The following is a 72,089-nucleotide window of genomic DNA, read 5'->3' on the forward strand; positions in this document are numbered from 1 at the left end:
GTTGTTTCACACGAGAAGGCCATTTTAGAGTATCGGTCTAGCTTTTTTGAGGTAAGTATCTTGCGTATCTTACCTAACTTTATGTGGGGGAACTACCCCTTATGATTTGAGTCATTTGTGCTAATTGTGTCATGTGAAGGCCGTGTACGCAAGGTGACGAGTACGTACTCAGGCTTATTTATGGGAATTGGAACGTTTTAAGCTCTTAGGTTCTTATGTTCATTAAAAATGAAGTTGTATTATCATGTTAAATCCTCCCTTTGCTAAATTCACCCTTAAGTGTCTTATTTGGAGTTGATTGATTCATGTTCTACCCTTGTTGCCAATAAAATCTTATGTGCCTTAATTGAAGTTGTCACCTCTTTTATTGCCATGCTGTCTTTTCCGTAATTGCTTAACCTTAATTGAAGTTATTATTATTTTTCTGTAATTTCTTAATCTTAATTGAAGTTATTATTATCTCTTCCATAATTGCTTAACCTTAACAGAAATTTTGTTATCCCTTTTATTGTTGACTTATCCTTATTTGAAATCATTGATTTATGCAATCTCTCTTATAGTCGAGTTGTACTTATGTGGAATCATTGTTATACATTATTTCTCCCCTTGTTGAGCTATTCTTGTTGAAACCATTATTACCTATTGTGTCTTTCATTGTGAGCTTGTTCTTCCGTTTCCTTGTATTATGTAGTCCTTGTGTTGATTTGCTTGTCGCACTCTCGTGTTATTGTTGTTGTTATTGTTGTTGTTGTACTCAGTGTTGTTGAGCCGAGGGCTTTGTGTGGTTGTGGTACTGAAATTTATTTTGAGGGAAAGTTGTAGCATATGGGCACATGTGGTGAAACACTGTATATTGTGTTCTTATGTTTTTGGCACACGTGTGATGTTGAGAGGATTGTCGGGGTGTTCGCATGTGAGTTGTTCGTGCTTTTGTTACTATTGATATTTGCACATGCGGCGTGACAAGGCGGGGCTATATATGTGGGTTTGCGCATGTGGCGAGACAAGGTGGGAATATTATTATGTGCGTGTGGCGCGACAAGGCGGGAATTTACTTTATTGTGCACGTGACGAGACAAGGTGGGCTATGTCAGGGATGATTTGTGATGACTTATGATGGCCTGGGGGAATTGTTATTGATGATATTTGTGTGGTGGTGTGCCTACCTTGTGTGAGTTATACATTGTACATTTTATGGTGATGGTTTTCTATGTGTCATTCATTGCCTCTACTCTTACTTGTTGACTTGAGTTGTGATAGAACACTTGCACAAGTATATATGTAATTAATTACCCATATCGGTTTAAGAAGATAAATCCTTATGTTATTGACCATTTACATATACTCTCGTTTTCTTGCCTTCTGTGTGAGAGTTGTCCTATTGGCACGTGAGTTTTTCGTGCGGTCATGAGTTATTGTTATTGTTGGCACATGAGTTGTTCATGCATATATAAGATACTGTCACTCCCTTGGCACGTGAGTCGTCTGTGCGGTAATGAATTGTAATGTGGGTACAAGATGACAAGTGAATAGGGTTCACGAATTGGGACCCGTGAAATGTGACTATGAGGCGAAGTACCTCAGGGGAAATCCTTGAACAAATCTTGTGTGGAAGTGGTTGCTCTTATTGAGTTGTTACTTATTTTCTTTACTTGGTTTCATCGGACTTAAACTGTGTTCAACTTACTTCACCACATTACTACCTGTTGCTCCCTGTTGTTAGTTGTTGTTTCTAGTGTCCTATTGCGAGTATAGATTTGTTATCTTTACCATGCTTAGTTTGATATTGACATTGTTTCCCTATTAGTTTCACATTCATACTTGTACAAGTTGTTAAGTCTAGTAGGTGTCTTGATTGTCCCTCGTCATTACTCTACCGAGGTTAGTCTTGATACTTACTGGGTACCGCTGTGGTATACTCATGCTATGCTTTCTGCACATTTTGGTGCAGATCCAGGTACTTCGGGGTTGGTTGATCACTAGCTAGCTGTTCGGATTTTGCTGTGGAGACTCAAGGTATAGCTGCCGTCGCGTTCGCATGCCTCCGAGTCACCTTCTAATTTTGTACTTGTACTGTCTATTACTATTCCGGAACAATTTCACTTAGAAGATTTGTCCTAGTAAATTTAGTAGAGCTTATGACTTGTACTACCGATTTTGGGTATTGTATTGCACTTTATTGGTTCACTATGGAAATTTTAATTTCATGCTTAATAGTTGTTTCTAGTTAAATTATGTCATTTATTTCAGTAAGTGTTAGGCTTACATAGTCTTAGTGACAAGGTGCCATCACGACATCCTACAGAGGAAAATTGGGATCGTGACAAGTAGGTATTAGAGCTCTAGGTTCATAGGTGCTACGAGTCATAAGCGAGTTTAGTAGAGTCTTGCGGATCGGTACGGAGACGTTTGTCAGAGCAGCAGTTGAGGAGTCGCCAGTAGCTCCTATTGGGGGACAGGTACCGGAGGCGCCTGTTGTTACCCCTAGACTTCATGAGACCTTAGCATAGTTCCTGAGCATGTTTGACACATTGGCTCAGGCGAGGTTGATTCTGATTGCACCAACCACTTCACAGATTGGGGAAGGAGCTCAGACTCTCGCCACCTGTACTTCAGAGAAGCGACTCCACGTTGGTCAGGTTCCAGGTGTCATGTCGACATAGCATGTTGTTCCAGATCAGCCCATGGTTAGGGCAGTAGTATTTGAGGAGGAACAACTTAGACTTGCAAGGTTAAAGAAGTATTACCTTCCTACTTTCAGTGGTTTGGCTTCAGAGGATGCACATGGTTTTCTAGAGGAGTGCCATCGTGTTCTCCGCAGTATGGGTATTGTGGATACAAGTGAGATTGCTTTTACTATATTTCAGCTTAAGGGAATGGCATATTAGTGGTGGCGAGCATACGAGTTGGGTAGCCCAGTTGATGCAGCTTCACTTTCATAGACTTAGTTTTCAGAGATGTTCTTGAGAGAGTTTGTTCCCCAGACCCTTCGGGATGCATGGCGCTTGAAGTTTGGTCAGCTACGCCAGGGCACTATGTTAGTGTCAGATTATGCTGTTAGATTTAGTGATTTGTCTAGGCATGCACCTGCTTTGATTTCTACGGTTAGAGAGCGAATCAACAGGTTCATTGAGGGGCTCAGTCATGGTATCTGATTCAGCATGGCTCGGGAATTGGAGATGGATGTTCCGTTCCAATAGGTGGTAGAGATCGCTCGCAGATTAGAGGGCATGTGAGATCAGGAGGGAGAGGTCAGGGAGGCTAAGAGGCCTCGTAGACGAGGAGGATATACTGGTCCCTATTTTGGAGGTACGGTACGACATGGTAAAGGTTTTGTGGGTTAGCCAGTTCAGTTTGAACTTTAGGCTCCGTACGGTGTTTCAGATACCCATGGAAATTAGAGTACCCGCTCCGGATAGCTTCTATATCCATGCCACTGGAGGGGTTGCTTTGAGTGTGGACATACCATCCACATGGTGAGAGATTGTCCCAGACTCCGGACAGATGGGTCACAACGGGGTATTCAGGCCATGAAGTTTGCTCCAGTTGATGTTATCCCTGCACTGCCAGCCATGGGTGTAGGTCAGGTGGATGGAGGGCACCCAAGAGGGGGAGGCCCGGCCCGTTGTTATGCTTTTCATGGTAGGGCTGAGGCCGCTACACCAGATGGCGTTGTTACTGGTATGATTTCGATTGTTATAGAGGAGCATCATTCTTATTTTGATTTAGTTCTGCTTATCGGGGTGAGTCTTCTTATCTTGCTTCACATATGGGTGAGTTCCGTGACTTTGTACTCTACTTATGTGTTTACCCTTGTTGGGAGATTCTATTGTGGTAGCTAGTGTCTATCATTTTGTTTTATTCTTTTTTGAGGGCTATGAGACTCGAAGTGACTTTCTGTTACCAATTACGATATTTCTTTACTGTGAATTTTGGGTGGTTGGTTAGATTTGTGATTTAAATGCTCTACCGGTGTGAGGGTTCAATATGTGTTGTGATTTTGTTAGCGGAATTGAATTAATGGAAGGTTTCGGTTGGTATGATGTGTATACTACTTATGATTCAGAGCTGAGGATAGGATCCTCGCTTTTTTATATGGTTTGATATATTTGAACCGCGCTACGTGCTACGGTGAAGTTATATTAAGATGAGATCCTTGCGATTAGTTCATATGTTTTGATCCTCCCTTGTGGAATTGATTTGAAGTAGGGTACTAATAGGAATTGTGCCTATCGGGCTTGCTTTATAGTTCTCTCATGTGCTTCTCTTTGCATATTCAGTCATTTTTGCATTGTGCTTATTGGGTTTTAGCTTGCAAGATTGGTACCTAGGTGTCATTAGAGGTGATTTGTTGATTCGGGTGAATGGTTATGAGGTCCTCATGTTTCTTGCATCGTTGTCAGTGTTGTGAAGGTTTGGAACGAGATTTTAGCTGAGATGAGGTTATTTGTCGGTGCTTCATTTAATTATGGGCATTTATGGTGGTCACAGATGTTGTTATGGGCATATGTGTGATGTGTTACATCGTGTGGTTGTACCTTGTGGGTGTAGGTATGAGTTGTTATAGCTGGTTGAGGCTGATACCGAGTGTTGATGTAGGAATCGGGTCTTTGGGAAATGATCGGATGGTGAAACATTTGGTTCTAAGCCTTATTAGTGTTGGTGGAAGGAAAAATCTTCAGTTGAGATGGTGTTGTCGGGTTTATGTGGATTTGGGGTGATGTGGGGTCACACGCAAGTGTAGAATGGTAAGTTCACGCGGGATGATTGGCATATTCGAGGACGAACATTTGTTTAAGATGGGGAGGATGTAAAGACCCGGACGTTATTGTTGGCACATGAGTTGTTCATGCATATATAAGATACTGTCACTCCCTTGACACGTGAGTCGTCTGTGCGGTAATGAATTGTAATATGGGTACAAGATGACAAGTGAATAGGGTTCACAAATTGGGACCCGTGAAATGTGACTATGAGGCGAAGTACCTCAGGGGAAATCCTTGAACAAATCTTGTGTGGAAGCGGTTGCTCTTATTGAGTTGTTACTTATTTTCTTTACTTGGTTTCATCGGACTTAAACTGTGTTCAACTTACTTCACCACATTACTACCTGTTGCTCCCTGTTGTTAGTTGTTGTTTCTAGTGTCCTATTGCGAGTATAGATTTGTTATCTTTACCATGCTTAGTTTGATATTGACATTGTTTCCCTATTAGTTTCACATTCATACTTGTACAAGTTGTTAAGTCTAGTAGGTGTCTTGATTGTCCCTCGTCATTACTCCACCGAGGTTAGTCTTGATACTTACTGGGTGCCACTGTGGTATACTCATGCTATGCTTTCTGCACATTTTGGTGCAGATCCAGATACTTCGGGGTTGGTTGATCACTAGCTAGCTGTTCGGATTTTGCTGTGGAGAATCAAGGTATAGCTGCCGTCGCGTTCGCATGCCTTCGAGTCACCTTTTAATTTTGTACTTGTACTGTCTATTACTATTCCGGAACAATTGCACTTAGAAGATTTGTCCTAGTAAATTTAGTAGAGCTTATGACTTGTACTACAGGTTTTAGGTATGGTATTGCACTTGGGAGTATTGGTTTACTATGAAAATTTCAATTTCATGCTTAATAGTTGTTTTTAGTTACATTTTATCATTTATTTCAGTAAGTGTTAGGCTTACCTAGTTTTAGTGACTAGGTGCCATAACGACATCCTACAAAGGGAAATTGGGGTTGTGAGTTGTGACAGCTTCAAGTTAATTCTAACTTGAACAATACAACACAAGTACCTAAGACAATTGTTTTCTAGGAAAACTGAAAGGTACAACTCAAAAGCCCTACTACACTTGAACTAGAATAAAAGACAGGCACATGAAACTAGTTCTTCTATTTGGTTCATGTAGCCTCAGGTTCGCACTCTTGAAACACACAGGAATTACTTACAAAATGACTTGTTATTTTGCCCTTAATTCTTGCTTAACTTCAGCGTTGTGCGTCACTGTAAAAGAGAACACAACTGAAATATATAGAGTTATTAGGATAAGGATTAACTAGAATTCCAATGCTTTACTCTTTCTTGGTGGAAGAGTTCTAGTTAACTTCAATCTCTAACTCTTTCCTTATCTAGGATACATTTCTCTTCAAGTAAGGAGTCATACTCCTTATCAATTATGCAACCTTTTCGTTTAGAGAATATCAGATATAACCACTTATGCTTATCCCCTTCACGTGCATGCTTTGTTCCCGACTGACGGCAAGCTCAAGTATATATTTTCAACTCAAACTAATATGTACAAGTAAGGAATTCAACCTCGAGTTGGACACATTTATGGATTTTTATGATTCTTGACTAAACAAGGTATTAGTACAGAGGCTAAATTGAGTCAGTATTCTAATACATTTATGATTCACCCATATGTTGGACCATAGAAAAGCATTACTATTTCTTTCGACTATTGGATGAGTTGGTGAAATTCAACCACTACATTTTTTGTAGTGGTTTGCTCAGTAGCTTGGTTGGTCGGTGAGAATTTCTATAGGATCATGATGAGAACACACGCCGGGTTATATACCATGTACTGATAAGGACAAACACGCCAACGTTCTGGTTATTAGCTGTCATTTTATTCATCGCAGTTTAGATCTTGTATTTCTGTTTATGTTTCTCAAAACAAGTAATGTATTTTTCTCATACTAGTATTGTATTTTATTTCTTAAATGCTTACGACTTGTATCACCAGTTTTTGGGGTAATTTGTATTAAAAATTTTATTCTTATTTTATTATTATTTGATGATCTTCAGTTTGGGTTGTGTTTATTCGGTTAGAGTAATACTAGGATGGATGACTTGCTGGAAAATCCTCGTATTGCATTCCTCATTTTATGAGAACTCTTTTGGTTTTTATTTATTATTTTCATATTTATTTATTAACGGTAGATTATTTTGTTTTGATCTTTTTGATTTGTAATTTTACCGAAACGAGATAAGTTCACAAAATCTAGCAATGGCGAATGCGATCATACCATCACTAACGCACTATATCATATCACAACTCCAATGTAAAGCGTGCTTCCTTTGAGTAGTTCTAAAATGGGTAACCTCCTACAAAGTCCTCGTATTGAAACTCTCATTTTATAAAACTCTTTTGTTTCTGTTTATTTAAATTTTATATTTATTTATTAACATTAGATTAAGTTGTTTGATCGTTGTGATTTAAAGTTCTGCCGAAAAGAGATAAGTTTAAGAGCACAAGAATGACAGATGCAATCATACCAGCATGAACGTAGTAGGTCCTATTAGAACTCCAATCGTAAAGCGTACTTAGATTTACTAGTACTAGGATGGGTGACACCCTAGAAAGTTCTCCTGTTGCATCCCTCATTTTGTGGAACCTCTCTTTTTTATTAATTTAAAATTTAAAATTATTTATTAACGGTAGATTATTTTATTTTAATCGTTTTGATTTGTCGTTCTGCCAAAAAGAGATAAGTTTAAGAATGCTATGAATTCTATCAGAACTCTAAAGTAAAGCGTGCTTCAGTTAGAGTAGTATTAGGATAGATGATCCCTGAAGAGTCTTCGTGTTGCATCCCTCATTTTGTGAAAACTTGTTGTTTTTGTTTATTTAAATTTCATATTTATTTATTGAGGATAGATTATTTTGTTTTGATCGTTCTGATTCGTCGTACTGCAAAAAAGAAATAAGTTTAAAAATCTAGAGATAACGAATGCGATCATATCATCACTAAAGCTCGAGATTTTATCACAGCTTGAGCGTAACGCATGTTTCGATTTGAGTGATAATATGATGTGACCCCCTGCAAAGTCCCCGTGTTGCATTCCTCATTTTATGAAAACTCTTTTTCTTTATTTATGTAACGACCCAACTGGTCGTTTTAAGTATTTCAGCCTCATTCCCCTATTTACTGCTCAATTTGTGCTTTACAGTTGTTGTGTGACTTGTCGGGGTAATTAGTTCGGGTCCGGTGAGGTTTCGAAATGAATTGAGACACTTAGTCTAAAAGATAAAAATTTAAGTTGAAAAGGTTGACCGGATGTTGACTTATGTGTAAACGACCCCGTAATAGAATTTTGATGATTTCAATAGGTCTGTATGGTGATTTTGGACTTAGGAGCCTGTCCGAAAAATTATTTAGAAGTCCGTAGTTAAATTAAGCTTGAAATGGCTAAAATAAAAATTTAAGTTTGGAAGTTTGACCGGGGGTTGACTTTTTGATATCGGGGCCGGAATTCAACTCTGAAAATTTGAATAGGTCCGTTATGTCATTTATGACTTGTGTGCAAAATTTGAGGTCAATCGGACTTGATTTGATAGGTTTCAGCGTTGAATGTAAAAGTTAAAAATTCTTAGTTTCATTAGGCTTGAATTGGGGTATGATTCATAGTTTTAGCGTTGTTTGATGTCAATTGAGGTTTCGACTAAGTTCGTATGATATTTTAGAACTTGTTGGTGTATTTGGTTGAGGTCCCGGGGGCCTCGGGTGAGTTTCGGATAGTTAACGGATAAATATTTTAACTTGAAATGCTGCTGGAATTTTTCTGATGTCTGCACATGGTTTCCTTTTTCGCGTTCGCGAAGAGGAACAGAAGGCAGGCGAGGTTGTTCATCGCGTACGCAACTTGGGTCTCGCATTCGCATAAGGCAAGGAGGTGAGGCTACGCATTCGCATAAGGCAAGGAGGTGAGGCTACGCGTTCACGATTGGGCATCGCATTCGCGAAGGGGAAACTGGCTTGTGAGAATTTTTGCCTTCGCATTCGTGAAGTTTAGGCCGCGTTCTTGAAGGTTCGCTTGGTAAAGCATCGCGTTCACGAGCTATGACTCGTGTTCGTGAAGGAAAATTTTTGGACAACACAATTTTGTGCTTCGCGAACGCAAGGGACCTGTCGCGTTCGCGAAGAAGAAAGGTCTCGATAGAAAGTCTAAGTTCTGAAAATGGGACGATTTCATTTTTGACGAATTGGAGCTCGGAAAGAGGCAATTTTTGGGAGATTTTCAAGAAAAATAACGGGGTAAGTATTCTTAACTCAATATTGGTCAAATTATCCGAATCCATAATTGTTTTTAATATTTAATGGATGAATTAATTTAAAAAATTTAGAAAACCTTTTTGGTTTAATTTAAAATTTTGATAAAATTTGTATGGTTAGACTCGTGGTTGAATGGGTTTTAGAATTTTGTAACTTTTATCAGGTTCCGACACGTGGGCTCCACGGGTGAAATTTTAGATTTTATTAAAAAATTAGTATTTTCATATGGAATTAATTCCAATAATTTGTATTGACTTAATCGAATTAATTGTGACTAGATTCGAGGCGTTCAAAGACCAATTCGCAAGGCAAGGGCATAGAGGAGTAAGAAATTACACGGTTTGAGGTAAGTAACACTTCTAAGCTTGGTTATGAGGGTATGAATCCCCGAATTTGGTGTTATATCAATTGTTTGAAGGTGACGCACATGTTAGGTGACGAGCGTGTGGTCGTGCACCATAGAAATTATGACTTAAATAAATTCTGTGAAGTTAAAATTTAAAGAATCTTTTTTATTATCCGAATATTCTCCGCGTGTTAGAAAATTGAGCTGAGACTCTAATTAAAGATCATGTTTAGGCTACGTGCCGATATTTTGGGACCCCTAGGGTTGTGTTGCTGTTGAATTTAATTATTTTAAAAATATATATTTCATACTCAGTCATGTTCATCCATTGTGAGGATAGCTATGGGATAGGGGATGCCCGTCTGCACTAGGCCATATTGACTTTATATATATTATTATGTTATGGAACGGGGCTGCCCGCCTGCAGTAAGCCTTATAGGCTTTATTATTATATGAATCGGGGCTGCCCGCCTGCAGCAGGCCATATAGGCTTATATCACGCTTAGGCTGAAGGAGCCCCTCCGGAGTCTGCACCCCCCACTGTGAGCGTAGATGATTTATATACGAGATGGACTTCCCAGGGTATGGATTTGCCTTACTTATTTATATTTATGATGAATTTTCCTAGACATGGATCTTGTCCGAATCATTTGTATTTGGGGATAAATTACCCCAGGGCTGGATTTTTCTTATACGGTACTTAGTGACTGACTGTCAGTCAATGTATATATATATACGGAATGAAATATCCCTGGGCTGGATTGGCCATAAATAGTACCGAGTGACTGAGTGATTAGTGATCGTGAGTACACGAGGTTTTCCACTGAGATGTCATATTGCTCATATCATGCAGTATTGATCTATCTTACTTGTACTGAGTTTAACTATTGAACTTGAAAGCATGCCTACATTTATTTACCGTTATTTCTATACTGCAATGTACCTGCGGAGCTCGTCACTACTTTCAGCCCATTGGTTAGTCTTGTTACTTATTGAGTTGGTTGTACTCATACTATACTCTACACCTCATGTGCAGATCCAGGTGCTTTCAGACACAGCGACTGCTAGATTTCAGAGTGCTATCAATTGGAGACTATCAAGGTAGCTATCTGGCATCCGCTGACCTTGACTCTCTTTCTTTTAGTTATTGTACTATTCTATATTTTCGAACATTATTTTTATCAGTCAGACTTTGTATTCATTTAGATGCTCATGTACTCAGTGACATCGGGTTTTGGGAGCGATTTTGTATCTGTAATTATGAGGCTTTCTATTGAATTCAAGTATTATGCTTTCAAACTTAAAAGATATTGTATTTTATTGAGGTTGTCGGCTTGCCTAGTATTGAGATAGGCGCTATCACGATATGTGAGATTTTTGGGTCGTGACAATTTAAATTACACATTTACTTATTAATAATAGATTATTTTATTCTGATCGTTGTGATTCAAAGTTGTGCCGAAAAGAGATAGATTTAAGAGTGTTAGGAATGACAGATGCAATCATGCTAGCACTAACACACTAGATCCTATTAGAACTCCAGCGTGAAGCATGCTTCGGGTTGAGTGGTACTAGGATGGGTAACCCTCTGGAAAGTCCTCGTAATGCATCTCTCATTTTGTGAAATTTTTTTTTTAAAAAATTTTATATTTATTTATTTACGGCAAATTATTTTGTTTTGATTGTTCTGATTTGTAGTTCTACTGAAAAGAAATAATTATCAAAACTCTTAGATTATGACGTATGATAGACCATATTAATTTTTTTTAAAATAACAATTTTAAATTTTTAAAATTAATATAGATATCAATAAATTGTATGTTATGTCAGATAACATATACATATTATTATTATTATTATTATTATTATTATTATTATTATTATGTTTATGTATATATATGCCACAAAATTTTAACAAATACTCTATTTCGAACCCACAATTTAAAAGTACAATAAGTTCTTAGTGCTAAAAAGTTTAAAGGTTTAACCCGTCAAAATTTAAATAATAATTCCCCCTAAATAACATAGTAAAAGGTGGTTAGTAGCTTATTGTCTTAAACTAAATTACTCTAACAATATAATAATATATTACATTATCGGTGTATATAATTTATAAGTTATTTATTTATTATATTTGTAAGGGGATCAGGTGCACGCTTGAATTAAAGTATGCATTTTCATGCGATAAAATAGATTACAAAGTTCAAAAGAATAATTGGATGACGTATATTCGCCTTGGTTAGCTGAAAATTCAGTTAAGCTACTTTAGCCAATGCATGACTTTTATCATACAAACATTTAACCTAAAAGTTAGGTTTTAGTCCGTGGATTATAAATTGAATGGCTTTCTTAACTTGCTAATTGAATTGGACTCTTTTCTAGTGTTTAAGGCTGTTAATTATGTTACTAAAATATGGAAAGATCCTGGAGGATTTTGCATCATGCAGGTGTCACGATAAAAAATTTCACTCCAATCGTGATAACATCTAACCCGCCCATTAAATGAACCAACATTACCATAAACCTTATAACAAGAAGATAACAAAGATAAAGTCTAACAAAAATAATATAGATAAGATAATACTACATAAGTATGCAGATATGACTATCGTATTGTGCTTATTGGTGTCTTGATCAGGCTAAGTTAGCAGCAGGTTACTTAGCAAAATTTGCAGTACTACCAAGATTCAAGTCACAACTTTGACATGCGAAATAGGTCATAAATAAGTTTACTCGAAAACTAAGAGTCCTACTCAATCAGAACAACCCAATTAACTACCAAGTTTTTCATTTTGCTTATGCAACAACAAGGACTTGTTCATCTGTGAATATGGAATGATTCGTGCATCGGACTGCCTTACGCGACAAAAAGAACAAATACATCTAAATCTCATACGTAGTTATATAATTCTCTCATCCATATTGTTTCGTTTAATGTACAAGGAAGAGTACGTGATTTTTTTTATGTCATTGCTTTTCTCTTGGATTCATGATAAACTATGGTATCACTAACTGTAATCTTTGTATTACTTTGGGTTTAGGCAGTGCTAAGGAGTATCCAATCATGTATAAATTATGAAGTGAACTAACTTCAAATATCAATATTTTTGTCTTTGAAAGTAATACAATATTTTTAGAACCGTAACTCTTGATAAATTTAATTTTTTTCGTTCTTTGCTTTTAACTCTATGTCCGGTAGGATAAAAAGTTACACTAAAAAGGTCATTAATTGTACACCACAACATTTCTGATTTTTTGCTTTCTTCGGAATTTATTTAAATAGGAAAAACAAATATGAGTAAGCCAGCAATATCTCTCCTCAAGTTGATGACGTTCAGTTTTCATAACTAATGGTGCCAAAGTTGGATGTTTTGCAACAAATGCTATTTGCATCCGAATGGAATGGGGAAAATAAGGTGTTCTAATATCTACATGAAACTTTGGTTGGCAAAGCATTTTTACCAAAATTAAAAGCCTGAGACTAAATAGTTATTGGCACGCAGTTTGTATTAAACAAAAAACAAAGGGAAAAATTAGATGAATAAAATCTTAGCATATACTATTAAAATTGTATCTTTAAGCTATATTAGTAGAGCTGTCAATATGGGTCGGGCCGGGTTAGTTCAGCCCAGTCCATGTGGCCTTTAGCAATTGATATGCTGGGCAGGGCTAGCCCACCATTTTGATGAGCCTTATAATGGTCAGCCCACCCCAGCCCTATGTAGGCCATGGCCCCCACGGGCCGCCCCATCATTTTTTAAAATATAATTTTATATTTTTTCTTTAAGTTCTAACCAAAAAAAGATAAATATTTAAAAGTTACAAAATATATTATTGGAAAAATTTCGCAAAACTTAATAACTTTTTATATTGTTCCAATATATCACAATAAACACTAAAAAAGTAAAAGACAAGACTATATTTCATTCACTAAAAGTCAAAACCCAAAACAAACTATTCAAGAGAACGTCCATGACGCTTATGGGATATCCAACACATCATATTCATCAAACACATTTGAATCCGCTTGTGATAAGGTTGTCTTAACATCTTCACTTTCATCTACATCTTTAGTTCATATGCAATATTAATTAGTTAAATATTAAGAATAATTGAACCTAAGATTCAATTCGACGAAAGCCCCTAAACCTCTTGTAATTGTGACCCCAATAAGTGAATCTGAAATCCGACAAGTCATACTTTGTGCTAAGGAAACTAGCATGCACATTAGGGTTCGAAGTGGAGGGCATGATAATGAAGGCCTTTCTTATGTATCCGATGTTCCATTCGTCTTAATTGATCTCATCAACTTTAGAAACATCACTATCAATGTTGATGAGAAAATTGCTTGGGTTGATACTGGATCCAGTATTGGCGAACTTTATTATAAATTTGCTGAGAAAAGTAAAACCCTAGGGTTTCCCGCAGGGGTGTATCCAACCGTTGGTGTAGGTGGTCATTTTAGTGGAGGTGGGACTGGGGTTATGATTAGAAAATATGGTCTCGCACAGGGGTGTTCAAAATCGAACCGAAACCGAAAACCGAATCGAAACCGAAGCTTAATGGCTTATTGGTATCGGGTTAACGGTTTAACGGACGGAGAACGGATTGAAATTTTTTTATTAACGACTTATCGGTTTGGGGGCGGATTATTCAATTTTCTTAACGGATAATCCGTTAACCCGTTAAGAATATATATGTTAAGAATATATATATATATATATAATTTGTTTTTATCCATATATATATTAAATATCAAAAACTCTTCCACTTCTTCCAGCTATTTGCTTAGCTTATTCTCCCACCCTACTATAAGATTGTTTAAGCTGTTGTCTATGGTTCACCTCTGCTTTTGTTTTTTAAAACTAATGCTTGCTGTCTATGTTTAATAGAAGAACAACAGTATTGTTGCCACAACTTTTATCCCACAATATTGACGATAGTACTGTCTTGAATTATGTTCTAGGTAAATAGAGCATCTGTGTTTCCTGTAAATTATTTACTACTTATAATCCATCCCTATTTCTATACATAACTGCCTTTTGCTCGGTGTTATTTGTATGGTTAATGATATAGCGTGAAATGCCTGGTTGAGAGTTTAAGTTAGAAATTTGAAGTTGTTGTTTGAACTTTGAAGCTGCATAAATTCAAGCTCTGTTAGGTGTTAGCTGCAGGCCAAACATTTCTGTGTATTCTGCTCACTTATGGATTAATTATTTTGAAATATGTATCCTGGACTCACTTTGAATATAGACTGAAATTTCCTATTCTGAATTTGTATGCTAGGCGTTAACAAACATATGTATGTCTGGACTCATGTAATGTAGTCTGCTTTGGGATTTAATGGTAGGCGTTAACATACATGTATGTCTGGACTCATATGTAGTCGCTTTGGAATGTAATCTAGCCTACAATGTGTTCTATTTTTTTCACTCTACAACACATGACATACTACATCATTCTTATGTAGGCGTTAGCAGACATGTTTGTCGGGACTCAATGTGTAATTTCCTATTATGAATTTGTATGCTAGGCGGTCAACAAATAATTAATGCACGCAATATAGATTTAATTAGGCCGATAAACCGCCCGATAACTGCCCGATAAGAGCTAAACCGATACCAATCCGCCCGATATCTTATCGGGTGGCTAGCGAATTAATACATTTAAAAGCCGATAACCATTAAGCCAAACCGTTAAGAGTAATTAACCGCCCAATCCGCCCGATAAGCAGCCCTAGTCTCGCAGCATATAATGTTATAGATGCACGCTTAATAGACGCGAATGGAAAAATTCTTGATAGTCAATGGGGGAAGATCTCTTTTGGGCTATAAGAGGAGGTGAAGGCAATACCTTTGGACTTGTTCTTGCATGGAAAATCAAATTGGTTGACGTTCCTGATAAGGTAACAGTCTTCACTATTGACAAAACCTTGTAAGAACAAAATGCCATAAAACTAGTGCACAAATGGCAATATACCTTACCAAAGCTCCATCAAGATCTATTCATTAAAATTTTAATCCGCAAAGACAAAAAGAACGTCGTCATAGCTTCATTCAACTCCATATTCTTAGGTGGAATCGACCAATTACTTGTTATAATGCAAGAAAGCTTCCCTGAATTAGGATTAACAAGAGAAGATTGTATTGAGATGAGCTGGATTGAGTCTACTTTATATTTTGGAGGGTTCTCAAGAGGAGAATCTCTTAATGTTCTAATAAATAGAGGTCGTCCTTCAGCCCATTATTTTAAGGTAAAATCAGACTGTATGCAAAAGCCAATCTCAGAAAGAGAACTAGAAGGGATATTTGACTTAGTCAACCAAGATGAGATTTCAGAGAAACTTCCATTCCCACATAGAGCTGGAAATTTATGCGAAATTCAATACAGTGTAGGTTGGGTTGAAAAAGTAAAAGAAGAAGCAGAAAAGCACATAAGTTGGATAAGAAGGCTTTATGAATATATGGCTCCTTTAGTTTCTAAGTTTCCGAGAGCTGCTTATGTGAATTATAGGGATCTTGATATTGGAATCAATAACATGAACGATAATACAAGCTAAAGTTTGGGGGATTAAGTATTTTAAAAATAACTTTGATAGATTGATTCAAGTGAAAAATAAGGTGGATCTTTCAAATTTCTTTAGAAATGAACAAAGTATTCCACCCTTTGTTGCCGGTCCGATGTAATAGGAAGAGAGGTGAATGAATTTGGGTTAATTCTTCATTATTTTATGCTGTGTTTACTTGGCATATTGGTTGTGGTATAAGTAATATCAGTACAGTTTATGTTGTAATTTCCGATATTTTGTGTATCAAATTTAACGTGAAATAACTTATAGCGGAATCATTTATAGAAATAAGATGCCTATATTCCATATTAATTTTGATATCCTCTTTTCATTATTATTCATTTTAATAACAAGGGTAAATTTGATATCTGCATCAATTCCTCGGAATTTAATTGCAGCACGATTATATGCCCAGAAGTTAGTATAGAAAAACTTAGTCCTTTTATTTCTAAATCAATATGTGCGCTCAAAACCACCTTTAGTTTGTTCCCTGATGAAAACCCAAATAACATTTTGAAAGGATTGATATCCTACATTCTATAATCAGAATATATAAAAAGAACAGTAAACATCGAATCCAATGGAGAGAAAGAACATTATAAATTCTTGGAAGAAAATCACTTGCACATTTTGTTTATCAGCAGTGTGAAATTTGTGCCACTGCTTTACAAAAAGGTAATCAAGTAAAACCAATTAATCAAACTCTACTATTGCTATTACTTTTCATATATTATTTTCAGCAGTCATCGTCATTTTTCCATGTTTTTTCATTCTTTATGTGCGTTTAGCTGGGTAAAACTATTTTTCGATCGGGCTAAAATTTTTGGTCGTGGATGAGTTATTAAATGGATATGGGTGAGATTTTAAACGGAGCCAATAAGAAATTGCCTCATAATAAATAATTATAATTTTTATTAACATAAGTGGGCCAGAAAGTTAATGTTATGGGACAAATACAACAAAATAGGTGAGCGAAAGGTATTTATAGACCAAAACCGATAATTCATAGGTAGTTTTGGCCTTTTTTCTGTATTTTCAACTTATACGTCCTTCCTATTTTTGCTTTCCAGCAATTCATTATTAAAGAAATATTTTGTTTCTACTCTACTCATTGGCATTTGGCAAACAAGAGTTCTAATAATATTTGTATAATACCAAATGTAAAGCTAAATCTAATTTAATTTGGTACTATAAAATAAACAAAATTAAATAGATATATCATATACGTAAGAGACATGGAAGGTCGCTTTGTTGTTTTTGATTTGCCCTTGAGGCAGGAAGTTTGACATTGACTCCTCCTACCTTATAAATTAAAATCCTAAAAGGTGAATATATTAAGAAGGGACATAATACCTAACGTTCATAAAAAATTTATTGCTCTCTCTATATATAGATTGAGTCGTAACTCATTATACTTTAAAAGTATTTCAACATTATCATAATCACATGGAATAGATATCGTGATGGCTCTTTGTATTAATTGAGACATTTAAGGGGCTCGAGCGCTTGAACTATGTACAGTTAAACTTTTTTATAACAGCCTTATTTGTTTCGATATTTTTTTGTTATTATAGTAAAGTGTTATTATAGAGGATATATTTTATAACATAATATAAAAGTCCGTTCTGAGAAAAATATGACTTTTATAGTGAATGGTTGTTATATTAAAATATTGTAAGTCTGGTCGTATGTGCCAAACTTTTTAGCAAAAAGAGTCATTTGCCTGGTCGCCCTTAGTTAGCTGAAAGTTAAGCTACATTAGCCAAAGGCCCAAAGCAGACTTTTATCATACAGATATTTAACCTAAAAGTTGGGTTTTAGTCCGTGGATTATAAATTGAATGGCTTTCTTTACTTGCTAATTGAATTGGACTCTTTTTTAGTGGTTAAGGTTTTTATGTTACTAAAATTTAATTTATACCGTCCTTTGCCCTTAAATGTAAACCAAAACATTTCTAATTTTTGCCTTCTTTGTAAATTCATTTAATAGGAAAACAAATATGAGCAAGCTAGCAATATCTCCCCTCAAGTTCATGATGTTCAATTTTCATAACTAATGGTACCAAAGTTGGATGTTTTGCAACAAATGCTATATGCAAACAAATGGGAGGGGGTGAAATGTGTACTAATATCTACGTGAAACTCGGTCCAACTTTGGTTGGGAAAGCCCTTTTACCTAATTGAAATCAAACCATGAGATTAAAGAATAGTTATTGGTAGTTTGGATTTTAAAAAAAAAGCGAAATATTAAAGGAATAAAATCGTAGCATATATTAAAATTGTTTGGACAAGCTATATCACAGAAAAAAAAGAGATTTGTGCAATAATATACAGATTAAACTTGTTTTCCTACTCCTGTTTTTCTTTACAACTACGTAGTTTACATTTAAATTGTCCATCAATTGCAAAATTGTCATTTTAAAAATATCATTTTCCTTTTGTTCTACATTTTTCCTAACAATTTCAAAGATTTGAACAATTTTAATCAAGATGGTTGAATAAGTCCATTTATCGGATACAACTTGAAAGAAACAAGTTGCATCAATCTTTCATGTGCCTAAAATTGAAAAAAGAATCAACCATAACATAGGTCCTATTAGCATTATAAATAGTGGTTCTTGCAATATTTTTTCTCAAAGTAATTAACATCAAGGAAAATGATGATCTATTGGTTTTCCTATCTTTCACTTCTTCTTTTATCATTATCTTTATGCACAGCTTCTGCTGATGCTCAGGAAAAGTTCCTTCAATGCTTATATGTTGGTAATAACCAAAAGATCTCCTTTTACCCTCAAAACAACAAATCTTACTCATCCATTTTGCAGTTCTTGTATACGGTTGAATCCGGGCCCACCCGATTCTACTATTTGACCGAGACCGAGAGGTTGCATCGAAGGACGACCTCGTAACGGAATAGACTAAATCACGAGGATAAGGTACCGAATTCAGAATCGAGGTAACTGTCTAGATCGAGGCTAGTAGCGATCAAAGTCAAATGAGACAGACATCGAGCAAGATCGAAGATAGCACAATAACAGAAAGGCGAGATATCTGTGACTGGTCTAGGATCATGGCGTAAATCTCGGAACTGATCCAATCAGAAACGGTTAATTAGCTAATCATGGGATTTTTTTCTGTAATTAGATCATAGCTTAACATGGAAGACACCTGAGGAGGATGTGGCCTTGCCTCACTGACAAAAAATGTTTAGTGCAGTATTACAGTAGAATACTATCACAATTATGAAACACGTAAGGACAATTAACTTACAAAAAAGTTTGCCTTATCATATTTTATTCTCATACTAGGCAATTGCCATCAATCTAAATGATAAGCTCCTTTAGCATTCCTGGGGAGATCTTGAAATGCAAAAAGAATTCTGACATCTTGTGTAGTAGTTGCATATTTTGCTAGACCATCAGCCACTTAATTGGCTTCTCTAAACAATACCTTATCTCGACATTAGCTTGAGATAAAATCTGCTTTGTTTCTAGTATTACAGCTTTGAACTTGCAGTTCTCCAATGTATTTTGAATCAATATTTTGGCAATAATTAGAGAATCAACCTCTAATATAATCTCCCTGAATCCTTGTTTGATGCACCATTCAGAACCATATTTAGCTGCATAGGCTTCAGCCATATTGTTGCTGCTGCACATTTTTGGGACTGCAAAAATCATAATTAAATTTCCGCCACAATCTCTAACAATTACACCCATACCCGCTAAGCCTGAAGAGTGAAGATAGCTTCCACGAGTGTTGATTTTCACTTTTCCTTCAGGAGGCAAATCCCAAAGGACTGCCAAGCTTTTAGGGACAGGCCTGAGCTTTTCAACTAATTCACAGATTTTAGGCCAAGACTGATCCCAATCACAACTAGGAAATGCCAATTTTAGAATTGTTCTAAGGATCCAAATAGCATTATGGTACAATCTGCTGTACACCACCTTTCTTTGATCCGCATATTTAGAAGAACTAATCCCTTTCTATAACTCTCGGCATATGACCAAGGGTGTAATTTCGAGTATCATTTTGTGCACATTGTTAACAGGCTTAGTACTAAACCACACTTGCAAGACCTCTCTAATAGGCCTTTTGTGATGTCTGAAACCCACGGATCCACCAAAAAAATCCCACAGTTTTAGAGCCACTTCACTTTCAACAAACACATGTTGAAAAGTCTCACACTTGGGAGCAGTACAACAATGACATCTGGAAACCATTTGTTTCCCAAACTTATACACTAAATCATCAGTGGGAAGCTTCTTTTGCAACATTTTTAATGCCAAAAAGGATATTTCAAAAGGGATATTGTTATGCCAAACCTTCAGTATCAAATTACTATGTTGCCCATGAGTTATGCTTTTCTGATAAACAGATTTGGTGGAAAAGTTTCCGTCTGCAGTGTTTTCCCATATTGGATAGTCTTCATAGTCGTGCTTTCCTATTGGCAATATGCCAATATGATTCACTATGGTCAATGGGAGAGCATGAGTAAGCTTGGCCATATTCCATGTTCCCTATTTAATATAATCTGCCACTTGAATCTTGTGAGATCTAGCTGGACAAGGGTGTAGTTTGGCAAGTGCACCCTTACCAGTCCAGTTATCTCACCAAAAATTAGAGTTTCCTTTATTTATAATCCATAGGATATTCTTCTCATTTTGGTCCCTAACCTCCAATAGATGTTTCCAGGTGTGAGATCGTCCACTTCTCCATACTTTAGCAACAGGGTGTTTGTTGATGCAATATTTATTGATAATGAAGGAGCTCCAAATAATTTGGTTTGTTCTTAAATTCCACCACGTTTTAATGGCAAGAGTACTACTAATATCAACCAAGCTTATAATACCAGTGCCTCCCACTTCTTTTCCTTTACATAAATTGCTCCATGAGCTCTAGTGATACTTGCTCTTCTCACTGTCTGAGCCCCAAAAGAACTTCGCAAAATATTTTTTGATGAGGTTAAAGGTTCCTTTTGGTGGACTCAATTGCTGCAAGAGTATATGTGGGTATAGCCTGAAGCACATGCTTAATTAAAGTCATTCTCCCCCCATGAGATAACATTTTCCCTTGCCAACCACTTAACGTTTTTGCAATCTTTGATACAAGGCCATCAAAGTATTCTATCTTTTTTCTCCCAATGTAGATTGGACAACCCAGGTATACGAAAGGAAAGTTGTGATCCATGAAACCAATGACCTCTCTCATCCTGTTAATTCTAGAAGGAGATGTTTTAGGAGAGGTTAGGAAGAAACGTTTTTCTCTATTAACCTGTTGTCCAGAAGACTCCTCATACAATTGTATTTGCTTTAAGACAAGTTTAATAGACTTTCTTTTTCCCCCGCTGAATATAATAATATCATCTGTATAGGCAAGATGATTCACCTGGGGGCCTCTCTTGCTCATAAAGAAAGGAATAAAGTCACTGTTATGGTGAAGCTTGTTAAGCAGCCTAGATAGTACTTCTGCACAAATATTGAAACCTCCTGAGGAGGTGAAAAAACCTTTTCTTTCTCCATTAATAATAATAGAGTACCAAATATTAGAAATTAGCCTACTTATAATATCAATATAGTCATCTGAAAAGCCAAACTTACTTAGAACAGATCTGAGGAAACTCCAAGACATCCTGTGGTAAGCCTTAGCCATGTCAAGTTTAATAACCATGTTGCCTCCTCTATTGGTCTGAGCTATTCCATGGACAATTTCTTGAGCCAAATGGACATTGTCAGTAATGGATCTTCCCTTAACAAAGCCTGATTGATTATCTGAAATTATCTTTGGTAGAAAGGGGTTGAGCCTTCTTGACATAACTTTGGATATGATTTTTTGAGAGTAGTTACTGAGGCTAATAGGCCTCATTTCAGAGAAATTTCTAGGAGACTCCACTCTAGGAAAAGAAGCCTGGTTGTTCAACCCAGAAATTTAGGAATCTGAAGTAACTATGCTTGACATCTTGATCTGATTGGGCTTTTAAAAGCAAAGGCCTATGATCTGAGCATGTTCTTCCTAGATGTCTAACAATATTACTTTGAAATTTCTGATTCCACTGATCATTGTAAATGATTCTATCTAATTTTTCCTAATTCTCTTTATTGGCCTTCTATTGTTGCACCAAATATAGTTTGATCCTACATAACCAGCATCCATCAACCCACATTCATTCATGCAGGATATGAAGTCTAAGCTTTTATAGGCTCTATGAGGTTTTTCCCCCATTTCTTCTTCCGATTCCATAATTACATTAAAATCGCCTCCAACACACCATGCAGAATCTATATTGGAGCTTAGACTCTCCAGACTGGACCAGAGATCTACTATATAAAGGGGGGTCTAATCATTTGTAAAGAACATGGTTCACAGATATAAAGGCAATATAATTCTCTTTCTCTTTATACTATTGTTCATCAGCTTGTTATATTTTATTTGTTCTTGCATAAACCAGTTCAAGGGTATCCAAACTCGAGGGCTAAGTTCCATTATAACACTGGTTTACTCTACTTTATAGTTTATTTCTGTTATTAATCTTTATATTTATCAATTTGTATTAAGTAAAATCACGTGTCCTTAGAACCTCATTATAAGTTTAATTATTATCCATTTTAAGGGTAAACAGTTTGGCGCCCACTATGGGGCCAAGGATAATAGTGATTGCTCAATACTAATTTCGATAACACACACTGCTTTACACTTGTTCTCATAAGAATTTTTGTTTTTAGGATAAATATGTCAAACTCACAAGCAGCACCTACACATGGTGACAATGGCCTCGGATTTCACTGGAAAAATGACAATATAGCCGCCCCAGGAATCAAGGTGCCTTAGGCTGACCTCGAGGGAGCACCAACATGTCGCCCTAAATGCAAATTTTGGCATTGATCCCGAAGGTAGTGTACATAGAGAAGTTCGATCAGATGGTCGAGGTACGCAGGGCGGAGAAGATGATGGAGTTAGCCTCCAATTGATATTCAAAATGTTACAGGCTCAACAAGCCTCTATAGCACAACTACAAAATCAACACCGAACACCGAGTAGGATCAAACCAGAAGTCGTCCACAGGACCGAGCCTATGCCAGAAAGGTCGAACGCCAACGAATCGGGGACTGACCCCGCCATTATGAAAATGCTCAAGGAGCTTACTAAAAAGATTGAATCGGAATAAAATAAAATCGAGGCAAATGACAAGAAAGTAGAGACATACAACTCCTGCGTTGACTAAATACCGGGGGCTCCGCCGATTCTAAATGGTGTGAATTCAAAGAAATTCGTACAGAAGCCTTTCCCTCCAAGTGCGGTTCCGAAACCCATTCCGAAGAAATTCTGAATGTCAGAAATTCCTAAGTATAATGGGACTACCGACCCTAATGAGCATGTAACTTCTTATATATGCGCAATAAAAGGGAATGGCTTGGAAGACGATGAGATTGAATTTATTTTACTAAACAAATTTGGAGAAACCTTGTCGAAAGGAGCAATGATATGGTACCATAATTTGCCGCCTAATTCCATCAATTTCTTCGCCATGCTTGCAGACTTCTTCGTAAAGGCACATGCCGTAGCAATAAAGGTTGCAACTAGGAAGTCGAACCTCTTCAAAGTGAAACAAAAAGACAACGAAATGTTGAGGGAATTCGTATCTCGGTTCCATATGGAATGCATGAAACTACCACTAGTCACAGACGTTTGGGCTATTCAAGCCTTTACTCAGGGATTGAACGAACGAAGTTCAGTGGCATCACGACATCTAAAGAAGAATTTAATTGAATATCTAGTGGTAACCTGGGCCGATGTACATAATCGGCACCAGTCAAAGATCAGGGTCGAGGATGATCAATTGGGGACCCCTTCCAATTCCGTTTACCCAAACAGGCCCGTCGGCAGAACTCAAAGGGATATCGACAGAGAACCCCGGTCGAACAAAGATCGGTATCAACCATACAACGCAGATCATAGAAACAACGGCCCATGATGCAATTCCGTCTGAAATGATAAACATGTCAATCCCACAGAAATACTACGATTATCAGAATACAACTTCATCATCGACACATCAGGTATTGTGTCATCCATTGGGAGAATCAAAGATACTAGATGGCCCAGACCCCTACAAACCGATCCATCCCAAAGAAACCCCAATCAAATATGCAAATACCATGGTACACATGGTCATAAAATCGAAGACTGCAGAACACTAAGGGAGGAGGTGGCCTGTCTAATTCAACGAGGGTCGCCTTCGAGAATTCTTGAGCGACCGAGCTAAAACCCATTTCAGAGACAACGATGTAAACAGGAAAAACGAGCAGGAAGAGCCACAACACGTGATTCACATGATCGTTGGTGGGGTTGATATTCCACAAGGGCCCATGTTCAAACGCAATAAAGTATCAATCACCAGGAAAAAACGAACTCGAGACTATGTGCCAAAAGGCACTTTATCATTCAATGATGAGGAAGCAGAAGGGATCTCACAACCCCACAATGATGCTTTGGTAATCTCTATCCTTATGAATAGAATTCAGGTTAAATGTGTTTTGAATTTTTGATTGATCTAGGAAGCTCGGCCAATATTATTCGATCGAGGGTCGTAGAGCAGCTAGGCCTACAAGATCAAATTGTACCCGCAGCTCGGATTCTCAATGGCTTCAACATGGCGAGTGAAATAACTAAAGACGAAATCATCCTACCAGTAAATGTAGCCGGAACTATTCAAGAAACAATGTTCCATGTGATCGAGGGTGATATGAGAGACAACGCACTGCTCGAAAGACCCTGGATTCACAACATGAAGGCGGTCCCCTCAACCCATCACCAGATACTGAAGTTCCCAACACCGGATGGAGTAAAAATGGTGTATGGGGAACAAAATGCTGCCAAAGAGATGTTTGCGGTCGACGAAGTAATATCAGTATCGACGCTTTCGTCAAAAAAGGGATCAGAGTCTAAAGGAAAACAGGAAGCTAAATAGCAACCACAAGCACCAGCCTCAACTCAGCCAGAAAAGCAGGGAACGGACGAGGACAGTGACTACTGGATCCCTCGATCCTTCATAACCCTCGAGGATTCCGATGCCACCAAATCGATAGTCGAAGAGCTGGAGCAAGTCATACTGATCGAGCATCTACCCGATCGAAAGGTATACCTGGGTACGGGGTTAACCCCCGAGCTTAGGGAAAAACTCAATAAATTTCTTATCAATAATATGGATTGTTTTGCTTGGTCACACCTAGATATAATAGGGATCCCACCAGAGATCACTACACATCGACTGAGCTTGGACCCGAACTTCCGCCCGGTAAAACAAAAGAGAAGGCCCCAGTCCGAGGTAAAATATGCATTCATCAAGGACGAGATAGACAAACTTCTCAAAATAAGATCCATTCAGGAAGTAAAATATCCCGAATGGTTAGAAAACGTAGTCGTAGTCCCTAAAAAGGGAAATAAACTTAGAATGTGCGTATATTATAAAGATTAAACAAAGCATGTCCTAAAGACTCTTTTCCTCTGTAGAATATCGATCGCATGATCGATGCCACGGCCGACCACGAGATCCTTAGTTTTCTCGATGCCTACTCCAGGTACAATCAAATACAAATGAACCCAGAGGATCAGTAAAAGACTTCGTTCATCACTAAGTACGACACCTATTGTTATAATGCAATGCCGTTTGGACTAAACAATGCTGGTGCCACTTATCAACACTTAGTAAATCGAATGTTCGAAGAACAAATAGGTAAATCAATGGAGGTTTATATTGACGATATGCTAGTTAAGTCCCTGCAAGCAGAGGACCATTTGACACATTTACAGGAGACCTTCGATATACTAAAGAAACACTACATGAAACTCAACCCGGAGAAATGTGCATTAGGGGTCGGCTCGGGCAAGTTCCTCGGCTTTATGGTATCAAATCGGGGGATCGAAATCAACCCCGATAAGATCAAGGCAATTGAAGACATAACAGTTGTGGACAATGTTAAGGTCGTACAAAGATTAACAGGGCGCATAGCCGCCCTAGGTCGATTCATCTCAAGGTCTTCAGATATAAGTCACAGGTTCTTCTCATTGCTCAAAAAGAAGAACAATTTTTCATGGACCACAGAATATCAACAAGTATTGGAAGAATTAAAGCAGTAACTCTCGAGCCCGCCACTGCTTCATACTCCGAAAACGGACGAGCAACTCTAATTATACTTAGCCGTCTCGAAAATCGCAGTAAGTGGGGTCCTAGTTCGAGAAGAGCAAGGTACACAATTTCCTGTTTACTATGTTAGTCGAACTTTAGGTGAGGCCAAGACCCGGTACCCACACTTAGAAAAATTAGCGTTTTCCCTAATAAGCGCCTATAGGAAATTAAAACCATATTTTCAGTGTCACCTGATCTGTGTGGTGACTACTTATCCCCTTCGCAATATTTCGTATAAGCCCGAACTTTCGGGCCGATTTGCCAAATGGGTCGTCGAGATAAATGGGTACGATATCGAGTATCGACCCCGAACGGCCATCAAGTCACAAATCTTAGCAGACTTCGTGGCCGACTTTATGCCAGCCCTCGTACCTGAGGTCGAAAAGGAACTATTATTAAATTCGGGTACATCATCAGGGGTGTGGACCCTCTTCACAGACGGCGCTTCGAGCATGAAGGGGTCCGGGCTAGGCATCGTTTTGAAGTCACCCACGGGTAATACAATTAGACAAGCTATCAAAACTTCTAAGTTAACTAACAATGAGGCCGAGTATGAGGCCATGATTGCAGGTCTCGAGCTAGCAAAAGGTTTGGGAGCAGAGGTCATCGAGGCCAAATGTGACTCCCTGCTTGTGGTAAACCAATGCAATAAAACGTTCGAGGTTCGAGAAGATCAAATGCAGAGGTACTTGGACAAACTACAGGTGACTCTAACATTGGTTTAAAGAATGAACCCTATAGCATGTTCCTCGAGAACAAAACAGCGAGGTCGATGCCCTTGCAAATTTGGGGTCATCAGTCAAAGACAACGAGGTTATCTCTGGGACTGTGGTACAACTTTCAAGGTCAGTAATCGAAGAAGGCCATGCCGAAATCAACTCCACAAGTTTGACCTGGGATTGGAGGAACAAATATATCGAGTACCTAAAGAACGGGAAGCTTCTATCGGATTCTAAGGAATTGAGGATTCTACGTACGAAGGTCGCATGATTCACATCGGCCGGAGGTGGAACACTTTATAGAAGGATGTTCGATGGACCATTGGAAATATATTTGGTACTATGAGATACCGACTACGTCCTATGAGAAATCCACGAGGGCACCTACGAAAATCATTTCAGTGCCGAATCATTGGTTCACAAAGTCATCAAAGCAGGATACTATTGGGCTGATATAGAAAAGGATACAAAAGAGTTTGTTCGAAGTCCGAAAAATGTCAAAGGTATGCACCGATGATTCACCAACCCGGAGAGAAACTCCACGCAGTCTTATCCCCATGGCCATTCATGAAATGGGGAATGGATATCATCGGCCCTCTACCATCAGCCCCAGGTAAAGCTAAATTTATTTTGTTTATGACTTACTATTTCTATAAGTGGGTTGAAGCACATGCTTTCGAGAAAATTAGAGAGAAAGAAGTTATAGGCTTCATCTGGGACCACATTATATGCCGATTCGGCATGCATGCCGAGATCGTATGCGACAATGGAAAGCAATTCGTCTATAGCAAAGTGACAAAGTTTCTCGAAGATCACAAAATAAAAAGGATCCTGCCAACACTGTATCATCCTAGTGGGAACAGACAGGCCAAATCGACAAACAAGATCATCATTCAAAATCTAAAGAAAAGATTGAATGATGCAAAGGGAAAATGGAGAGAAATATTCCCCGAAGTCCTTTGGGCATATCGAACAACGTCAAAATCAAGTACGGGGGAAACACCGTTCTCTTTAGTATATGGCGTCGAAGCTCTGAGGCTATGAATACAAGCCTTAAATTGCTAGATGTAAAACGGGAAGCCGCCCTCGTTCGAATGGCCGCACAGAAATATCGGATCGAAAGGTACTACAATCGAAGAGCCAATCTTCGACACTTTAAAATCGGGGACTTGGTTCTGAAGAAGGTCACCCTCAATACTCGAGACCCAAACAAAGGAAAACTTGGCCCGAAATGGGAAGGACCGTATCAGGTCCTCGATATCATCGGAAAGGGATCCTACAAACTTGGCACGATGAACGCTGAACAATTACCAAACAATTTGAACATATCACTCCCCAAACAATATTACTGCTAAGGTACGACCTTCTCCATTTTCGTTTATATTTTATACTAAACATTTGTAGGTGTTTGTTCGAAGACACCAAAGGATTCTTCAAACACAAACTCCTTAGGTTTGAAATCACGCGATGCACTCTTTTTCCCTTGGACCAGTTTTTGTCCCAAATAGGTTTTTTCGGTGAGGGTTTTACTGAAGCAACCATTGTTCGTGCTAACTTAGAGCAATTCAACAGTATCCGAGGCTCCTTTACAATCAACCTCGAATATTGGGGGGCATCACCCTCAGATAGTTACAAGAAAAATAATTCGTGTTGGCAGGGTCTCGAAAGGCAAATTTTGTAAAGGACCGAACGGTCAAATTAACCATGTCCATGTAGATTACTCAAGCCCCAATAGCAAAACATGTACGCATGTATAATCTATTGAAAGAAGTATTTTTCCTTACCAGATGCTTTATGCCCTAGAGAAATTTATACTTTACAATTTCATACTTATGATCTATCATGGAAACTGGATTAAGGGGCGATCACAATTGAAGTTCAAACAATTTACTCTATACTCGGGGACTACCGTCCAAAAAATTAACATGATCGAATTACTAAACCTCGAAATTGTAAGACCTTAAAATGACAATCCCTGATTTTATAGGCCATGGCCACCCCACTCGGGGACTGACACTTCAAACGAGTTCGAAGTATAGCAGGGAAACAAGCCTAAGGGGAAAATCCAAAACTTAAGGCTACTACCAAATTAACACGGTTTGGAGACGTCCGAATTCCGTTATAAAAAAGGCCTTCAAATATTCTCGTAAACCAGTTAAAAAAGGCAACCCTCGGCTGAACTAGTAAGGGTGTCGATAATATCGACCCTCGAAAAACCCTAAGGGGTATCAAATTGTTCGAACTCTCGGACAATTTGTGCTAAGACATAACAAAGCAAAGGATTTCGATAACACCAATCCTCGAAAAACCTATTGGGTACAAATTTTATCACCAATACTCGAAAAAACTAATGGGTAAATTTTTTTATGATTAATGTTTTCAAGCCGAAAAAGGGGAAAAGCCATTCTTTTGAGGCCATATCGTCCTAATTCAAGAACCTAAGGGCCATTTTATTTTTTGAGTTCGAGAAATCATCCTTACTCAACTACACTGTCCGACTTCGGTCTATTTGCCTAAAGTCCCAAACTTGTGAGCAAGATCTCCATAAGGTATGAAGGCATGAAAGAAATAGAATTTTCATGAGGCAGGAAATATAATAAAAACAAGTCAAAAAGAAAAAGATCTTTTATATATACGAAGATATTTACAAGGACCGATCAAGGTCCCGCATAAAAAATCAAAAAAGAAAAAGTCTAAGATTCCTAATTTTCCTCAGGGGCAGCTTCTTCTCAATCGAGGTCCTCCCCATTCTCGGAACCGCTCTTGCTGCCATCATCATCATCATCAACGGAAGAGGCCAACGCTCCAGCATCAGCTTCATGCTCTCTAGCCTTTATTATCTCGTCGATAAAATCGAAACCTCGAGCGTGGAAGATTGAAATATCAGCCACCGTTCTCGAATCGAGCCCATGAGATTTTAAGATTTTCATTACCTGCTCGATCAGGTCGGTCTGATCTTGGTGAGCCTTAGCCAACTCGGCTTGGAGGTCCTTGATCTCCTCTTCTTTTTGCCCACTAAGAAGTTTAAGGGCATTCCTCTCCTCCGTGAGCCCTTATAGGTCGGCCTCACATCGGCTCAGCTCTGCTCGGGACTTTGAAAATGCCTCTTTATGGAGTGCCAAAGCCTATACGAAAAAAAGAGAGGAAATTAGACAGGAAGAGAAGATAAAAACTAAGTATGATATCGACAAAGGGAGTTGAGACTCACCCGAATCAAGGCTTGTTGAGCCTCATCAAAGAGACTCGATGCTTCTTCCAGGTCGGTGGTAACCTCGACCCCGATAAAGTAACCACGGAAGGGGTCCTCCCCTCCATGGGCCCCGTCTTACTTCTGGAGTCCTCGTAGCTTGGGCCTCCCAATTTGCCTCCTTGGAAAACACAGGGAAAATCGACGAGTCTCCAATATCTATTGCCCCAAGTGAGCCACTTGGGGCGTTCTCCCCGGTGCGAAAGGCCTCAGAGCCGGCCTCTTCAGACATACCCGCCTTTTGCTCATCTCGGCAGGAGGCATCTTCGATCTTCGACGATTCAGGGACTTTGCCATAGCCCTTTTCCAAGACCCCCTCAGATCGAAGTGGAATCTCCTCAACCACCACCGACTCAGCGGCCTTTGGGGCCTCGATGGTTTTTTTTACTCGGGCTACCAGTTCTGAGACATCGTCATCATCTTCTTCTTCTTCCTCCCTTAGCTGTTGAATCACATCCGCAGGCAGGGAAACGGTGTCTTTCTTCGGCTTACGAACCAGATTCTTCTTATGCTTTGGATCCTTGGAGGATGAGGTCATTTTCCTCTTCTTATCCTTCGCCGTCTTCTGAACCGGGGTCGAAGTCTCCTCCTCACCAGATGGGGGCCTCCTGACCGCATCCTTGCCCAGGCCTGTACACGAGAGAATTGAATAAGTAGAAGAACGACATCTTAATCAAATCATCAAATACACAAAAAATGGGCTTACCATGATTCGTTCCCTCCTATCGGCCCTTTGCTAAATCACGCCAAGAGTGCTCGGCGTATGTAGAGGTCGAGGCCAGGTTTCGAACCCAGCTCTCGAGGTCAAGAATCGCATGGGGAATCCAAGCGACCGCTACATCATGGAAAAAGACATCAATGAGAAAAGACAAAGGACGAGATAATAGATGGAAGCTAAAAGTGAGACGGTACTTACGATTTATGTTCCATTTCTCAGAAAATGGCATCTTCTCGACTGGGATTAGGTCGGAAGTCCTCACTCGAACAACCCGCCCATACAGCCTTGATCATTTTCCTCGTCTACGCTCGAGAACAACAGTTTGGTAGCCCGACGTTGGAGTTTTATTAACCTGCCTCGATAGAGGCGGGGGCTATACAATCTGATAAGGTGATCGAGGGTGAAAGGAAGCCCCTCAACTTTGCTCCTAAAGAATCGAAGCAGAATAACAATTCGCTAAAAGGAAGGATGGATTTGTCCTAGGGTTACTTGATATTGACGGCAAAAATCAATGATGACGGGGCTTAGGGGGGCCATCTTGAAAGGGTAAGTGTAGATACTTAGAAACCCTTCCACATGAGTGGTGATGTCTTCTTTGGGGGTCGGGACCACCACCTCTTTGCCCTTCCAGTTGCAGTCTTTCTTTACCTGCTTAAGGTATCTCTCAGTTATCGAGCATATATACCTCGATATTGGCTCGCATCGACCAAGAATCGATGAGGCTTTATCGATCTTAAAATCGGAGTTTAGCGCGCACCCCCCAGGAATACATTCCTCAAGACGGGGTTCCACCGGCGATTTTCCGCTGGCCGGTTAAGAAGATGAAATAGCTTCTTTTTTGTAGTATCGTTTTTGATGTTTTTGCCATTTTGTGTGAGTTTGAAGAAGAGGGAGATAATAGAACTTGACGTTTGAGAAAGGATTAACAGCAAAACCTGAAGATTTGTAGAAGGGAAGAACTTAAGAGATATAAAAGCTTTGGAGATTAGAAGGAACTGAATGTAAAGTTTGAATTAATGTGAAAAAGGTCTATTTATTGGATTCACGGCAACGGTACAAAGGCACTAGTGGCCGACAGCCAACTGACACCCATTAATGACTTGGGAAACTGTACCGACGAGACGTTTCGGTCACTTCCGTCGCTTACATCACGAGGATGACGTCATGACAGGTCGAGATATAGAATCGAAGGCTTAATTTGTTTTCTTGTCACTACACTCCAAAAAACGAGGGGACTATCTGTATACGGTTGAATCCGAGCCCACCCGATTCTACTATTTGACCGAGACCGGGAGGTTACATCGAAGGACGGCCTCGTAACGGAATAGACTAAATCACAAGGATAAGGTACCGTGTTCAGAATCGAGATACCTGTCAAATCGAGGCTAGTAGCGATCGAAGCCAAATGAGACAGACATCGAGCAAGATCAAAGATAGCACAATAACAGAAAGGCGAGATATCCGTGACTGGTCTAGGATCATGACGTAAATCTCGGAACGGATTCAATCAGAAATGGTTAATTAGCTAATCATGAGATTTCCTTCTGTAATTAGAATTATACCATAAGTGGAATTACTCTACTATATAAATGGGGATTCTAATCATTTGTAAAGAACATGGTTCACAGATATAAAGGCAATATAATTCTCTTTCTCGTTTATACTATTGTTTATCAGCTCGTTATATTTTAATTGTTCTTGCATCAATCAGTTCAAGGGTATCCAAACTCGAGGGCTGAGTTTCATTCTAACACTGATTTGCTTTACTTTATAGTTTATTTCTATTATTAATTTTCATATTTATCAATTGGTATTAAGTGAAATCACGTGTCCTTAGGACCTCATTATAAGTTTAATTGTTATCCAATTTTAAGGGTAAACAATTCTCTATACAGAACCTGAAGTTAAATTCGACGGAAATCCCAAAACCCCTTGTAATTGTGACCCCAGTAAGTAAACATGAAATCTGACAAGTCATTCTATGTGCTAAGGAAACTAGCATGCACGTTAGGGTTCGTAGTGGAGGGCATGACCCTGAAGGCCTTTCTTATGTATCTGACGTTCCATTCGTCTTAATTGATCTCATAAACTTTCGAAACACCACTATTATTGTTGAGGAAAAAAGTGCCTGGGTTGATACTGGATCCAGTATTGGCAAACTCTATCATAAAATCGCTGAAAAAAGTAAAACCTTAGGGTTTTCTACAGCAGTCTATCCGATAGTTGGTGCAGGTGGTGTATTCAGTGGAGGTGGCACTGGGGTTATGATTAGAAAATATTGTCTCGCAGCAGATAATAATGTAGATGCACGTTTAATGGACGTGAATGGAAAAATTCTAGGGAGTCAATGAGGAAAGATCTATTTTGGGCTATAAGAGGAGGTGGAGGCAATACCTTTGGAGTTGTTCTTGCATGGAAAATCAAATTGGTAGACGTTCCAGAAAAGGTAATAGTCTTCACCATTGACAAAACTTTGGAACAAAATGCAACAAAACTTATTCATAAATGGCAATATGTCTCACCAAAGTTCCATCAAGATTTGTTCATTAGAGTTGTGATTCGCAAAAACAAACAAAGTGCCCTCGTAGCTTCATTCTACTCCATATTCCTAGGTGGAAATGGAGTTGACCAATTTCTTGGTATAATGCAAGAAAGCTTCCCTGAATTAGGATTAAAAAGAGAAGATTGCATTGAGATGAGCTGGATTGAGTCTACTTTATATTTTGCAGGATACTCAAGAGGAGAATCCCTTGATGTTCTACTAAAAAGGGGTCAATCTTTTGGATATTACTTTAAGGTAAAATCAGACTTCGTACAAAAGCCAATCTCATAAAGAGAACTAGAAGGGATATGGGACTTATTCAAAGAAGATAAAGATGCAAAATGTTCCTAAATTCCATATGGTGGAAAAATGGATGAGATTTCAGAGAATGAAATTCCATACCCACATAGAGCTGGAAATTTATATGAAATACAATATGGTGTGATTTGGTTTGACAAAGTAGAAGAAGAAGCAGAAAGGCACATAAATAGGATAAGAAAGCTTTATGAATACATGACTCCTTTAGTTTCGAAATTTCCAAGAGATGCTTATGTGAATTATAGGGATCTTGATATTGGGGCCAACAACATAAATAGAAACACAAGCACACAAGCTATGAACAAGCTAAAGCTTGGGGTTATAAGTATTTTTAAAATAACTTTGATAGATTGGTTAAAGTGAAGACTAAAGTGGATCCTTCAAACTTCTTTAGAAATGAACAAAGCATTCCACCCTTTGAAGAGAAGTGAATGAAGTTTTTGGTGGAAGGAAATATCAAATAAAAGACAAATAATCTTATTAAATAATTTGTTATTTTTTTATACCGTGTTTACTTGGCATCTTGTTTGTGGTATAAGTAATATCAGTATAATATTTATGTTGCAATTTCCGGTGTTATGCATATCGGTACAAGAAGTTTGACTCATTCATGAAAGGTCAAACTTACACAAAGACATATTCTGATCCATGTGTATACTTCAAAAGATTTTCTAACAACAACTTTATTATTTTGTTGTTGTATGTGGATGACATGTTAATTGTAGGAAAAAAACAAGGGGCTGATCACAAAGTTGAAGAGAGATTTGTCCAAGTCATTTGATATGAAGGACTTGGGCCTAGCACAACAAATTTTGGGTATAAAGATAGTTCGAGAGCGAACAAGCAGAAAGTTGTGGCTGTCTCAGGAGAAGTACATTGAACGTGTACTGGAACGCTTCAACATGAAGAATGCCAAGCCAGTCAACACACCTCTTGCTAGTCATCTGAAGTTAAACAAGAAGATGTGTCCTACAACAATGGAGGAAAAGAAAATCATGACCAAAGTTCTTTATTCCTCCGCCGTCGGAAGTTTGATGTATTCAATGGTATGCACTAGACCTGATATATTGCTCACGTTGTTGGTGTTGTAAGTGGGTTTCTTGAAAATTATGGAAAAGAACACTGGGAAGCAGTCAAGTGGATACTCAGGTACCTAAGAGGTACCACGAGAGATTGTTTGTGCTTTGGAGGATGTGATCCAATCTTGAAGAGCTATACAGATGCCGATATGGCAGGTGACATTGATAATAGAAAATTTACTACTGGATATTTGTTTACATTTTCAGGGGGAGCTATATCATGACAGTCAAGGTTACAGAAGTGTGTCACACTCTCTACAACTGAAGCAGAGTATATTGCCGCTATTGAAGCTGGCAAAGAGATGATATGGTTGAAATAGTTTCTTCAAGAGCTTGGCTTGCATCAAAAGGAGTATGTCGTCTATTGTGACAGTCAAAGTGCAATAGACCTTAGCAAGAACTCCATGTACCATGCAAGGACCAAACACATCGACATGAGATATCACTGGATTCGAGAAAGGATAGAGGATGGATCTATGCAGGTCAAGAAGATCCATACAAGTGAGAATCCTTCGGATATGCTGACCAAGGTAGTACCAAGAGACAAGTTTGAGCTATGCAAAGAACTTGTCGGCATGCACTGAAACTAGAATCTCTGGTGTTACCTCATTCAGGTGAATGGGACTGGAGTGGGAGATTTGTGGGGGTCCATTCCATGATTTAAGGCCTTTGATAAAGACTTCTAAGTCTTTTTCTTTGAATTGGCAGCCACTGTTTCTGAATTGTCAACATTGAAGGAAAATGTCAAATATAGTAGGCGTGAGAGAGTGAGGCTCCACCTATAAAAGGAGAGCTTCAACGCTCATCTTTATACACCAATCTCAGAGGAAAAATATATCTGAGACTTAGAAAGAAAGAGTGAGGTTCCACAGACAGGTTATAAGAAAATAGTCTGTGAGAAAAATAGAGAGTGAGCGATATTATAGTGATGTGGTAATATCGAAAGAGAATTAGAGTATTTGTTTTGAGTGTTGTAGTGGTCTTTGGAGTATTTTACTCGGACCTACAAAATGTAAAATTCCTTGCTATAGTGATATCAGTTGCTCCTCTCGGGGCCGTGGTTTTTTTTTTTATTCAAAAGTGTTTTCCACGTAAAATCTTGGTATCGTTGTTACTCTTTTATTTTTGTTAATTACCGTATCTCGGTGCTACGTTATTATTCAGTTTTTATTACCGTGAATATTATTTCTGAAGGGGATTTATTCCCGACATTAATAACTCACCCACGACCGAGAAGTTCTAGCTTGACCCAAAATTATTCTATCTTCTTTCTCATCTCACGCTATGGATTCCCTCTCCTTTCAAATAGAAAATTTTTCCAATAACAATTTCCTATATTTCAGTGTTTGCTCCAGAGCTATTATTTCCATAGTTGCTCTCATTAATTTCTTCCTCAACTTATGCAAAGCCAAACGAAAAATAGTTTTACCCAGCAAAATAGATTCCAAGGTCCTTCACCAGTGGCTTCGTTTCTCACATCTCATTATCTCTCCCAACAATGGTCCTTTACCATCGAAAACTTCTACTGAAGTAGAGGAAATTTTGGGTCTTCTCGGGAAAGGGTATACGGAGAAAATGATGAAAGAAGAAGAGAAGAAACGATATATATATTTTTTTTTAAGAATTAACCTAAATAACTGCTCACATAATCTCTTAAATTAAAAATAGCCGGCGGATATATAATATATGTATAACTCATATATAATATGTATATAACCAAATATAATCTACGTATACCGGCTAGAAAAAAATAATAGTAAATATGACCGCTATTTGTGTAACAATCTCAAAAAAATTAGAAATAAAAAAGGCCCACTTGTAATTAGTTGCTAATACCCAATTGAAAAATGACATGTACATAGTGTAGCTCGTTAGTGATGTTTTATTCATTCTTTATGCGCGTCTAGCTGGGTATAACTATTTTTCGATCCGGCTAAAATTTTTGGGCCGTTGATGAGTTATTAAATAGATATGGGTGAGATTTTAGGCAGAGCCAATAAAACATTGCCACATAATAAATAATTATACATTTTATTAACATAAGTGTAACGTTAGGGGACAAAGGCCGCAAAATAGGTGAGGGAAAGGTATTTATAGACTAAATCCGATAATCCACGGGCAGGTTTGGCCTTTTTTCTGTATTTTCAACTTATACGTCCTTCCTATTTTTGCTTTTCAACAGTTCATCATTAAAGAAAGATTTTGTTTCTACTCTACTCATTGGCATTTGGCAAAGAAGAGTTCTAATAATATTTCCACAATACCAAATGTAGAGCTAAATCTAATTTAATTTGGTACTATAAAATAAACAAAATTAAATAGATATATCATATACGTAAGGGACATGGAAGGTCGCTTCGTTGTTTTAGATTTGCCCTTGAGGCAGGAAGTTTGACATTGACTCATACCTAATAAATTAAAATCCTAAAAAGTGAATACATTAAGAAGGGACATAAAACCTAACGTTCATAAAAAATTTATAGCTCTCTCTATATATAGATTGAGTCGTAACTCATTATACTTTTAAAGTACTTTAATATTATCTTAATCACATGGAATAGATATCATGATGACTCTTTGTATTAATTGAGATATTTAAGGGGCTCGAGCGCTTGAACTATGTACAGTTAAACCTCTCCATAACAGTTTTATTTGTTCTGATATTTTTTTGTTACTATAGTAAAGTGCTTTTATAGAAGATATATTTTATAACATAATATAATTAAAGTCCGTTACGAGAAAAATATAACTTTTATAGTGAATATTTGTTATATAAGGATGTTGAAGTCTGACCGCATGTGCCACAAACTTTTTAGAAGAAAGAGTCATTTGCCTCGTCCCCCTTAGTTAGCTGAAAGTTAAGCTACATTAGCCAAAGCAGACTTTTATCATACAGATATTTAACCTAAAAGTTGGGTTTTAGTCCGTGGATTATAAATTGAATGGCTTTCTTAACTTGCTAATTGAATTGGACTCTTTTTTAGTGGTTAAGGATTTTATGTTACTAAAATTTTATTTATACCGTCCTTTGCCCTTAACTCTATGCCCTTAAATACGTAGTTTTCCTAAACTTGTTTGTGCAATAATATACAAATTAAACTTTTTTTCCTACTCCTGTTTTTCTTTACAAATACGTAGTTTACATTTAAATCATCCCATCAATTGTAAAATTGTCATTTTAAAATATCATTTTCCTTTTGTTCTACATTTTGTTTCCTAACAATTTCAAAGATTTGAACAACCTTAATCTAGATGGTTGAATAAGTCCAATATTTATCGGATACAACTTGAAAGAAACAAGTTGCATCAATCTTTCATGTGCCTAAAATTGAAAAACAAAATCAACCATAACATAGGTCCTATTAGCATTATAAATAGTGGTTCTTGCAAATTTTTTTCTCAAAGTAATTAACATCAAAGAAAATGATGATCTATTGGTTTTCCTATCTTTCACTTCTTCGTTTATCATTATCTTTATGCACAGCTTCTGCTGATTCTCAGGAAAAGTTCCTTCAATGCTTATCTGTTGGCAATAACCAAAAGATCTCCTTTTACACTCAAAACAACAAATCTTACTCATCCATTTTGCAGTTCTCTATGCAGAACCTGAGGTTAAATTCGACGAAAACCCCTAAACCTCTTGTAATTGTGACCCCAGTAAGTAAACAAGAAATCCGACAAGTCATTCTGTGTGCTAAGGAAACTAGCATGCACGTTAGGGTTCGTAGTGGAGGGCATGACCCTGAAGACCTTTCTTATGTATCTGACGTTCCATTCGTCTTAATTGATCTCGTTAACTTCCGAAACATCACTATCAATGTTGAGGAAAAAAGTGTATGGGTTGACACTGGATCCAGTATTGGCGAACTCTATTATAAAATCACGAAAAAAGTAAAACCTTAGGGTTTCTGCAGCAGTCTATCGATAGTTGGTGCAGGTGGTGTATTCAGTGGAGGTGGCACTGGGGTTATGATTAGAAAATATGGTCTCGCAACAGATAATATTGTAGATGAACGTTTAATGGACATGAAAGGAAAGATTCTTGATAGGGAGTCAATAGAGAAAGATCTCTTTTGGGCTATAAGAGGAGGTGGAGGCAATACCTTTGGACTTGTTCTTGCATGGAAAATCAAATTGGTAGACGTTCCTGAAAAGGTAATAGTCTTCACCATTGACAAAACCTTGGAACAAAATGCAACAAAACTTATTCATAAATGGCAATATGTCTCACCAAAGTGTTGGGCTATCCGATTACTTGGCCTCAGGCCCAATAAGGCAGCCTTAATGACTTGGCCAGATACTATTTTATTTGTACATAGTCATTAGTTGATTAGTTAGGCTTCTTTTATAATGAGCACTTATTTGTAAAAGAACTACATATAAATAGAAAAAGGCTGAATGGTAATTAAGTTTTTGAGCCACAAATCACTTTCTCTTATTTCCGTTCTTCGCGAATATTCTAAAGAAAACCCTAACCAGCTTCTTCCCAAAATCCAGCTCGATTCAGGATGTTCCATGGTATCAGAGCATGGATCCTGATTGATCTCGTCACGCTGAATCGAGCGATAGTACCCTTGTTCATTTTCGAGGAAGATTCAAAATCATTTTTTTTTTTGAAAAATACTTTCTTCGTTTTTTCGAAATCTCTGTAATTTACAGTTTATATCTTCAATACCTCGGTCGATTTGAGGTTTTCTCTTGGTTTTGGCTGGTGACTGTAGTTGTCGAAGCTAGGGTTCAAGTCTCACTTTGAAGCTAGGGTTCAAGTTCCACCGTCGAAGTTAGGGTTTCAAGTTCCAGTCTTCATCTGTATCTTCAACTTCTAGTTTTCTGGACACTCTCGTGATTATCAAGGCCGTACTCTTTTCGGTTGCAAAAGAGCTTGGTAATATAGTTCTTTCTCAAAACTCTATGTTTTACAATAACGTTGTTGATTGTTCCTCGAACTCTGAGGCATATTATGTGCTTGGTTTATTGTGAATAATGGGTAGTATTGAAGGAACCAGTAATAACAGTGCTATTGATTCCTCGAATCCAATGTTCCTCCATCCCTCTGATATTCCTGGGATTTCCTTAGTCCACACACCTTTCTCTGGTACTGGGTTTGGTGGGTGGAAAAGAAGTATAATTGTGTCTTTATCTGCTAAGAATAAAATTGGTTTTGTAGATGGTACTTGCCCCAAACCTGCTAAAAATTCTCCACACATTAAACAATGGAAGAGATGTAATAATATGGTCATCTCTTGTGGTTTCGTAGATGGTACTTGCCCCAAACTTGCTAAAAATTCTCCACACATTAAACAATGGAAGAGATGTAATAATATGGTCATCTCTTGGTTGACCAGTTCACTTTCTCCAGAAATTGCTGAAAGTGTTCAATACTCAGAAACTGTTGAAAGCATCTGGGAATAATTAAATAAAAGATATGGGGCAGTTAATGAGACCAAGGTTTTTGAGATAAAGAAAGAGCATGCTTCCACTATGCAAGGAGCTATTGACATAGCTTCCTACTTCAACAAACTTAAGAAATTATGGGATGAACTAAGGGTAATGCGCAGTAATAAAGTAAATACTTATGCATATCCTATTAAAGCTGAACTTCTGAAAAAGGAAGAAAAAGATAGAGTCCATCAGTTTTTATAGGTCTGAATGAGATATATCTTGGGGTTATGAGTAATATTTTGATGATGCAACCACTTTCATCACTTGATAGCACCTATAACATCCTGTTACAAGATGAAAAACAAAGATAAGTAAATCCTGGTTCACATTTCAGTTCTGAATTTGCATCCTTTAATGTGTCTGGCCTGAACAACAAAACACTTTTTGTTCAGCCTCAAAGACAGTATACCCAAAGGGTTAATTTTGACCAGACTAAAGGAAACCTGAGTAATCTCTTTTGCAAATATTGCAAGAAGCCTGGGCACTTAGTTGATAAGTGTTACAAGCTTTATGGATTTTCTTCTAATTTCAAGTTTACCAAAGGCAAGAGAATTGCAGCCAATGTGACTACAGAAAATGAATTTCCTAATGATTCCAACTCAAATTCATCTGGCCTCACTCCTATTGCCAACATTGGTGTTATTGTATCTTCTGAGGGTCAAAGGTCTGCAGTACCTGGTCTAACACCGTAGCAGTACACTCAATTGATATATCTGCTTCAGCAATCTCAACTATCTGATTCGATCACTCCACCTCATCTCATGGCATCTGCCAATTTTGCTGGTATATTATTATCTGATCCTATAGTGTCTGGTTCTAGTTCTTGTATGCTGACACAAACCACAAACTCTACAAAGTTAATCTGGATAATTGATTCTGGCGCCACTGATCACATGACCTCAAATAAAGATGTCCTTTTCAATATAATTCCCTTAACTATTCCTTATCTAGTATCTCTTCCAAATATCTATAAAGTGAAGGTCACAAGTACATGTTCCTACTCATTAAATGAATCTATCACTTTACACAATGTCCTTTATGTCCCTTCTTTTCATCACAATTTAATATCTGTGAATAAACCGGTACAACAATTGCGTTGTATAGTTATGTTCACTCATATTGGATGTTTTATCCAGGACCATTTTCTGAAGAAGCCTCTGGAGCTTGGTAGAGTGGATGATGGACTCTACAAGTTAGATTTGCTTTTGACATCTATCCCACACAACTCTATAGCCGAAAATTTTAATTCTTGCAGCTTATATTCTGATCTTTCTGCTCACACTCCCACTTCTGTAAATACTTCCATTTTCACTTGTAATAAAGCTGCAAAAGATGATATGGGCATTGTTTGGCACTAAAGACTTGCACATGTTCCTTTTGTGAGAATGAAAACTATTTCTCTGTTTCTTCTAAACAATGTTTTCCTTGTAATGTATGTCATATGGCTAGACAAACTAGGTTGCCCTTTCCTGACAGTAGTATTCAGACCAATAAATCTTTCCAACTTTTTTATGTTGACACTTGGGGACCTTATCACACCCCTACTTACTCTGTCTCTAGATACTTTCTAACAATTGTGGATGATTTTAGTAGATCTACTTGGACTCACTTAATGGGATCTAAAAGTAATGCATTTTCTCTTCTAAAAGTATTTGTTCTTATGGTCAAAACTCAATTCAATATGAATGTTCAAACCATTAGAAGTGACAATGCCTTGGAGCTTGGGTCCAGTCACATGGCCATTTTCTTCTTCTCTAATAATGGCATCATTCATCAAACCAGCTGTCCTCACACACCACAACAAAATGGTGTGGTAGAGAGGAAGCATAGAACTCTACTTGAAGCATCTAGAGCACTTCTCTTTCAGTCCAAACTACCACTTAGATTCTGGGGTGATTGCCTATTAACAGCCACTTACATCATCAATAGACTTCCTTCTAAATTACTCAACAACAAATCACCTTTTGAAATATTACATGGGAAAATCCCACATTATTCTCACCTAAGATCCTTTGGTTCCTTGTGTTATGCAACTGTACCAATTCCACAAAGAGATAAACTCCAACCAATGGCCATGAGATGTGTATTTTTGGGATACCCTTTTGCCAAAAAGGGATACAAGTTATATTGTTTAGATACTCACAAAATTTTTATTTCTAGAGATGTTGTCTTTCATGAGCTTGTGTTTCCTTTTGATAAATCTTCTCCTTCTCCATCTCCTGCTATACAGTCCCATACTCTTCCTCCCAGTGTTGTGCTGGATCCCTTTAATGACACTATTAATTTTGCACCTTCTCAGCCACCTACTCATATATCACTCTCCATTACTGATACTATTCCTAGTTCTAATTCTCCAGCTGCACCTTCTGCTTCTCTACATACTCCACTTGATTCTCCTATTATTTCCAATCCTGCTTCCTCTATTCAATCCCTAACATTTAATCCTGACATCCTTCCTCTTGTTCTTTCACCTAATGCCCCTCCATTAAGGAGATCTGACAGACCACATCATCTTCCATCCTATTTACATGACTATAAATGTCAGCTACCTGCCTCTTTTTCTTGTTCTTCTGCTCAGCCTACTGAATCTGAACCATACACTTATGATCAGGTAGCACCTATTCCAGCCTGGCAAGAAGCAATGAGAAAGGAGTTTGAGGCACTAGATGCCAATAAGACTTAGGATATTGTTGAACTACCTACTGGAAAAAAATCTATTGGGTGCAAGTGGGTCTATAAAATAAAGTATAGAGTAGATGGTAGTGTAGAAAGGTATAAATCAAGGCTTGTGATTAAGGGTACTACACAGGTTGAGGGAGTGAATTTCACTGAAACGTTTTCACCTGTTGTGAAGTTGTCTACTGTTAAATGTCTTATAGCTGTTGCTATAAAGCAAGGTTGGTCTCTACTTCAGCTTGATGTGAATAATGCTTTCCTTCATGGTGATTTACATGAAGAGGTTTATATGAAGCTTCCTTAAGGTCTTTCTATTTCTTCATCTTTCTTATCTGCCCCTTAGTTTGGAAGCTAAAGAAATCCCTCTATGGCTTGAGGAAAGCTTCCAGACAATGGTATGCAAAGTTGTTCCAAGCTTTGTGTTCAAGAGGGTACACTCATTCCTTAAATGACTATTCCTTATTTGTAAAAGGGTCTTCTGGTGACATTGTAATTCTTGCTGTATATGTAGATAATATCATCTTAACAGGGAACAATCTTGTTGAGAATTATGCTTTAAAGGAATTCTTGGATAATGAGTTTAAAATAAAAGATTTGGGTTTGTTACACTATTTTTTTGGGCATTGAGGTCATTACTTCTCCTGATGGTGTCTTCCTAAATCAAAGAAAGTTTCTCTTGGATTTACTTAAAGAACATAATTGTTTGGAGGTAACCCCTATTGTTTCTCCTTTGGATTTGAATTTCAAGTTCAAAGCTGGTTCTGGGGAGTTGTTTGCTCATCCTGAAAGGTACAGGAGTACCTAATTGGGAAGCTTCTATTCTTGACTCATACTCGACCTAATCTCTGCTTTGGTGTGCAACATTTAAGTCAGTTTCTACAAGCCTCTAGGTTGCCTCATATTACTGCTGCCTTCCATATGTTGAGATACTTGAAGGCCATCATTGATGTTGGGCTATTCTACTCTAACTCTCCTAATTATACTCTCACAGCATATTCTGATAGTGATTGGGTAGCTTGTCCTGATACTCGCAAGTCTATTTCTGATTTTTGTGTTTTTTTGGGTGACTGTTTGGTGGCCTGGAAATCTAAGAAATAACTTGTTGTTTCCCTCTCCTCAGCTGAGGCAGAATATAGGGAACTTAGTAAAGTTGTGGCTGAACTAACTTGGCTCACTACGCCTCTTCCTGACCTTTCTGTTCCTATTTCTTATCATGTTTTTGTCTTTTGTGACAATCAGGTTGGCATTCACATTGCTAAGAACCCGATGTTTCATGAGAGAACCAAGCATACCGAGGTGGATTGTCATTTTATCAAGAAGAAGTTAGCAAATGGCTTGATCCAGTTGTTTCATGTTTCCACATCTAATCATCTTGCTGACATCTTCACCAAGCCTCTTACTGGTGTAATTCATCAGTCCTTCTTGTCCAAGTTGAAGGTGTTCTCCCCCTCCAACTTGAAGGGGGGTGTTGGGCTATCCGACTACTTGGCCTCAGGCCCAATAAGGCAACCTTAATGACTTGGCCAGATACTATTTTACTTGTACATAGCCATTAGTTGATTAGTTAGGTTTCTTTTGTAATGAGCACTTATTTGTAAAAGAACTACATATAAATAGAAAAAGGCTGAATGGCTAATTCAGTTTTTGAGCCACAAATTACTTTCTCTTATTTCCTTTCTTCTCGAACATTCTACAGAAAACCCTAACCAGCTTCTTCCCAAAATCCCGCTCAATTCAGGATGTTCACACAAAGTTCCATCAAGATTTGTTCATTAGAGTTGTGATCCGCAAAAACAAACAAAATGCCCTCGTAGCTTCATTCTACTCCATATTCCTAGGTGGAAATGGAATTGACCAATTACTTGGTATAATGCAAGAAAGTTTCCCTGAATTAGGATTAAAAAGAGAAGATTGCATTGAGATGAGCTGGATTGAGTCTACTTTATATTTTGCGGATACTCAAGAGGAGAATCCCTTGATGTTCTACTAAAAAGGGGTCAATCTTTTGGACATTACTTTAAGGTAAAATCAGACTTGGTACAAAAGCCAATCTCAGAAAGAGAACTAAAAGGGATATGGGACTTATTCAAAGAAGGTGAAGATGCATTGAGACTAATGTTCCTAAATTCCATATGGTGGAAAAATGGATGAGATTTCATAGAATGAAATTCCATACCCACATAGAGCTGGAAATTTATATGAAATCCAATATGTTGTGAGTTGGTTTGACAAAGTAGAAGAAGAAACAGAAAGGCACATAAATTGGATAAGAAAGCTTTATGAATACATGACTCCTTTAGTTTCGAAATTTCCAAGAGCTGCTTATGTGAATTATAGGGATCTTGATATTGGGGCCAACAACATAAATGGAAACACAAGCTATGAACAAGCTAAAGCTTGGGGTTATAAGTATTTTAAAAATAACTTTGATAGATTGGTTCAAGTGAAGACTAAGGTGGATCCTTCAAACTTCTTTAGAAATGAACAAAGCATTCCACCCTTTGAAGAGAAGTGAATGAAGTGTTTGGTGGAAGGAAATATCAAATAAAAGAAAAATAATCTTATTAAATAATTCGGTATTGTTTTATACCGTGTTTACTTGGCATAATTTTTGTGGTATAAGTAATAGCAGTATAATATTTATGTTGCAATTTCCGGTGTTATGCATATCGGATCCAACATGAGATAACTTGAGGTTTACAGAAATAAAATACCTAAATCCCAAATTAACCTTGATTTCATCTTTTTATTTTTATTTATTTTTAAAATAAGGGCAAACTTGCAAAATATTTATATTATACATCTGTATCTCAATCTTAATACAATGAACATTCCATCTGCTAAAAAAGATATTCTTCAGATCATAACATCTGCCAAAAGATATTCACCAAACAATATACCACTGACTATTAATTCTTATCTTAGAATCAGTGTGCTATAGTCACTACATAATTTTATATACGAGTTAAATGATTAATGTATCCTTTTCCTAGTTATTATATGACTATAAGCATAATAAATGGCCACAAGATTATAGTCTTATATGTTAACTAGATGATAGCTCGTAACACGGGCCCAATTTTTATTTTATTTTTATAGTATAGATTATTTTTAACCCGCGACAGAAACAATTTATATTTGGGAGCCATAAAAGTGGATAAAATTTGTATACTTTTTGTATATAACATACATAAATATGTGTGTATATACAAAAAATATACGAAAACATATATTTTTGATTATTATTTTGAAAGCGACTATACATATCACTTTATTCTTCTTTATAAGCATTGTGTTGTCAATTTTTCGGGCTCAATTGCTTTGTTGGTAAATACACTGTAAAATAAAAATGAAAATAACTTTTTTAGTTGTGGTAGTGAAGGTTTTAACTATCATTTTCACCTCTTTGTTAACTCTTAAAGTGCATAAAGGAAAACTTAAAAGTAAAAAACATACAATATAATCATTGCTATAGTAAAAAAAAAAAACTTTTCCTAGATATATATGGAAGTTGTGTCACCATTTATAAATATTGATGATAAAATGAAAGTACTTGTAGAACGATAATTCTAATTAACTTGTAGATAAGGCTTTAACATGTTCAAGCAGTTTTAAAGTATGTTTGCAAAGAATTCAAACTTCAATCCGCAAATAATTTTTTTTATAACTTGTTTGGCCAATTTTTTGGAAAGTCAAAAATATTTTTTTCTTCAAAAAAGTATTTTTCGACATTTGATATGATTGGCAAAAAGTAAAAAGTGCTTTTGAGCAGTAAAAATAAGTTGTTTTTCTATTGTCAGGGAGAAGCTCAAATTTTATGCTTCTGCTTCTTGATTGGTTTTTTGTATCTTAAGAGTAGTACGTCACTTTGCTATTTGCATCTGAATAACTAGAAAAATCTACTATAAAGTCAGCGCCTTCCGTGTCATGCCTCAAATCAATATTTCATGTTAAAAAATCTGTCTTATCTTTTATTGTTATTGTTAGTTGCATCTTACTTATATTAATGTTCCTCTGCATATATATTATTCCGTCTTTAATATTTTCCAACATAAAATACTTGTTTTCTTGAATCTCATAACCTTTGAAACGAATTAACTCTCAACATAATTTTTTAAAAAAAAAATTATCTTTTTATCGTAAGTTTTACTCTCTTGTGAATTTTACTATGTACAGCCACACAATAGATATGACCCGTACGCCGTGTTTATATCAAAATAAAATAATTTAACCTTAATTAATAGTTAAACATTAAAGAAAAAATAAAATTGACTAAGCTAGCTAGATTAATGTTGTTTTAAAGTACAAAAATTAATTCTCTCTACATGCTCTCAGCTCATCTTAGTTAACGTGCGCTGACCTCGTCTCATCCATGGCGAGAGTTTAACACTCCGTAAATTCGGATTAGTTGTGAATGCGTTAAATGAGTATTAATGTGATCTTTTAGACATGTGAAGTCCTATCGGGATGAGTATGGGTGGAAACAGTTGTTTTGGAATCAAGACCGAGAGTGAGATACATAAAATTCGATAGAATCGACTAAGTTTATGGGAGGTCCATCTTACAGTCTTAGATAGAGCAAGGCCATGAAAATTCACAGCCTTAGATAGTGCAAGGCCATGAAAACTCACAGCCATAGACAGTGCAAAGCACTGTCCAGGGCATTAACCTTAGCGCCCCTGACAGTGCAAGGCACTGTCCAAGTATTAACCTTAGCGCTCCTGACAGTGCAAGGCCATGTAGTTTTAGCGCCTCTGATGGCGCCTTACATTGTTATTTTGGCACCTCTGATGATGCCCCGTGCCCACGATGTTTATCTGAGTTACTTTTATTTTCTCCTTAATTTTGGGATGTGTACACTTATTTAAAAGCCCTACCTCGTCCCCCACACCCCAAACACGAAAACTTACTCTAGAAAGGGAAGCTCTCAAGAATCTAACTTCCCCAAGGTCCCTCCATCATCCAAGGTAAGTTCTAACGATGATTCTAAGTTAATTTCAATTCTCCAACACCTTATTAATATGGGTAAATCCTTCAAATCATTAGATATTCGATTGAGACACCATTGTTGAGAAAAAAAACCCTAGAACCCGAATTCAAGAGGATTGAACTTCAAAAAGATAATGCTTCTACTCCCTAATCATTTATAACTATGAATTAATGAGTTTTGGGAGAATAGTAGATGGGCTTGATAAAAGGGAATCAAATGAACTATGCTAGGGTTTTGCATTGTTGACTTAAAATTGTTATATTCATTTGCGTAATGAGAAATTATGTTAGTTACATCTATTTGGGATTGTAAAATCACCTAGAAGTAGTAGCATAGGAATTGGGTGGAGAAAATACCATTAATGAGGGTTATGAAGCTTTACCCTCAAAAGGTGTTTGATAAAATTCCTAAGTTACCAAAACATGAGCCTTAACGCTAATATTGGTTCCTCTTGATATACATTGTCATAGATTATCGTGAAAGAGACAATGAACGTTGTGATACTCTTAAAAAGGACCAGAGTTAAGGTATGTGAGGCTAACTCTCTACGTTTGGGAATATTTATGATTCTCCCTACGTCTCATTCTTTATGACTATTACAAATTTTCTCAGAAAGTAATTATGCCTCAATTCCATGAATAGTATTAGAACTTCTATTCTCTAGATGGCCTAGTTCATAATTCATTCAATATCCTATAAGCCTCAGTTATGACAAATCAATTTATGATGAATACATATCCCAGTCAAGTTCTATTTAGCATTCCAGTATCATGTAACTCAATATGATTCAGTATCATATATTGCAGTATGATTCTCAGTTCCTGATTTTAAATCCCTGAATGTTGAACACCTTTATTTGGGCCTGAGGCCGCAGTTTATACATCTTTGGGCCTGAGGCCGCAGTTTATGCTTTATGCATTTTTGGGCCTGAGGCCGCAGTTATGTATACATATGCTTGGGCCTGAGGCCGCAATTTGTGCATATATATATTGGGCATGAGGCCGCAGTTTATTTATTCAGATAAACAGGTAGTTCATCATTCAAAAGATGAAGTATTCATATCCTTACTTCCCTGTTCAGTTATCAGTTTATCAGTTATCAATTCTATCATTTATCAGTTCAGTTTCAGTTTCAGTATTTACAGTTCTTTCTTTTAGTTGTTTTAAATACTAGTGCAATTCAAATGTACCGACGTCCCTTTTTTCCTCGGGGCCTGCATCTCGCGATGCAGGTAACGATTTAAAGGTTGACGATTCTGCTTGCTAGGACATCTCTTATGTTACGACCCAATTTAGGATCATGACCGGTGCTTAGAAGCAAGTGCTCCCAAGTAAGCCTCATCGGTATTTTACAAAATATCGGACATAGTATCCCTTGTTTTAGGAGTATCCAAAAGTTTTCTTGTCCTATAAATAATATACAACCAACCAAATTCACATAAATCAACCACAATCTTCATGAAATAACCGAAAACGAGTTTTCACCAACACTACCATAATAATACTAAGCCCATCTTAAAAATACGGAAAGAATGTGGAATACTAGTAACTAGTCCAATATAACGAATGAATACTAATGACACTAATAAAAATAACTATGGAGCGACTCTAATAGTTTAAAAGAAAAGATGATAATAGTAATAAAACTCTTCGCCCACGCGAACAAGTGCGGGGCTCACCAGGATCTATCAACTCGTGTACTATAATTAATGAAATCCTCGCTCAAGTCAACTGTTTTCTCTATAAAAAAATAAATAGCGGGGAGTGAGTCGCTAGCTCAGTGAGTAATAACACTTAACCACAACCGTTTTTAATGGGGACAAATCAGAAAATATGCTAGTATATTAACCAAAAAATATCATAAGAATGCCCTTTCTAAAATAGTAAATATAATCAGTTTATTCATGTGTTTCCTGTAACATAAATCAGTTTAACAAATCCCAAGAAAGGATCATGTAATTTCTATCACTGTTTGGACCCCTTCGTAAAAGGAGTCAAATATAACTGTAGGTCCCTACTCCAGGAAAAACTATAAATGTATGCTAGTTCTACCTTCCTACTAGCGAGGGCTATAACTGTAATCGGTAATCTGTAAATACAAGGTGCACCAGGTCTAACGAACCCTCCGTTAGCTACGGGATCCTGCAAAGTATCCTCCCATTTATACTCTTTCTTGTAAATAGTAAATACTCGTACGAAAGAATTTTCAAAATAATAAAGGGCATATCATTTCTTATCAAATATTATAATTTTATTTTGGTAACGGTAATCATGTCTCAAGTAACAGTAAAACATGCATGTTTAGTAACAGTGAGAATAATTTAAATAAATATAACATCTCAAGTAACGGTAAAACATATTTAGTAATGGTAAAAATATTTAGATTAACCGGTAAATATCTCAAGTAAATTATTCGGTACCATATCAAGTAAAGGACTTGTCCCACTTGTAATTTCAAAGCATCGGTGAAACATTTATTTTCAAAATCATATATAAACCATGCAGGTTATTAAAATACAAATCATGGTAAGATTATCACTCACAATACTCGTGCAGGAATACCCAACGCGCCACCTCGAGCACTTTGTTCAACTTCTTCAACTACCTGCTTGTAACAAAAACCAATCTATGTATTAACTCTGTGAATTACCAACATTGCTGATCCAATCCTTCTAATTCAGATTAATTCCTCTGTTTTTATTCCTTTTATCGATACAACTATTTGTATAAGGAAAGAAGAATTTATTTCGTTTGCACAAAAGCTGTATTCTTCCCCTCAATTAGTACTTGTACTAAATATTTCTAGCATGTACATTAGAATGTCGGTATAACCTAAAAGAATCTACAGTCAATTTAATAGGAATTCATTCATTATTTTGCTATATAAGAATATCTTAAGTTGTTAGTCTTGTTTCTACCCTTAATTAGTTAAATAATAACTAATAATATGTTAAGTATTACTTAAAGGGAATCCCTGATAGATTACCATGGAAAAATTTAGAATTTAATTACCTAATTTGTTCTCCTGCTTCGTGATTCCTTCGCTAGAAAGAAGCAGACCCACCTCGTCGTTCCCTTAGATCGCTCCTGTGAGTTTCGCCTCTGCCGAACTCAATTACTTTGCCCCCTATCCCTTTTTACTTCTGCTAACATAGTGGCTTAGCCCTAATTCATCTTTTGTTATTTTTTTTGTTTAAGTTATGCTAAAAGACTAATATGCCCTTATATAAACACGGGGTATTACATTCTCCCCACCTTAGGAAATTTCGTCCCCAAATTTAAAAACAAGCGCATACTTATTGTCTGAAACATATGAGGGTACTTGAATAGTATAGCATCTTCCATTTCCCAAGTAGTTTCTTCAACAGTATGATTTCTCCATGAGATTTTTATGAACTCTATTTCTTTTGGTTGTTGCTTTCTTACTTATCTATCCACAATAGCCATATGCTCCTCCTCGTAAGACAACCTCTCATCGAGCGATATAGTAAGTGCTTTAAGTACCTAAGATGAGTCTGATATACATTTTCTTAGCATCGATACATGAAACACTAGATGAAAAAAAGATAATTCAGGAGGAAGTGCCAAACGATATTCCACAACTCCCACTCGTTCAAGTATCTCGTATGGTATTATAAAATCTAGGACTTAATTTCCCTTCTTTTTTTTTTCTCAATCACACTATGCCTTTCATGGGAGAGATACATGGTAAAACTCTCACCAACTTCAAACCATCCGACATGAGAACAACATCTCTTACCATACAATGCTTCATATGGTGCCATCTGAATGCTGGACTGAAGGTTATTATAGTAGAAAAATTAAGCTAAAGATAGATAGGCATCGGAACAACCTCCAAACTCAATAATGCAATATCGCAATATATCCACCAAGATCTGTATAGTACATTCAGACTTTGCGTTTGTCTGTGATAAAAACTGGTACTAAGATCTACTCGTGTACCCAACGTCTCTTGAAAAGGTTTTCAAATTGTGAAGTGACTTGTGATCCTCTATCAGAAATGATGGACAATAGAGCTCTATTGAGTTAGATAATTTTCCATTCATGTATATTTGTGCATATTTTACCTTACTATAAGAGTTTTGACTAGCATATAATCGTAACGGTTTTGAAACGTGCCTACTTTGTAAACCAATTTACAACTTTCCCGCATATAATCATACCTCTAATGGTTTAGATAATTTAGTCATATAATGTATTGTAATTCTATTGCATTTCTACTTCAGAATCTTGTGTTGTTGTAGTGGGCCTGTGAGTCGTAAGTGCTTGCCTTAACATGCCGACATGTCAAATAGTTAGAAACATAGTTAACGATTTTTTTTTTAATTCTTCTTTCTTTTCCAACCATTCCAAAAAATTCTAGTCGTGGTGCATCTTATAGAGCTGCGATATATAGTATATCTAGAGTTGTGAGCTCCATCACCAATAGTCGGTCTCAACCCATATATATTTGCTACACATAATTGATTACCAAGTCAGAGAATACCATCATTATTAATAGTCATATCCTTACTTTTACTAGCTAAAAACTAATCTCGGTACTTGAACAATCGTCGTATTGACTAGCCTTTATGCGCTCTACATCAGTCTGGACCATAGCCAATAATGTCTTTGAATTTTTTTCACACTGAATCTAATACGTGTACCTTCTAGTCTATGCATATCTTTGTCCAGAAGTATCATTACAGGAGCTATATGCGCCAAATTACCCATGGATTATTTTTTTTTTTGGCATAAGCCATAATATTTATCTTTCCCGAACAATAAAAAATAGTACAATTATATCTTCAATAGTTCTCTCTATCAGCATTGTTAAATACTTTTATCTATGTTGGTTTTAAATGTACTTCAGGTTCTTGAGCTAGGTATAAATATCATAAGTTTCTTCGTATAAATAGTGTCTCCAAATCCTAAAAGAAAATACCACTATGACCATCTCCAGATCATGAGTGGCATAATACGACTTGAGCTCTTCAATTTTCTTGAAGCATAAGCTATCACACGACCATTTTGCATGAGAAAATATCCAAATCCTACCATTGAAGTATCACAGAACATCGTGAATCCTCTAGAACCTATTGGAATAAGCTAATATTGGTGTGATTGTCAAACATGCCTTGGGCTTCTGGAATCTCGTTGTACATTCCTCCATCCACTGAAATTTCATGATTTTCTATGTTAACTTGGTGGGTGATGGTGCTATTCTAGAGAAATCCTACACAAATGCCTATAGTAGTCTGTCAAGCCAAAAAATAAAAAATCAATCTCTGTAGGAGAAATGGGTCTCGACCATTTAGGAAGTACTTCTATCTTCTCAGAATCTACCATCTTTTCATTCTTAGATACAATGTGTCCTATGAATATCACCGAGTCTAGCTAAAGTTTACAATTGAAGAACTTGGTAAGAAGTTGATTTTCTTGCAGCGTCTTTAACGTATTTTTCAAGTGATTCTCGTGCTCATCCTGGCTACGAGAATTTACCAGAATATATTAAGTAAAAACTATGAATTTATTTTTTTTCCAAAATTAATTTGAACACCATATCCATTATATACATCAATGCAGCTGGAGCATTAGCCAGTCCAAAAGGCATCACAAGTAACTCCTAATATATGTACCGAGCTCTAGAGGTGGACATCGAATTATCTGTAGTTGATGCATATTCAAAGGGACCTATTCTCTTCTTCTAATTTTCTAAAATATTGGTGCCCCCCATGGTGAAACTCTCGTTATGATAAAACCCCTATTAAGTGGGTCTTGCAATTGTTCATTTAGCTCTCTCAACTCTGTTGGTGTCATATAATATAATTTGTGTGTTAGGTATCAACTCAATACCGAAGTTTGTTTCTCATATTGGAGGTAGTCCTAGTAAATCCTTAGGAATACATTAGAGAAACTCTCATTATGATATTTGTTTTCTCAAACTAAGTGTTTCTTCTCTTGTGCCCCTTACCATATCTATGATACCCAAACAACCTTTCTTTTATAACCATTAAGCCTTCAAAATATTTACTTTGCTCATCTCTAAAACCTATAATCCCCTTTTTGGACAAAACTAGCTTTCAAAGTTCACCAAACTTAATAGTCTTTCCATAATAATCTAGGGTAGCTTGGTAAGAATATAATCAATCTATTCCCATCAGTACGTTAGAGTCAACCATATCAAGTACAACTTGGTTAGCTAGGGTTTCCTTCTCTTAACTTGAATCTTAAAAGCTTTAAACACATGTCTAACTACTATATATTTTTCACAGAAGTGGTAACCCAAAAAGGACCCCTTAATATCTAAAAATATCCTTGATTTTTAAATCTTCGACTCATATTAAAATCCATACTAAAAGATATCTAATCTCGATCTTCTTATGTGAGTTATTGCACGCCTATCATGTCCATATTTTTAATCTTTCTGGTAAATACAACTGCTACAGAATAGGTTTAAGTCTTCGTATACGCAATTACAACCTTGTTTAAATGATTAACCAACTTTTCAACAAGCCTCTAAACTTAAGATGTTGCTCGCATATCCAACTGAGAAAGTTTGGTTCCATATGTAAGTATACCCATCATCTAAATCAATTTCTTAAACGATCTAGCAGGCAAGCTTACGTCACAAACTATCAAGAAGGAAGTGATTCATAAACACTTTAGTGAAATTATTTCCAAATTAATTGTGTTACTCTTGCTGGCGTCCCACATTTCATGTATTCACCATGTTCTCTAGTCTAATAGTTGCTTGTTCCACAAACCTCTTCATGAAATATCCTATAGCTCGTAATATGGTAAGTAGTTTACTAAAAATCTTTAAGGATCCTCGAAACTATCAGAAATAGTAAACTTGATAGTTTCAACTTTAGGAACTTTATTACGGATACGTTGTTGTTCCCCACAATCTTCTAGGTGCATGAGGACTCTAGAGCCCTATTCTGTTGTTTATTCTTCTTATGTTTATCCACTATATCCATCAAGATCTCAATTTTTTTTCTTTTTTTTCCATGGAGGTAAGTACCTTTTGTGATAGCATTTCTCTATCGCTATAGTGGTGGACTAGTACAAATTTTCGAAGTGGACTCTATTACGCATCTTACCAGTATGGAAGCACCTCGGAGTGGCACAATGAACATTTCACTAGTCTTATATACTACTTATGTAGAATTTCTTTGTTGGGAGATGGTTGCATGTCCATTTGCGAAATTTGATATCTTTGAACCTCTAGCTGAATTCTATTATCGGTAATTGGTATGAGCCATACACAAATAAGATAAGTAATATCAGATTCAGTTATTTGACCTTAATCGCCACACACGAACGGATGAATAAGAAAGAAAGACAATACACATCCTATCACGTCCTCGAAGAATCACGATTATGGGAATGGCCGGCTACATAACCATAATTGAGATTCTACTACTAATATGTGCTCCATTAGTCACAGGAATAACCTAGGGCTTTGATACCAATTTTTTCACGACCCAATTTAGGATCATGATCGGTGCTTAGAAGCAAGTGCTCCCAAGTAAGCTTCATCGGTATTTTATAAAATATCGGACAAAGTCTTCCTTGTTTTAGGACTATCCAAAAGTTATCCTATCTCATAAATAATATACAACCAACCAATATTTATATAAATCAACCACAATATTCATGAACTAACCGAAAACGAGTTTTCACGAACACTACCATAATAATACTAAGCTCATCTCAACAATACGGAAAGAATGTGCAATACTAGTAACTAGTCTAATATAACGAATGAATACTAATGACACTAATAAAAATGACTATGGAGCGACTTTAAGAGTTCAAAATAAAAGAAGATAATAATTATTAAACTCTTCGCCCACGCGAACAAGTGTAGGGCTCACCAGGATCTATCAACTCGTGTACTATATTTAACGAAATCCTCGCTCACACCAACTGTTGTCTCTTTAAAAAAAATAACGGGGAGTGAGTTTCTAGCTTAGTGAGTAATAACACTTAACCACAACTGTTTTTAATGGGGACAAGTCAAGAAACATGCTAGTATATTAACCAAAAAATATCATAAGAATGCCCTTTATAAAACGGTAAATATAATCAGTTTATTCATGTGTTTCCTATAACATAAATCAGTTTAACAAATCGGTAATAAACTAGGTAAACATTGTCTCATAGCAAATATTTATGTTTGGGAGGTTTCCAAGAAAGGATCATGCAATTTGTATCACTGTGTGGACCCCTTCGTAAAAGGAGTCAAATATAATTATAGGTCCTTACTCGAGGGAAAATTGTAACTGTATGCTAGTTCTACCTTCCCACTAGCGAGGGCTATAACTGTAATCGGTAATCTATAAATATAAGGTGCACCAAGTTTAAAGAACTCATCGTTCGCCACGGGATCCTTCAAAGTCTCCTCCCATTTATACTCTTTCTTGTAAATAGTAAATACTCTTACGAAAGCAGTTTCAAAATAACAAAGGGCATATCATTTCTTATCAAATCTTATAATTTTATTTCAGTAACGGTAATCATGTCTCAAGTAACAGTAAAGCATGCATATCTAGTAACAATGAGAATAATTTAAATAACTGCAATATCTCAAGTAATGGTAAAATATATCTAGTAATGGTGAAAATATTTAGATTAACCGGTAAATATCTCAAGTAAATTGTTCGGTACCATATCAAGTAAAGGACTTATCCCACATGCAATTTCAAAGCATCGATAATGCATTCATTTTCAAAATCATATATAAACCATGCAGGTTATGAAAATATAAATTATGGTAAAATTACTACTCACAATACTCGTGCAGGAATACCCTACGCGCCACCTCGAGCACTTTGTTCAACTTCTTCAACTACTTACTTGTAACAAAACCAATCTATGTATTAACACTGTGAATTACCAACATAGCTGGTCCAATCCTTCAAATCGGATTAATTCCCCTATTTTTATTCCTTTGGAACCGAGCAATGATTCTCTGTTTGTTCTTACATTGCGATCGATACAACTATTGGTATAAGGAAAGAAGAATTTATTTCGTTTGCACAAAAGCGGTATTCTTCCCCTCAATTAGTAATTGTACTAAATATTTGTAGCATGTACATTAGAGTGTCGGTATAACCTAAAAGAATCTTCAGTCAATTTAATAGGAATTCATTATTTTGCTATATAAGAATATCTTAAGTTGTTAGTCTTGTTTCTACCCTTAATTAGTGAAATAATAACTAATAATATGCTAGGTATTGCGTAAAGGGAATCCCTGATAGATTACCATGGAAATATTTAGAATTTAATTAACTAATTTGTTCTCCTGCTTCGTGAATCCCTTCGCAAGAAAGAAGCAGACCCACCACGCCGTTCCCTTCGATCGCTCCTGTGAGTTTCGCCTCTGCCGAACTCAATTACTTTGCCCCTGTCCCTTTTTACTTATGCAAACGTAGTGGCTTGGCCCTAATTCATCTTTTTTTATTTTTTTAGTTTAAGTTATGCTAAAAGTCTAATATGCCTTTATATAAACATGGGGTATTACATTCTCCCCATCTTAGGAAATTCGGTCCCCGAATTTAAAACAAGTGCATACTTATTGTCTGAAATATATGAGGGTACTTGACTAGTATAGCATCTTACACTTCTCAAGTAGCTTCTTTAACGGTATGGTTTCTCCATAAGACTTTTACAAACTCTATTTTTTTTGGTCGTAGCTTTCTTACTTGTTTATCCACAATATCCATATGCTCATAAGACAACTTCTCATCGAGCGATATAGTAGGTACTTCAAGCACCTAAGATGAGTCTGATATACATTTTCTTAGAATTGAGACTTGAAACACTGGATGAATAAAAGATAATTCATGAGGAAGTGCCAAACGATATTCCACAGCTCCCACTCGTTCAAGTATCTCGTACGGTCTAATAAAATCTAGGACTTAATTTCTCTTTTTTTTTTCGAATCACACTATGCCTTTCATGGGAGAGATACATGGTAAAACTCTCACCAACTTCAAACTATCCGATAGGAGAACAACATCTCTTACCATACAATGCTTCGTATGGTGCCATCTGAATGCAGGACTGAAAGTTATTATAGTAGAAAAATTAAGCTACAGATAGATAGGCATCCGAACAACCTCCAAACTCAATAATGCAATCTCTCAAAATATCCACTAAGATCTGTATGGTACATTCGTACTTTGCGTTTGTATACGATAAAAACTGGTACTAAGATCTACTCGTGTACCCAACGTCTCTTGAAAAGGTTTTCAAATTGTGAAGTGACTTGTGATCCTCTATCAGAAATGATGGACAATAGAGCTCTATTGAGTTAGATAATTTTCCATTCATGTATATTTGTGCATATTTTACCTTACTATAAGAGTTTTGACTAGCAAGAAACGTGCCTACTTTGTAAACCAATTTACAACTTTCCCGCATATAATCATACCTCTAATGGTTTAGATAATTTAGTCATATAATGTATTGTAATTCTATTGCATTTCTACTTCAGAATCTTGTGTTGTTGTAGTGGGCCTGTGAGTCGTAAGTGCTTGCCTTAACATGCCGACATGTCAAATAGTTAGAAACATAGTTAACGATTTTTTTTTTAATTCTTCTTTCTTTTCCAACCATTCCAAAAAATTCTAGTCGTGGTGCATCTTATAGAGCTGCGATATATAGTGTATGTAGAGTTGTGAGCTCCATCACCAATAGTCGGTCTCAACCCATATATATTTGCTACACATAATTGATTACCAAGTCAGAGAATACCATCATTATTAATAGTCATATATTTACTTTTACTAGCTAAAAACTAATCTCGGTACTTGAACAATCGCTCATCCTCGTATTGACTAGCTTTTATGCACTCCACATCAGTCTGGACCAATAGCCAATAATGTCTTTGAACGTGTACCTTCTAGTCTATGCATATCTTTGTCCAGAAGTATCATTACAGGAGCTATATGCGCCAAATTACCCATGGATTATTTTGTTTTTGCATAAGCCATAATATTTATCTTTCCCGAACAATAAAAAAATAGTAAAATTATATCTTCAATAGTTCCCTCCATCAGCATTGCTAAATACTTATATCTATATTGATTTTAAATGTACTTCAGGCTCTTGTGCTAGGTATAAATCTCATAAGTTTCTTCGTATAAATAGTGTCTCCAAATCCTAAAAGAAAGTACCGCTATGACCAGTGCCACAATACGACTTGAGCTCTCCAATTTCCTTGAAGCATAAGCTACCACACGACCATTTTTCATGAGAAAATATCCAAATCCTACCATTGAAGTATCACAGAACATCGTGAATCCTCTAGAGCCTATTGGAATAAGTTAACATTGGTGTGATTGTCAAACATGCCTTGGGATTATGGAATCTCTTTGTACATTCCTCCATCCACTGAAATTTAACGATTTTCTATGTTAACTTGGTGAGTGATGGTGCTATTCTAGAGAAATCCTACACAAATGCCTATAGTAGCATGTCAAGCCAAAAACTAAAAAATCTATCTCTGTAGGAGAAACGGGTCTTGGCTATTTAGGAAGTGATTCTATCTTCTCAGAATCTACCGTCTTTTCATTATTTGATACAATGTGTCCTATGAATACCACCGAGTCTAGATAAAGTTCAAAATTGAAGAACTTGGTAAGAAGTTGATTTTCTTGCAGCGTCTTTAACGTATTTTTCAAGTGTTTCTCGTGTTCTTCCTGGCTACGAGAATATACCAGAATATAGTAAGTAAAAACTATGAATTTATTTTTTTTCAAAGTCAACTTGAACACCATATCCATTATATATGTCAATGCAGCTGGAGTATTAGCCAGTCCAAAAGGCATCACAAGTAACTCCTAATGTATGTAACGAGTTTTAGAGGCGGACTTCGAATTATCTGTAGCTGATGCACATTCTTAGGGACCTATTCTCTTCTTTTAAAAAAAAAACATATTGGTGCACCCCATGGTGAAACTCTCGGTATGATAAAACCCTTATCCAGTGGGTCTTGCAATTGTTCATTTAGCTCTCTCAATTCTGTTGGTGCAATATAATGTGATTTCTGTGTCAGGTGTCAACTCAATACCGAAGTCTATTTCTCATATTGGAGGTAGTCCTAGTAAATCCTTAGGAATACATTAGAGAATCACTCATTATGATATTTTTTTTCTCAAACTAAGTGTTTCTTCTCTTGTGCCCCTTACCATATCTATGAAACCCAAATAACCTTTCTTTTATAACCATTACGCCTTAAAAATATATATACTTTCCTCATCTCTAAAACCTATAATCCCCTTTTTGGATAAAACTAGCTTTTAAAGTTTACCAAACTTAATAATTTTTCCATAATAATCTAGGGTAGCTTGGTAAGACGATAATTAATCCATACCCATTAGTACGTTAGAGTCAACCATATCAAGTACAACTTGGTTAGATAGGGTTTCTGTAACGATCTGGCCGGTCGTTTTTAGAAAATTTGCCTTAAACCCCTATTTATTGCTCCCTATACTTCATTTAGTAGTTATATAACTTACCGGAAGGATTTATTTTTGGTTTCGGAGTGAAATGGGATACCTAGTCCCTAAAATGAGAGCTTACGTCATAGGAATTGACCCTAGTTCAAAATATATGAAGACGACTCTGGAATGGAGTTTTGACGATTCCTATAGCTCCATAGGTGCTTTTGGTCTTAGAAGCATGTTCGGATATTGAATCGGAGGTCCGTAGGTCATTTTAACGTCAATTGGAGAAAGTTGGAAATTTGATAAATTTTGGATAGTTTGATCGGGAGTGAACTTTTTGATATCGGGGTCAGATTCTGATTCCGAAAGTTGGAATAGGTCCGATATGTCAATTATGACTTGTGTGAGAAATTTGAGATCAATCGGGCTTGATTTGATAGGTTTTCGCGTCAGATGTAGAAGTTTGAAGTTTTAAAGTTCATTAGGCTCGAATCGATATGCAATTCATATTTTTAGCATTGTTTGATGTGATTTAAAGGCTCAACTAAGTCCGTATGATGATTTAGGACTGGTTGGTATGTTTGGTTGAGGTCTCGGGGGCCTCATGTGATTTTCGGATGGTTAACAGATCAAAAATTTGACTTGGAGCATAGCTTAAGCTTGGTTGTGTCTAGTGTAATCGCACCTGTGCATTTTGGGACGCAGGTGCGACACCAAGAAGCATCCTTCTAGCTGCATAAGCAGAACTAGGGCTGTCCAGCTGAGCCCGCAGATGCAGTCACGGCCCCGCAAAAGCGAGCTCGCAGAAGCGAGAAGATTGGCGCAAATGCGGAGAGTACGCAGGTGCGAAGGGAGTTTCGCACCTGTGGTTGCGCAAATGCGAGGGTGAAGGCTGCAGAAGTGGAGGCCCAGCTCCAGTGGTTAACCGCAGAAGCGGTTGTGTTTTCGCAAAGGCGGTGCCGCAGGTGTGGCTAAGTGGACCGCAGAAGCGGAACCCCTGGGCAGTGTTTAAAACCTAAGGCTTTTGTGATTTCTCTCATTTTGGACTTTGGAAACTCGGTCTAGGGCGATAACTGAGAGAATTTTCGAGGGATTTCTTGAGGTAAGTCCCTTGTGCTTATTTTTGATCAATAATCTTGTTTCCTCATTGATTTTCCCACCTAGATTGTGTGTGTTTAAGGTGGAATGTGGGAGTTTTAGGTTAGGGATTTGGAGAGTTTGATTTGAGGAACTGAGTGGCGATTTGGTGTTGGATTTTGGTAATTTTGGTATGGGTGAACTCGATATCGAATGGGTGTTCATATTTTGTGACTTTTACCCGATTCCGAGACATGGTCCCGGGTCGACTTTTTGGGGCGATTTTTTGATTCTTTGCTAAAGTCGTAAATATATGATTTAAATTAGTTCCTTGTAGTTTTATTCATGAGATGTAATTGCTTTTGGCAAGATTTGGGCCATTCAGAGTCGGAAAATCGAGGGAAAGGCATCCTTATCGATTGATTGAGCGAGATTTGAGGTAAGTGACTTATCTAACCTTGTGTGGTGGGAATCCCCTTAAGATTTGGTATTATTGTAACACTTTGTGATATGTCAACACCGTGTACACGAGGTGACGAGTGTATACATGGGCTAATTGTAAAAATTTCGGTTCTTGCTGAGTTGTTTTCTTTTAAATTCCTTAATTGAGTTACCTTAGCATATGTAGTGATCATGTTTAGCCTAGTGCCATATGTCTATGTGCCTTAAACCTTACTTGTAAATTTGTGCAACATGATTAGTTGAATTACCTGCTTCCCTTGATTTAAATTAAAAACTTTAACTGTCACTTTTCTTGCCATAAATTCATTATTTTTTCGATTATCTACTGTATATTTACTTTGGGACTACGAGGCAGTTCCTCGAGAGATCTCCCTACACTGCATATTTACTTTGGGATTATGAGGCGTTTACTCGAGATATCCTCCTGTACTGCATATTTACTTTGGGACTACGAGGCATTTACTCGGGAGATCCCCCTGTATTGTATATTTACTTTGGGACTACGAGGCATTTACTCGGGAGATCCCCCCTGTCTTGCATATTTACTTTGGGACTACGAGGCGGTACCTTGGGAGACCCTCTTGTCGTGCATATTTACATTTAGGACTACGTGGTGGTACCTCGTGAGTACCCCTGTTGTTTACCTCTATTTACTATGCTGATATTTTCTGAAACTTCTTATTGTTTAAATTCTCAGTCATTTCAAAATATTATTATATCTTCTGCCTTACTTTTCTTTTAAACCAGTAGGGCCTTGACCTGACCTCGTCACTACTCTACCGAGGCTAGGCTTGGTACTTACTGGGTACCATTGTGGTGTACTCATACTATAATTCTGCACATCATTTTGTGTAGATCCGGGTTTTTCCCACCAGACCAGATACCAGTAAGTTGGACCGCACGTGGAGACTTCAAGGTATATCTGCCAATGTCCGCAGATATCGGAGTCCCCCTATATCCTTACTATGTTGTTTTCCTTATTTTTCTTTAGACTCTGATGTATAAAGACACTTAGTATTTGCTCTTAGAAGCTTGTGACTTGTTTCCACCGGGTTTTGGGAGTTGTAATTATTGAATGGCAGTTTTATAATTATTTCATGTGTTGAGAATTGGGCTTCAGTTTTATATTATGTATTTCCGCAAATCTGTTAGGCATACCTAGTCTTAGAGACTAGGTGCCATCACGATATCCTACGGAGGGTGAAATGGGGTCGTGACAAGTTGGTATCAGAGCTCTAGGTTCATAGGTGTTATGAGTCACAAGCAGGTTTAGTAGAGTCTCGCGGATCGGTACGGAGATGTCTGTACTTATCTTCGGAAGGCTATGGAACTATTAGAAAAAGTTTTACTTTCTTTGAATCCTTATCGTGCGAGATATTAACTTTAGACTCTAAACTTCTATCTTTCTATTCTGTCATAGATGGTGAGGACACTCACAACTGGATCGGACCATCAGACACCTGCGCCCCTACTAGAGCTGCAGGAGGCCGGGGCTGGGGTAGAGCCCGAGGATGTCCACGTGGTGCAGCCAGAGCACCCACACGAGCTACCACAGAGGATCCACCAGTAGCTCCAGTTGGAGGGCAGGCACCTGAGATGCATGTTACTACACCATCTCTCCAGGAGACTCTAGCCCAGTTTCTAAGCATGTTCAGCACCTTGTCTTAAGTAGGATTGATACGTCTTACTCCGGCCACATCTCAGGTTGGGGTATGAGCAAAGACTCCCATGGTCGGTACCCCAGAGCAGCGGGTTCAGGTAGACCGGGATCCAGAGATCATACCGATATAGCTAGTAGCTCCAGTTCAGCCCGAGGTTAGGGCAGCAGCTTCTGAGGCAGAGCAGCTCAGGCTCGAGAGGTACAAGAAGTACCACCCTCCTACTTTCAGTGGCTTGGCGACAGAGGATGCCCAGGGTTTTCTTGAGGAGTGCCACCGTATCCTCTGTACTATGGGTGTTGCGAAGACTAGTGGGGTTTCTTTCACTACATTCCAGCTTAGAAGAGCCGCCTATCATTGATGGCGCGCATACAAGTTGGATAGTCAGGCTGAGGTAGCTTCACTCACTTGGACTCAGTTCTCAGATATGTTCCTAAAGGATTATGTTCCTCAGAGTCTCAGAGATGCTTGGCGTGCAGAGTTTGAGCAGTTGCACTAGGGGTGCTATGACCGTGTCAGAGTATACGGTCTGATTCATTGATTTAGTCAGGCATGCACCAGTCTTGGTCGCAACTGTTCGAGAGAGGGTTCGTCGGTTCATTGAGAGGCTCAACCCTAGTATCAGATTGAGTATGGCCTACGAGTTGGAGATGGATATTGCGTACCGGCAAGTAGTAGGGATTTCTAGGAGGCTGGAGGGTATGCTGACTCGGGATAGAGAGGCCAAGAGCTCTCGAGAGTCTGGCACTTACATTGGTACTCGTGCCCCAGCGGCAGCTCGTCATGGCAGAGGTTATATGGGTCGCCCTATTCATTCAGTACTTCCAGCTGCCAATGGTGTTCCGGCCACTACTAGGCCCCATGATCCTTATTATGCACCCAGTGTCTAGTGTGCCTCCTATACGGGGTGCTTCCAGTGATCAGTCCAGTCGATTAGGCGCGAGCCAGTCACAGTAGCCACATCCTCCGAGAGCTTGTTTTGAGTGTGGTGACACTCGTCATTTGGTAAAGGATTGCCCCAGATTTAGGAGGGGTGCACCTCCACAGATTTGCTATGATTGTAGCACCAGCTACCACCCCACTTGCACTGACAGCTAGAGGTGGAGGTCAGACAGGTAGAGGTCGCCCTAGAGGGGGAGGCCACGCCAGATATTATGTCATTTCTGCTAGGACAGAGGCAGTTGTATCAGATTCTGTTATCACAGGTACTGTTTCGGTCTGTCATAGAGATGCATCAGTCTTATTTGATCCAGGATCCACTTATTCCTATGTGTCATCTTATTTTGCTTCGTATTTGGGTGTATCCCGTGATTCTCTGAGTTTACCTGCTTATGTATCTACACTTGTGGGTGATTCCATTGTTGTTGACCGTGTGTATCGGTCGTGTTTGATTGTTATTTGTGGTTTTGAGACCAGAGCCGATTTATTATTACTTACTATAGTGGATTTCGATGTTATTTTGGGCATGGGCTAATTGTCACCTTATCACGCTATCCTTGATTGTCATTCCAAGACGGTGATGTTGGCTATGCCAGGTCTACCGTGGCTAGAGTGGAGAGGTACCTTGGATCATGTTCCTAGCAAGTTTGTTTCATTTCTTAAAGCTCAGTGAATGGTTACGAAGGGGTGTGATGCGTATCTGGCTTATGTGAGAGATGTTAGTGTTGATACTCCTATCGTCGAGTCAATTTCGGTAGTGAGGGATTTTGCAGACGTATTTCCAGCGGACCTTCCGGGCATGCCGCCCGACAAAGATATTCACTTTGGCATTGATTTGTTACTGGGCACTCAGCCTATATCTATTCCACCTTATTGGATGGCCCCAACAGAGTTGAAAGAGTTAAAGTAATATTTGCAAGAGTTGTTCGATAAGGGCTTCATTCAGCCCAGTATATCATCTTGGGGTGCTCCTGTCTTGTTTGTGAAGAAGAATGATGGTTCTATGCTGATGTGTATTGATTATTGCCAGTTGAACAAGGTTACAGTGATGTACATGTACCTATTGCCACGTATTGATGGCCTATTTGACCAGCTTCAGGGTGCCAGAGTGTTCTCTAAGATCGACTTACGTTCAGTATATCATCATTTGAAGATTCAGGAACCAGATATCTCGAAGACTGCTTTCAGGACTCGGTATGGTCATTACGAGTTCCTTGTGATGTCTTTTGGGCTGACCAATGCCCCAACAACATTCATGCACTTGATGAACAGTGTATTTCAGCCCTATCTTGACTCATTCGTCATTATGTTTATTGACGACATTCTGGTGTACTCCTGGATTCGGGAGGATCATGAGCAACACCTAAGGACTATGCTTTAGACCTTGAGGGAGAAAACGTCGTATGCAAAAATTTTGAAGTGTGAGTTTTGGATAGACTTAGTGGCATTTTTGGGTCATGTAGTATCGAGTGAGGGGATCAAGGTAGACCCGAAGAAGATTGAAGCAGTGCAAAGTTGGCCCAGACTATCCTCGGCTACGAAGATCTGTAGTTTTCTTGGCTTGGTGGGGTATTACCGTCGATTTGTAGAGGGTTTCTCATCTATTGCATCACCTATGACCAGATTGACCTAGAAGGGTGCTCCATTCAGGTGGAAGTGAGGAGAGCTTTCAAAAGCTCAAGACTGCTTTGACTACAGCCCCAGTATTAGTGTTACCAACCGGATCCGGCATCCTATACGGTATATTATGATGCGTCACACATTGGTCTCGGCGCGGTGTTGATGCAGAGCAGTAGGGTAATTGCCTACGCATCTAGACAGTTGAAGGTGTATGAGAAGAATTATCCTGTCCATGACCTTGAGTTAACATCTATTGTTCATGCCTTGAAGTTCTGGCGACACTATTTGTATGGTGTTCCTTGTGAGGTTTTCACTTATCACCGGAGTCTACAACATCTGGTTAAACTGAAGGATCTTAACTTGCGGCAGTGTAGATGGTTGAAGTTACTTAAGGATTATAACATCACCATTCTCTATCATCCCGGGAAGGCCAATGTGGTGGCCGATGCCTTGAGTCATAAGGCGGGGAGTTTGGGCAGTTTAGCATATCTACCAGTAACAGAGAGGCTTTTAGCCTTGGATGTTCAGGCCTTGGACAGCCAGTTTGTTAGTTTGGATGTTTACGAGCCGAGCAGAGTTTTGGCTTGTGTGGTTTCTAAGTCTTCTCTTTATGATCGTATCAGAGAGCGTCAGTATGATGACCCCCATCTTCTTGTCCTTAAGGACACGGTTCAGCATGGTGAAGCCAAAGAAGTCACTATTGGAGATGACAGTGTATTACGGATGCAAGGCAGGCTATGCGTGCCTAATATAGATGGTTTGCATGAGTTGATTCTCAAGGAGGCTCAAAGTTCATGGTATTCCATTCACCCAGGTGCCACGAATATGTATCAGGATTTGAGGCAGCACTATTGGTGGAGGCGGATGAAGAAAGACATAGTGGAATATGTAGCTCGTTTCCTAAATTGTCAGCAAGTGAAGTATGAGCATCAACGACCGGATGGATTGCTTCAAGAGTTAGAGATTCTAGTGTGGAAATGGGAGCGGATCACTATGGATTTTATTGTTGGGCTTCCACGGACTCAGAGGAAGTTCGATGCAGTTTTGGTGATTGTGGATAGATTGACCAAGTCAGCTCATTTCATTCCTGTGGTTACTACTTACTTTTCGGAGCAACTAGCTCAGGTTTACATCCGCGAGATGTCAGGCTTCATGGCGTACCGGTATCTAACATCTCTGACTGGGTTACGCATTTTACATCGCAATTCTGGAGAGCCGTACAACGTGAGTTGGGTACTCGTGTGGAGTTGAGTATAATATTTTATCCTTAGATAAATGGACAGTCTGAATGCACTATTCAGATATTAGAGGATATGCTTCGTGCGTGTGTGATTGATTTTGGGGGTGTTTGGGATCAGTTCTGTCCACTTGCAAAGTTTGCCTACAACAACATTTATCAGTCGAGCATTCAGATGGCGCCATATGAGGCTTTCTATGGTAAACGATTCCGGTCTCCCGTAGGTTGGTTTGAGCCGGGCGAGGCTAGGCTATTTGGTACAGACTTAGTTCAGGATGCCTTGAAAAAATTTAAATTGATTCAGGATCGACTTCATATAGCCCAGTTCAGGAAAAAGAGTTATGCGGATCGGAAGGTTCACGACGTTGCATTCATGGTTGGGGAGCGGGTCTTGCTCCGGGTTTCGCCCATGAAGGGTGTTATGAGGTTCAAAAAGAAGGGCAAGTCGATCCCTAGGTATATCAGACCTTTTAAGATCCTTGAGAGGGTTGGAGAGGTGGCTTACAGAATTGCACTACCACCAAGTCTCTCTGCAGTTCATCCAGTATTCCATATTTCCATGCTCCGAATGTATCACGGCGATCCGTCTCATGTGTTAGACTTCAGCTCAGTCCAGTTGGATAAGGATCTATCTTATGTTGAGGAGCCAGTGGCCATTTTGGACAGGCAGGTTCGAAAGTTGAGATCAAAGAACATTGCTTCAGTGAAAGTTCAATTGAGGGGTCATCCGGTCAAGGAGGCAACTTGGGAGACCGAGCATGATATGCGCAGCAGTTATCCTCATCTTTTCACCACTTCAGCTATGTCTCTATACTCATTCGAGGACAAACGTATGTTTTAAGAGGGGGAGAATGTAATGATCCGGCCGGTCGTTTTGACAAAATTAGCCTTGAACCCCTATTTATTGCTCCCTCTACTTCATTTAGTGGTTATATAACTTGTCGGGAGGATTTGTTTTTGGTTTCTGAGTGAAATAGGACACCTAGTCCCTATAATGGAAGCTTAAGTCATAGGAATTGACCGTAGTTTGAACTGCGTGAAGACGAATCCGGAATGGAGTTTTGACGGTTCCTATAGTTCTTAGGGTGATTTTGGTCTTAGGAGCATGTTTGAATGTTTAATCGGAGGTCCGTAGGTTATTTTAACGTCAATTGGCGAAAGTTGAAAATTTAATGAATTTTGAAAATTTGACCGGGAGTGGACTTTTTGATATCGGGGTCAGATTCCAATTTCGGAAGATAAAATAGGTCTGTAGTGTCAATTATGACTTGTGTGCTAAATTTGAGGTCAATCAGGTTTGATTTGATAGGTTTCGGCATCGGATATAAAAATTTGAAGTTTTAAAGTTCATTAGGCTTGAATCGATGTGCAATTCGTGTTTTTAGCATTGTTTGATGTGATTTAAAGGCTCGACTAACTCCGTATAATATTTTAGGAGTGGTTGGTATGTTTGGTTGAGGTCTCGGAGGCCTCGGGTGGTTTCCGTATGGCTAACGAATAAAAAGTTGGGACTACGAGACGGTTCCTCAAGAGATTCCCCTGCACTGCATATTTACTTTGGGACTACGAGGCATTTACTCGGGAGATCCCCATATACTGCATATTTACTTTGGGACTACGAGGCAATTACTTGGGAGGTCCCTCTATAGTGCATATATACTTTGGGACTATGAGGCGTTTACTCGGGAGATCCCCCATTTCTTGCATAATTACTTTGGAACTACGAGGCGTTTACTCGGGAGATCCCCTTGTCTTGCATATTTACTTTGGGACTACGAGGAGGTACCTCGGGAGATTCCTCTTGTCATGCATATTTACATTTAGGATTACGAGGCGGTACCTCAGGAGTGCCCCTTGTTGTTTACCTCTATTTGTTGTGCTGATATTTTCTGAAACTTCTTATTGTTTAAATTCTCAGTCATTTCAAAATATTATTATATCTTCTGCCTTATTTTTCTTTTAAATCAGTAGGGCCTTGACTTGACCTCGTCACTACTCTACCGAGGTTAGGCTTAGCACTTACTGGGTACCGTTGTGGTGTACTCATACTACACTTCTGCACATCATTTTGTGCAGATCCAAGTTCTTCCCACCAGACCAGATACTAGTGAGTTGGACCGCACGTGGAGATTTTAATGTATATCTGCCAGCGTCCGTAGACCTCAGAGTCCCCCTATCCTTACTATGTTGTTTTCTTTATTTTTCTTTAGACTCTGATGTATAAAGACACTTAGTATTTGCTCTTAGAAGCTTGTGACTTATTTCTACCGGGTTTTGGGAGTTGTAATTATTGAATGGCAGTTTTATAATTATTTCATGTGTTGAGAATTGGGCTTCAGTTTTATATTATGTATTTCCGTAAATTTATTAGGTTTACCTAGTCTTAGAGACTAGGTGCCATCACGACATCCTACGGAGAGTGAAATGCGGTCGTGATAGTTTCCTTCTCTTAACTTGAATCTTAAAAGCTTTAAACACATGTCTCAATACTATAGATTTTTCACATAAGTGGTAACCCAAAGAGGACCGCTTAATATCTCAAAATGTCCTTGATTTTTAAATCTTTGACTCATATTAAAATCCATACTAAAAGATATCTAATCTCGATCTTCTTATATGAGTTATTTCACGTCTATTAGGGGTGGGCGTTCGGTTGGTTCGGTTCGGTTATTTGATTTTTGATTTTGTAAAAGTAGTAACCGAAACCGAACTGAAATAAGTTCGATTCAGTTCGATTTTCTAATTTCGGTTCGGTTTATTTCTAATCGATTTTCGGTTTGAACATTATCATATTGGGCTCTCCCTATGTAATAATTAAACTGACGAATTTGTTGGTTTTCTTTCAAAATTTTGGTAAGTTAGAATAAAATGGTAAGTTTCGTTAGAGTTAAAAGTCTTAAGGAATGGGAAATTAGGAATAGCCGATTGGGTTACTTATTTGGATTGGGTCTTTGATGGACTTCAAAATTGGGCATATATTATATTACCTATGGGCTTAGCCTATATATAACTTAAAGAATCTATATGCTAATAATTTAATTTTTTGGTTAACCGAACCAAATAAATTAATAACCGAAAACCGAACCGATAAACTGAAACCGACCGAAAAAACCGAATAACCGAACTAAAAATATTTTCAGTTCGGTCAGTTTCTTTGGTTCAGACCGAAATATGTCCACCCCTAACGCCTATCACGTCCATATTTTCAATCTTTCTGGTAAATACAACTGCTACAGAATAGGTTTAAGTTTTCGTATATACAATTACTACCTTGTTTAAATAATTAACCAATCTTTCAATAAGCCTCTAAACTTAATATGTTGCTTGCATATCTAGCTGAGAAAGTTTTGGATCTATATGTAAGTATCCCATCGTCTAAATCAATTTCTTAAACGATTTAGCTGGCAAGCTTACGTCACAAACTGTCAAGAGGGAAATGATTCATAAATACTTTAGTGAAATCATTCCCAAATTAGTTGTGTTGCTCTTGTTGGCATCCCACATTTCATGTATTCACCATGTTCTCTAGTCTAAAAGTTTCTTGTTCCAAAAATCGCTTCATGAAATATCCTATAGCTCGTAATATGGTAAGTAGTTTACTAAAAATCTTTAAGGATCCTCGGAACTATCAGAAATAGTAAACTTGATAGTTTTAACTTTAGGAACTTTATTATGGATACTTCGTTGTTCCCTACAATCTTCTAGGTGCATGAGGACTCTAGAGACATATTCTGTTGATTATTCTTCTCATGTTTATCCACTATATCTATCAAGATCTCAATTTTATTTTCTTTTATTTTCACGAAGGTAAGTACTTTTTGTGATAGCATTTCTCTATCGCTATAGTGGTGGACTAGAACAAATTTCCGAAATGAACTCTATTACGTATCTTACAAATATGGAAGCAACTCACGGTTGTACAATGAACATTTCACTAGTCTTGTATACTACTTATGTAGCATTTCTTTGCTGGGAGATGGTTGCATGTCTATTTGCGAAATCTGATATCTTTGAACCTCTAGCCGAATTCTATTATCGGGTAATTGGTCTGAGCCATACACGAATAGGATAAGTAATATTAGATTCAGTTATTTGACCTTAATCACCACACACGAATGGAGGAATAAGAAAGAAAGACAAGACAAATCCTATCACGTCTTCGAAGAATCACGATTATGGGAATGGCCGGCTACATAACCATAATTGAGATTCTACTACTAATGTGTGCTCTATTAGTCACAGGAATAACCTAGAGCTCTGATACTAACATTGTCACGACCCAATTTAGGATCATGACCGGTGCTTAGAAGCAAGTGCTCCCAAGTAAGTTTCATTGGTATTTTACAGAATATCGGACAGAGTCTCCCCTGTTTTAGGACTATCCAAAAGTTTTTCTGTCTCATAAATAAAATATAATCAACCAATATTCACATAAATCAACCACAATCTTCATGAAAATCAAAAATGAGTTTTTACCAACATTACCATAATAATACTAAGCCCATCTCAAAATACGGAAAGAATGTGCAATACTAGTAACTAGTCTAACATAACGAATGAATACTAATGACACTAATAAAAATGACTATGGAGCGACTCTAAGAGTTCAAAAGAAAAGACGATGATAATAATTAAACTCTTCGCCCACACGAACAAGTACGGGGCTCACCAGGATCTATCAACTCGTGTACTATAATTAACGAAATTCTCGCTCACGTCAACTGCTGTCTCTGTAAAAAAAAATAGCGGGGAGTGAGT

The 72,089-nt window shown here is 37.6% G+C and overlaps 3 pseudogenes; all 3 read left to right on the forward strand.

Moving 5' to 3' along the window:
• The first annotated feature begins 13,512 nt into the window (after nt 1-13,512).
• Nucleotides 13,513-16,080, forward strand: LOC107832279 (berberine bridge enzyme-like 26; annotated as a pseudogene).
• Nucleotides 16,081-18,618: 2,538 nt separating this feature from the next.
• LOC107832285 (tetrahydroberberine oxidase-like) lies at nt 18,619-34,122 on the forward strand (annotated as a pseudogene).
• A 4,071-nt stretch (nt 34,123-38,193) lies between these two features.
• Nucleotides 38,194-45,403, forward strand: LOC107832286 (tetrahydroberberine oxidase-like; annotated as a pseudogene).
• The last annotated feature ends 26,686 nt before the right edge of the window (nt 45,404-72,089 follow it).

This window comes from Nicotiana tabacum, chromosome 13 (assembly GCF_000715075.1).
Source record: "Nicotiana tabacum cultivar K326 chromosome 13, ASM71507v2, whole genome shotgun sequence".
NCBI lineage: Eukaryota > Viridiplantae > Streptophyta > Magnoliopsida > Solanales > Solanaceae > Nicotiana > Nicotiana tabacum.